At 43.0% G+C, this 72089-nt stretch overlaps 2 protein-coding genes across 5 annotated transcripts; one reads left to right on the forward strand and one right to left on the reverse strand.

Moving 5' to 3' along the window:
* The first annotated feature begins 6847 nt into the window (after nt 1-6847).
* LOC121538493 (N-fatty-acyl-amino acid synthase/hydrolase PM20D1.2) lies at nt 6848-19330 on the forward strand. The gene is made up of 12 exons (XM_045206798.1): nt 6848-6865; nt 7804-8088; nt 8324-8410; nt 8496-8629; nt 12461-12580; nt 15337-15412; nt 15995-16056; nt 16219-16297; nt 16601-16672; nt 17175-17340; nt 17508-17607; nt 17929-19330. Exons 1-12 carry the CDS (start codon nt 6848-6850, stop codon nt 18056-18058), a joined length of 1329 nt encoding a protein of 442 aa, XP_045062733.1. The 3' UTR covers nt 18059-19330.
* A 9297-nt stretch (nt 19331-28627) lies between these two features.
* Nucleotides 28628-48850, reverse strand: LOC121538492 (neurofascin). 4 transcript variants are annotated; one of them, XM_041846555.2, is made up of 26 exons: nt 48544-48850; nt 47656-48034; nt 47346-47536; nt 46956-47078; nt 46514-46732; nt 45245-45356; nt 40588-40772; nt 40165-40296; nt 39858-40001; nt 36542-36653; nt 36298-36461; nt 36029-36176; nt 35721-35845; nt 35437-35538; nt 35090-35287; nt 34861-34931; nt 34510-34732; nt 34182-34297; nt 33718-33928; nt 33465-33587; nt 33164-33337; nt 32925-33056; nt 31211-31280; nt 30768-30779; nt 30414-30452; nt 28628-30310 (listed from the first exon to the last, which is right to left on the reverse strand). In XM_041846555.2, the coding sequence occupies exons 2-26, from the start codon at nt 47973-47975 to the stop codon at nt 30055-30057; spliced, it is 3702 nt and encodes a 1233-aa protein (XP_041702489.1). In that variant the 5' UTR covers nt 47976-48034; nt 48544-48850; the 3' UTR covers nt 28628-30054. The 4 variants fall into 4 exon arrangements, with proteins under 4 accessions (XP_041702489.1, XP_041702491.1, XP_041702488.1 ...); XM_041846557.2 differs by having other exon boundaries at nt 47656-47761; nt 47900-48849; XM_041846554.2 differs by having other exon boundaries at nt 47656-48850.
* Nucleotides 48851-72089: the final 23239 nt, after the last annotated feature.

Below are 72089 nucleotides of genomic sequence, written 5' to 3' on the forward strand. Positions count from 1 at the left end.
AGCACCATTTTACATCACCATGCTAGAGTGTCTAATGCTTAGGAATGCTAGTCCCAGATGTTGCGTATCACGTTCAGCCAATCAGGTTGCAGCAATCTGTTTACTCCATGCTGAAGATTTCGTCTAGAAGGGAAACGGCTTTAGTCAAAGTGTACTCTTCGTAGAAGGTTTAGGAGAACTTACGCAGCAGGTTAGGATAATTAGGTTAAGGTTAGGAAAATAGTTACTTTTGACGTCAATTTGACAAATGCTGTGTCCCATCTAGACATGACCCTGGCTGAACGTCAGTAAGTAGCATTAGCCACTACCATGGTGGTGGAAAATGGTGTTGCATAAAGAAAGTACGCATATTTTCCCTTTTTGTTCTTTTTGTTCTCGCTATTAAATCAAGTTAAGGAGGAAATCGACGCATTTGCAGCCTGAATGGAGAATGTTTTTTTGTACAAACCGTCCATGGGGGATACGAGTGGCTAGCCGGCTGCATGCATTCCCTTTAGACCGTAAGATGAAACGCATCCCGCAAAGGCGGAGGTGTTGCTAACATTTACGATAGCAAATGTCAATTTACCCCCCTCAAAAATGACTGCGTTATCGTCTTTTGATCTTCTAGTCATGAAATCTATGCAGCCTACTCAATCAATTTTTATAGCTACTGTTTACAGGCCTCCTGGGCCGAATACAGAGTTCCTCACTGAGTTCCCTGAATTCCTATCGGACCTTGTAGTCACGGCAGATAATATTCAAATTTTTGGTGACTTTAATATTCTCATGGAAAAGTCCACAGACCCACTCCAAAAGGCTTTTGGAGCCATCATCGACTCAGTGGGTTTTGTCCAACATGTCTCCGGACCTACTCATTGCCACAGTCATACCCTGGATCTAGTTTTGTCCCGTGAAATAAATATTGTGGATCTAAATGTTTTTCCTCATAACCCTGGACTATCGGACCACGTCTTATTACGTTTGCAATCGCAACAAATAATCTGCTCAGACCCCAACCAAGGACCATAAAAGCCGTGCTATAAATTCTCAGACAACCCAAAGATTACTAGAGGCCCTTCCAGACTCCCTCCACCTACTCAAGGACGTCAGAGTACAAAAATCAGTTAACGACCTAACTGAGGATCTAAATTTAACCTTGCATAATACCTTAGATGCAGTCGCACCCTAAAAACAAAAAACATTTGTCACAAGAAACTAGCTCCCTGGTATACAGAAAATACCAGAGCCCTGAAGCAAGCCTCCAGACAATTGGAACGGAAATGGCGCTCCACTAAACTAGAAGTCTTCCTACTAGCTTGGAAAGAAAGTACAGTGCAATATCGAAGAGCCCTCACTGCTGCTCGATCATCCTATTTTTCCAACCTAATTGAGGAGAATAAGAACAATCCAAAATGTATATTTGATACTGTCGCAAAGCATTATTCCCCAAGAGAGGATGCCTTTCACTTCAGCAGTGATGCATTCATGAACTTCTTTGACGAAAATATCATGATCATTAGAAAGCAAATTACGGACTCCTCTTTGAATCTGCATATTTCTCCAATGCTCAGCTATCCTGAGTCTGCACAAAACTGCCAACCCCCTAGGATCAATGGAGACACTCAAGTTTTCTAATCCTATATCTCTTGACACATTCATAAAAATAGTCCTCTAAGGCCTCTAAACCTTCAAGCTGCATACTGGACCCTATTCCAACTAAACTACTGAAAGAGCTACTTCCTGTGCTTGGCCCTCCTATGTTGAACATAATAAATGGCTCCCTATCCACTGGATGTGTACCAAGCTCACTAAAAGTGGCAATAATAAAGCCTCTCTTGAAAAAGACAAACCTTGACCCAAGAAATGTAAAAACTATTGGCTTATATCGAATCTCCCATTCCTCTCAATTTTTTTTGAAAAAGCTGTTGACCAGCAACTCACTGCCTTCCTGAAGACAAAAAATGTATACGAAACGCTTCAGTCTGGTTTTAGACCCTATCATAGCACTGAGACTGCACTCGTGAAGGTGGTAAATTACCTTTTAATGGCGTCAGACCAAGGCTCTGCATCTGTCCTCGTGCTCCTAGACCTTAGTGCTGCTTTTGACACAATCGATCACCACATTCTTTTGGAGAGATTGGAAACCTTAATTGGTCTACACGGACAAGTTCTTGCCTGTTTTAGATCTTATCTGTCGGAAAGATGTCAGTTTGTCTCTGTGGATGGTTTGTTGTCTGACAAATCAATTGTACGTTTCGGTGTTCCTCAAGGTTCTGTTTTAGGACCACTATTGTTTTCACTATATATTTTACCTCTTGGTGATGTCATTCAGAAACACAATGTTAACTTTCATTGCTATACGGACGACACACAGCTCTGCAGTTCGATGAAACATGAAGCCCCAAAATTGCCTACCCTGGAAGCATGTGTTTCAGACATAAGGAAGTGGATGGCGGGAAATGATTTACTTTTAAACGCTGACAGAGATGCTAGCTCTAGGTCCCAAGAAACAAAGAGATCTTCTGTTGGATCTGACAATTAATCTTGATGGTTGTATAGTCGTCTCAAAAAAAACTGTGAAGAACCTCGACCTCTCTTTTGACGAACATATCAAGAATATTTCAAGGACATATTTTTTCCATCTTCGTAACATTGCAAAAATCTGAAACTTTTTGTCCAAAAATGATGCAGAAAAGCTAATCCATGTTTTTGTCACTTCTAGATTAGACTACTGCAATGCTCTACTCTCCGGCTACCCGGATAAAGCACGAAATAAACTTCAGTTAGTGCTAAACACAGCTGCTAGAATCTTGACTAGAACCAAAAAATTTGATCACATTACTCCAGTGCTAGACTGGCTTCTTGTTAAGGCTAGGGCTGATTTTTGAAGGTTTTACTGCTAACCTACAAAGCATTACATGGGCTTGCTCCTACCTATCTCTCCGATTTGGTCCTGCCGTACATACAGTGAGGGAAAAAAGTATTTGATCCCCTGCTGATTTTGTACGTTTGCCCACTGACAAAGAAATGATCCGTCTATAATTTTAATGGTAGGTTTATTTGAACAGTGAGAGACAGAATAACAACAACAAAATCCAGAAAAACGCATGTCAAAAAATGTTATAAATTGATTTGGATTGTAATGAGGGAAATAAGTATTTGACCCCTCTGCAAAACATGACTTAGTACTTGGTGGCAATCACCGAGGTCAGACGTTTCTTGTAGTTGGCCACCAGGTTTGCACACATCTCAGGAGGGATTTTGTCCCACTCCTCTTTGCAGATCTTCTCCAAGTCATTAAGGTTTCGAGGCTGACGTTTGGCAACTCAAACCTTCAGCTCCCTCCACAGATTTTCTATGGGATTAAGGTCTGGAGACTGGTTAGGCCACTCCAGGACCTTAATGTGCTTCTTCTTGAGCCACTCCTTTGTTGCCTTGGTTGTGTGTTTTGGGTCATTGTCATGCTGGAATACCCATCCACGACCCATTTTCAATGCCCTGGCTGAGGGAAGGAGGTTCTCACCCAAGATTTGACGGTACATGGCCCTGTCCATTGTCCCTTTGATGCGGTGAAGTTGTCCTGTCCCCTTAGCAGAAAAACACCCCCAAAGCATAAAGTTTCCACCTCCATGTTTGACGGTGGGGATGGTGTTCTTGGGGTCATAGGCAGCATTCCTCCTCCTCCAAACACGGCGAGTTGAGTTGATGCCAAAGAGCTCCATTTTGGTCTCATCTGACCACAACACTTTCACCCAGTTCTCCTCTGAATCATTCAGATGTTCATTGGCAAACTTCAGACGGGCTTGTATATGTGCTTTCTTGAGCAGGGGGACCTTGCGGGCGCTGCAGGATTTGTCCTTTTTTTTTTGTCATTTTAGCAGACACTCTTATCCAGAGCGACTTACAGTTAGTGAGTGCATACATTTTCATACTGGCCCCCCGTGGGAAACGAACCCACAACCCTGGCGTTGCAAGCGCCATGCTCTACCAACTGAGCTACAGGGGACTACAGTCCTTCACGGCGTAGTGTGTTACCAATTGTTTTCTTGGTGACTATGGTCCCAGCTGCCTTGAGATCATTGACAAGATCCTCCCGTGTAGTTCTGGGCTGATTCCTCACCGTTCTCATGATCATTGCAACTCCACGAGGTGAGATCTTGCATGGAAGCCCCAGGCCGAGGGAGATTGACATTTATTTAATGTTTCTTCCATTTGCGAATAATCGCACCAACTGTTGTCACCTTCTCACCAAGCTGCTTGGCGATGGTCTTGTAGCCCATTCCAGCCTTGTGTAGGTCTACAATCTTGTCCCTGACATCCTTGGAGAGCTCTTTGGTCTTGGCCATGGTGGAGAGTTTGGAATCTGATTGATTGATTGCTTCTGTGGACAGGTGTCTTTTATACAGGTAACAAGCTGAGATTTGGAGCACTCCCTTTAAGAGTGTGCTCTTAATCTCAGCTCGTTACCTGTATAAAAAACACCTGGGAGCCAGAAATCTTTCTGATTGAGAGGGGGTCAAATACTTATTTCCCTAATTAAAATGCAAATCAATTTATAATATTTTTGACATGCGTTTTTCTGGATTTTTTTGTTGTTATTCTGTCTCTCACAATTCAAATAAACCTACCGTTAAAATAACGTACAAAATCAGCAGGGGATCAAATACTTTTTTCCCTCACTGTACCTACAGTTGAAGTCGGAAGTTTACATACACCTTAGCTCAGTTTTTCACAATTCCTGACATTTAATCCAAGTAAAAATTCCCTGTCTTAGGTCAGTTAGGATCACCACTTCATTTTAAGAATGTGAAATGTCAGAATAATAATAGAGAGAATGATTTATTTAAGCTTTTATTTCTTTTATCACATTCCCAGTGGGTCAGAAGTTTACATACACTCAATTAGTATTTGGTAGCATTGCCTTTAAATTGTTTAACTTGGGTCAAACGTTTTGGGTAGCCTTCCACAAGCTTCCCACAATAATTTGGGTGAGTTTTAGCCCATTCCTCCTGACAGATCAGGAGTAACTGGGTCAGGTTTGTAGGCCTCCTTGCTCGCACATGCTTTTTCAGTTCTGCCCACACATTTTCTATAGGATTGAGGTCAGGGCTTTGTTGTTGATGGCCACTTGACTTTGTTGTCCTTAAAGCCATTTTGCCACAGCTTTGGAAGTATGCTTGCAAAGACCCATTTCCGACCAAGCTTTAACTTCCTGACTGATGTCTTGAGATGTTGCTTCAATATATCCACATTTTTCCTTCCTCATGATGCCATCTATTTTGTGAAGTGCACCAGTTCCTCCTGCAGCAAAGCACCCCCACAGCATGATGCTGCCACCCCCGTGCTTCACGGTTGGGATGCTGTTCTTTGGCTTGCAAGCCCCCCCCCCCCCCTTTTTCCTCCAAACATAACGATTGTCATTATGGCCAAACAGTTCAATTTTTGTTTCATCAGACCAGAGGACATTTCTCTAAAAGTACGATCTTTGTCCCCATGTGCAGTTGCAAACCGTAGTCTGGCTTTTTTATGGCGGTTTTGGAGCAGTGGCTTATTCCTTGCTAAGCGGCCTTTCGAGTTATGTCGATATTGGAATGTGGATATAGATAATTTTGTACCTGTTTCCTCCAGCATCTTCACAAGGTCCTTTGTCTTGTTCTGGGATTTATTTGCACTTTTCGCACCAAAGTACGTTCATCTCTAGGTAACAGAACGCATCTCCTTCCTGAGCGGTATGACGGCTGCGTGGTCCCATGGTGTTTATACTTGCGTACTATTGTTTGTACAGATGAACGTGGTACCTTCAGGCGTTTGGAAATTGCTCCCAAGGATGAACCAGACTCGTGGAGGTCTACAATTGTTTTTCTGAGGTCTTGGCTGATTTCTTTTGATTTTCCCATAATGTGAAGCAAAGAGGCACAGAGTTTGAAGGTAGGCCTTGAAATACATCCACAGGTACACCTCCAATTGACTCAAATGATGTCAATTAGCCTATCAGCTTCTAAAGCCATGACATCATTTTCAGGAATTTTCCAAGCTGTTTAAAGGCACAGTCAACTTAGTGTATGTAAACTTCTGACACACTGGAATTGTGATACAGTGAATTTTATGTGAAATAATCTGTCTGTAAACAATTGTGTAATTTAGCATACACTCTTATCCAGAGCGACTTACAGTTAGTGAGTGCATACATTTTTTCTTTTTTCCCTATAGAGCTCCATCTTTATGGAATGGTCTGCCTATCCATGTGAGACGCAGACTCAGTCTCAACCTTTTAGTCTTTACTGAAGACTCATCTCTTCAGTAGGTCCTATGATTGAGTGTAGTCTGGCTCAGGGGTGCGAAGGTGAACGGAAAGGCACTGGAGCGACAAACCGCCCTTGCTGTCTCTGCCTGGCCAGTTCCTGTCTCTCCATTGCGATTTTCTGCCTCTGACCCTATTACGGGGGCTGAGTAATGGGAGGCCCCACCATTCTCTGCAAAGGAGATAGATGGATTCATCTACGGAAGAGGGACCGTCGATAACAAACAGTCTGTAAGTGGGCTTACTGGTGCTTTCCATGCTGTCCCTAGGAGGTTTGCGTCACTTGAGTGGGTTGTGTCACTGACGTGATCTTCCTGTCCGGTTTGTCGCCCCCTTGGGCTCGTGCAGTGGAGGAGATCTTCGTGGGCAATACTCAGTCTTGTCTCAGGGTACTAGGTTGGTGGTCTGTTGATATCCCTCTGGTGGTGTGGGGACTATGCTTTGGCAAAGTGGGTGGGGTTATATCCTGCCTGGTTGGCCCTGTCCGGGGGTATCGTAGGACGGGGCCACAGTGTCTCCCGACCCCGCCTGTCTCAGCCTCCAGTATCTATGCTGCAATAGTATATGTGCCGTGGGGCTAGGGTCAGTCTGTTATAGCTGGTTTTATTCTCCTGTCTTATCTGGTGTCATGTGAATTTAAGTATGCTCCCTCTAAATCTCTCCCTCCCCTCCCGGAGGACCTGAGCCCTAGGACCATGCCTCTGGACTACCTGGCCTGATGACTCCTTGCTGTCCCCAGTCCACCTGGTCGTACTGCTGCTCCAGTTTCCACTCTTCTGCCTGCGGCTATGGAACCCTGACCTGTTCACCGGACGTGCTACCTTGTCCCAGACCTGCTGTTTTCAACTCTCTCTCTCTACCACACCTGCTATTTCAACCTCTAAATGCCCGGCTATGAAAAGCCAAGTGACATTTATGCCTGATGTACTGACCAGTTGCAACCTCTACAACCACTGTGATTATTATTTGACCCTGCTGGTCATCTATGAACGTTTGAACATCTTGGAGAAAAATCTGGCCTTAATGGCCATGTACTGTTATAATCTCCACTCTGCACAAAAGGGGACTGGCCACCCCTCAGAGCCTGGTTCCTGTCTAAGTTTCTTCCTAGGTTTCTGCCTTTCTAGGGAGTTTTTCCTAGCCATCTGCATTGCTTGCTCTTTGGGGTTTTAGGCTGGGTTTCTGTATAGCACTTTGTGACATCTGCTGATGTAAAAAGGGCTTTATAAATACATTTGATTGATTGATTGAAACAACTCATTATCGCCATCTGCCGGCATTTGGGCTATGAGCTCATAAAGTTACCAATTAGCATTTCGAAACTGCTTTCTCATACTCAAGCAGAAATACATCCACGTTTACTTCAAATCAATCTATTTTGAAAGCTTACTAAAAATGCCCTTACCATTTTAAAACTGCAGTAAAAGTGCAGTAGTTGCAGTCGACTGTGGTATTTTGGACGCAGTATTTGCAGCATACTGCAGTTATACTGCACTCTGAGTGCAATCTTTTTTCGTTAGGGTGGTATCCTGCATTTCCTAACACTAACAGATTGTTTTCCTCTGCCAGCTTTCCCTACAGTGTTTTCTTCCCACCTGGTCCAGCATGAGGTTGTGGCCAACTACAGCCACCTGTTCTGGGTGCCTGGCTCTGACCTGGCCCTCGTCCCCTACATGCTGCTGGCCCACATAGACGTGGTGCCTGCTGAGGAGAGCGACGGATGGGAGGCCCCACCATTCTCTGCAAAGGAGATAGATGGATTCATCTACGGAAGAGGGACCATCGATAACAAACAGTCTGTCATGGTGAGGCCGTGAGGGTTGACTGTGGGTAGATGTTTATGGAACCTGGGTGTTCCAAGAACAAGGACCAGAGTGCAGAGATAAATCTATTATTTGTTTGGTATGTTTTTATCTCTGTGAGCCAGAGGCCCAAGAGTATTGCATAATCAACAATGTGGTTCCTGTTACTGTTTTTCTCACCCAATAATAAGATTTCACATTATGTGAGAATTTAACCAGCCAATTTTTTTCACTGTAGGGAATTCTCCAGGCGCTGGAGTACCTGTTGATAAGAGGTTATTCGCCGCAAAGGGGATTCTTCATTGGTCTGGGTCATGATGAGGAGGTTTGTGAAGTTGGTAGAGGTATTTATTTCACAAACCGAAAAAGTACAGAAATCAGAAAGAGGATTTTGTCTGTGTAAACTGTAGGTGAGTGGCTTCCAAGGGGCCATGAACATAGTGAGGGTGCTGAAGAAGAAAGGGGTGCAGCTGGCGTTCGTACTGGATGAGGGTCTGGCTGTGCTGGATGGAGTCATCAGTGGTCTGCAGGGGCCTGCTGCTCTGTAAGCATTCATTCATTCACTCTTCTCTCATATTTAGTGTCTTGATAAGTAATTATAACCACTGCCCCTCTTAAAGGCCCAATGTAGCCATTTTTTATCTCAATATGAACTGATTTCTGGGTAACAATTAAGTACCTTTTTAATAATTTTCCATTTAAAATAGTCAGAAATAAAAAGAAATAGCTTTTTAGCAAAAAAAAATGTTCTTAAGCAAGAATTTGGCTAGGACTGTCTGGGAGTGGTCTGAGTGAGGGGTGTAATTGGAGGGGCTAATTTGGGAGGGATATGTAACCTGAAAACTAGCTGTTTTGGTCTATTAAGTCAAAACTCCACCCATGCAAAACCTGCTGATTACAAGGTCCTATGTAAATTGTCTTTTCAAGCAGCAACAATCAGAAAATAACATTAGCTAGGTTTCTGTCCAATTGGCGACAGATCTTCATGTGAATATATATATTTTTGCATATAACAATATGCACATTTTCCCACCAGAGATGTTTCCATCAAACAGACTTATTGCGGATAAAAGGCTGTGTGTGATGACGTAGTGCACATAAAAATAAATTTACAAATGGATTTCCATCACATTTTACTGATGGTTTTGTCACAAAAACTGTTGCATTATATAGCAAATATGCCCACTCTGATCTTGGCACGTGCACTCTAGCCAACGGCTTGCAGATACAGTGCGGGTAGGCTACCTACATGATGAGATTATTATTGATAAGAGCAAAATTGTACCAGCTGTTTCCATCAGCCCGGTCGTGACTTTTTTAATGCGTCACGTAGTTAATCCGCATGAAATGGTTGGATGGAAACCTGGTTACTGATCAAATTTTCACTCTTTGTTAGTTTCATCAGCTGTTGTACAATATGATATAAAACACAAGAAAACTTAATTTTGACTGCACTGGTCCTTTATGAGTAATTACTGGTGGTATGATACAGTGGTATAACAATTTATAGACAGTTTTTTTTAAATGTTACAAATATGGTTTAAGTCATAGATTGCAATCACAGTATATTAAAAGTGTATGTGCCTGCCAACGTGCAATCACTGGAGAATAAACTGGATGAGCTCCGTTCGAGACTATCCTATCAACGGGACATTAAAAACGAATATCTTATGTTTCTAGTTGTCAATAACAGCTGGTGCGTGATGTCTAATATTAAGGAAGTCTCAAGGTATTGCTCGCCTGAGGTAGAGTACCTCATGATAAGCTGTAGACCACACTATCTACCAAGAGTTTTTATCTATATTTTTCATAGCCGTCTATTTACCACCACAAAACGATGCTGGCACTAAGACCGCACTCAACAAGCTATATAAGGCCATAAGCAAACAAGAAAATGCTCATCCAGAAGCGGCGCTCCTAGTGGCCGGGGACTTTAATGCAGGCAAACTTAAATCCGTTTTACCTGATTTCTACCAGCATGTCACGTGCAACCAGAGGAAAAAAAACTCTAGACCACATTTACTCCACACACAGAGACGCATACAATGCTCTCCCTCGCCCTCCATTTGGCAAATCTGACCATAATTCTATCCTCCTGATTCCTGCTTACAAGCAAAAATTAAAGCAGGAAGTACCAGTGACCTGCTCAATACGTAAGTGGTCAGATGACGCGGATGCTACGCTACAGGACTGTTTTGCTAGCACAGACTGGAATATTTTCCGGGATTCATCCAATGGCATTGAGGAGTATACCACCTCAGTCACCGGCTTAATAAGTGCATCGACGACGTCGTCCCCACAGTGACCGTACATACATATCCCAACCAGAAGCCATGGATTACAGGCAACATCTAGAGCTGCTGCTTTCAAGGAGCGGGACACTAATCCGGACGCTTATAAGAAATTCCGCTATGCCCTCAGACGAACCATCAAACAGCCAAAGCGTCAATACAGGACTAAGATTGAATCCTACTACACCGGCTCCGACGCTCGTCGGATGTGGCAGGGCTTGCAAACTATTCCGGACTACAAAGGGAAACCCAGCCGTGAGGTGCCCAGTGACGCGAGCCTACCAGACGGGCAAAATGCCTTTTTATGCTCGCTTCGAGGCAAGCAACACTGAAGCATGAATGAGAGCATCAGCTGTTCTGGATGACTGTGTGATCACCCTCTCCGTAGCCAATGTGAGCAAGACCTTTAAACAGGTCAACATTCACAAGGCCGCGGGGCCAGACTGATAACCAAGACATGTACTCAGAGCATGCGCGGACCAACTGGCAAGTGTCTTGACTGACATTTTCAACCTCTCTCTGACTGAATCTGTAATATCTACATGTTTCAAGCAGACCACCATAGTCCCAGTGCCCAAGAAAGTGAAGGTTACCTGCCTAAATGACTACCGCCCCGTAGCACTCACGTCGGTAGCCATGAAGTGCTTTGAAAGGCTGGTCATGGCTCACATCAACACCATCATCCCGGAAACCCCAGACCCACTCCAATGTGCATACCGCCCCAACAGATCCACAGATGACACAATCGCACTCCACACTGCCCTTTCCCAACTGGACAAAAGATACACCAATGTGAGAATGCTGTTAATTGACTACAGTGCAGCGTTCAACACCATAATGCCGACAAAGCTCATCACTAAGCTAAGGACCCTGGGACTAAACACCTCCCTCTGCAACTGGATCCTGGACTTCCTGACGGGCCGCCCCCAGGTGGTAAGGGTAGGCAACAACACATCTGCCACGCTGATCCTCAACACGGGGGCCCCTCAGGGGTGCGTGCTTAGTCCCCTCCTGTACTCCCTGTTCACCCACGACTGCATGGCCAAGCATGACTCCAACACCATTACGTTTGCTGACGACACAACAGTGATGGGCCTGATCACCGACAACGATGAGACAGCCTATAGGGAGGAGGTCAGAGACCTGGCAGTGTGGTGCCAGGTCAACAACTTCTCCCTCAACGTGAGCAAGACAAAGGAGCTTATCGTGGACTATGGGAAAAGGAGGGCTGAACACGCCCCCATTCACATCGACAGGGCTGTAGTGGAGCGGGTCGGGAGTTTCAAGTTCCTTCGTGTCCACATCACCAACAAACTATCATGGTCCAAACACACCAAGACAGTCATGAAGAGGGCACGACAAAGCCCATTCCCCCTCAGGAGACTGAAAAGATTTGGCATTGGTCCCCAGATCAAAAAGTTCTACAGCTGCACCATCGAGAGCATCCTGACCGGTTGCATCACCACCTGGTATGGCAACTGCTCAGCATCTGACCGTAAGGCGCTACAGAGGGTAGTGCGTACGGCCCAGTACATCACTGGGGCCAAGCTTCCTGCCATCCAGGACCTATATACTAGGCGGTGTCAGAGGAAGGCCCAAAAAATTGTCAGACTCCAGTCACCCAAGTTGTACTGTTCTCTCTGCTACCGCACGGCAAGCGGAACCGGAGCAGCAAGTCTAGGTCCAAGAGGTTCCTTAACAGCTTCTACCCCCAAGCCATAAGACTGCTGAACAATTAATCAAATGGCCACCCGGACTATTTACATTGTTTTTACACTGCTGCTACTCACTGTTTATTATCTATGCATAGTCACTTTACCCCTACCTACATGTACAAATTGCCTCGACTAACCTGTACCGCCGCACATTGACTCGTTTGGGGTACCACCAGTATATAGCCTCGTTATTGTTATTTTATTGTGTATTTTATTTGTATTTTTTTACTTTAGTTTATTTAGTAAATATTTTCTTAACTGCATTGCTGGTTAAGGGCTTGTAAGTAAGCATTTCACGGTAAGGTCTACACCTGTTGTATTCGGCGCATGTGACATACAATTTGATTTTGATTTGATTGCCTGTGTCAGGATTGGGATCAGTGAGAAGGGGCTAGCCACGGTGAAGCTGAGCGTCTCCAAGGCCCCGGGTCACTCCTCCATGCCTCCCAGTGAGAGCAGCATAGGCATCCTGGCAGGAGCAGTCAAAAGGTAAGAGGGGATTAGGGAATCGCACTCATCACAGGTACGGCTGGGAATTGTCAGGGACCTCACGATACATTATTATCACAATATTTAGGTGCCGAAGCAATATTTATTGCGATTCTCACGATTCTGTATGTATTGCGATTCGGAATTGCAATTTGATGTTCCAAACATATTGCTCTGCATATGTCTGCTCCTGAGTGGCGCAGCGGTCTAAGGCTCTGGATCTCAGTGCTTGAGGCGTCACTACAGACCCCCTGGTTCGATTCCAGGCTGTATCAAACCGGCCGTGATTGGGAGTCCCATAGGGCGGCGCACAATTGGCCCAGCGTCATCCGGGTTTGGCCGGTGTAGGCCGTCATTGTAAATAAGAATTTGTTCTTAACTGATTTGCCTAGTTAAATAAAGGTTACATTTAAAACATTTAAAAAGAGCTTGCTAGTTCAAAAGAAGATTGAGAACAAGCTATAGGATGAAAAATACCTGAGTTTTGGCGCAAGGTTTAGATTTTTTCATTTTTACAAATTGATACTTGGAGTCAAAGTATCGATTTTATAATATCGTCCAAAATAATATTGTGATATGTAACTATCGATTATTATATATATTTGTAATCACAAGCTAGATGGATCTACTGCAGGGGTGTCAAACGTTGGCGGGTCTGAAGAAACAGCAGTCTGTGTTTACTCACAGCCGAGACATCAGTGACGCTGCAGTGAAAGCTAGCTACCTCATTGCTAATGAAATCGCAGTGGCTTCAAAACCATTTAGTGAGGGTGAATTTGTAAAAACATGCATGATGAAGGCAGCGGAGATTGTGTGCCCTGAAAAGCGGCAGGCTTTTGCAAATATCAGCCTGACAAGAAACACAGTTGCAGACAGGATTTCCGATCTTTCAGTGGATTTGGACAGCCAGTTGAAGCAAAAAGTAAAGTCATTTATTGCGTTTTCGGTTGCAATTGATGAAAGCACAGACATTACAGATGTTGCACAACTGGCCATTTTCATCCGCGGAGTTGATGACACATTGACCGTCACGAGGAGTTCGTGGAGTTGGTGCCGTTGACAGATACAACGACAGCAGCTGATATTTTTACCGCACTCGTCGGCGCGCTGGACAGGGTCGGCGTGGACTGATCCCGCGCTGTCAGCCTGGCTACAGATGGTGCACCCTCAATGATCGGGAAAAAAGCAGGCGTTGTGACAAAGTTCAGAGAGAAAGTGCAATCTGCAAATGGAGGACGTGATTTTTTGACTTTTCACTGTATTTTGCACCAGGAGGCTTTGTGTTGCAAGTCATTAAAGATGGATAACGTCATGAAGGTGGTCATCCAAACTGTTAATTTCATCCGATCCAGAAGCCTGAATCACCGTCAGTTTGACAGCCTTCTCAGAGAGAAAGACCACATCTATGGCCTGCCATACCACACTGAGGTAAGATGGTTAAGCCGAGGTGCTGTGCTGAGGCGTTTCTTTGATTTACGAGAAGAAATTGAACAGTTCATGGAAGAAAAGGGCAAACCAGTGTTAAAATGTCATTCCGCAGAATGGATGCAGGACCTTGCATTTATGGTGGATGTTACAGAGCACCTGAATAACTTGAACAAACAGCTGCAAGGGCGCAACAAAGTTGTCACGCAGTATTATGACAGCATACGTTCTTTCAAGTTGAAGCTGTCATTGTGGGAGACGCAACTTGCCGGTGGTGATGCAGCTCACTTCCCCTGTCTGAAAAATGTGTGCGCGACCCAACATGTGGCAGACATGAAGCGGTTCAAAGATAAAATAACGGGACTGTTACGGGAGTTTGAGCAACGCTTTCAGATTTATGTTTATATGTTTTATGTTGATGTGCTATTGTTTTTAATTGATTTTATTTTATTTGTATATTTAACCTATTCTTGACTCTGTGGTTCTTGCACTTGTTTGGGGAACAGGATTTCATTATTTTTATCTACATTTCTGCCTGAGAAATGACACCCTGATATAGTTCTGTGATCTGTGAAACAGTTCTGTTAATCACTGAGGCATTGTGTGTTTGTGTGTTCTTTGTCCTCAGAACTGTCAAATAACTTGAGGTGTTTTATGATTAATAGTGATGTTGTGCTTTTGGACACTGTCCTCAGGCTCCAGCTTTATGTTTATATGTTTTTATGTTGATGTGCTATTGTTTTTAATTGATTTTATTTTATTTGTATATTTAACCTATTCTTGACTCTGTGGTTCTTGCACTTGTTTGGGGAACAGGATTTCATTATTTTATCTACATTTCTGCCTGAGAAATGACACCCTGATATAGTTCTGGGATCTGTGAAACAGTTCTGTTAATCACTGAGGCATTGTGTGTTTGTGTGTTCTTTTTCTTTAGAATTTTCAAATAAACTTGATGTGTTTTATGATTAATAGTGATGTTGTGCTTGTACTATTTTGGACACACTGTCCTCAGGCTCCAGCTTTATGTTGTATGTTGATCGTATTAAAACAAAGAAAACAATCTGAAGTTGTTGTTTTTAAGTTATATATACCATGATTTTTGGGGGGGTGCGGGGGTGCGTGCGTGCGTGCAACTCAGTATTAGGAAGGTGTTCCTAATGTTTGATAGACTCAGTGTATATAGAGCATGAGACAAAATATTTTACAAGGTCCAAGTTCCCTCTCAGGACCTTTTCAGTTAATAATATTAGTGAACTCAGTAAAGGGAGGAACCTTTGAACCTAAGCACACATTCTCTAAGTCTAAGCACAGGTGATCTGTTTCATCAGGTTGGAGGAGAACCCAATGCCCAGGTTGTTTGGTGAAGGCCCTGAACGTGGGACCTTTGAACACCTGGCTCACAAGGTAATGCTGTGTTTCTAACCTCAGGCCTCAAACATCCTATGGGTCTGCTATAGAGTACATCCTATGGGTCTGCTATAGAGTACATCCTATGGGTCTGCTATAGAGTACATCCTATGGGTCTGCTATAGAGTACATCCTATGGGTCTGCTATAGAGTACATCCTATGGGTCTGCTATAGAGTACATCCTATGGGTCTGCTAGAGTACATCCTATGGGTCTGCTATAGAGTACATCCTATGGGTCTGCTATAGAGTACATCCTATGGGTCTGCTATAGAGTACATCCTATGGGTCTGCTATAGAGTACATCCTATGGGTCTGCTATAGAGTACATCCTATGGGTCTGCTATAGAGCTCCTATGGGTCTGCATGAGTACATCCTATGGGTCTGCTATAGAGTACATCCTATGGGTCTGCTATAGAGTACATCCTATGGGTCTGCTATAGAGTACATCCTATGGGTCTGCTATAGAGTACATCCTATGGGTCTGCTATAGAGTGTTAAAGGGAAAGTCCCGTCAACATTACAACATCTATTTGTCAGTTTAAAAAAACGTTTTTAATCACTTTCTTTCTCTCACAGTTTAGGCTCCCACTAAAATTTGTCATGTCGAATATGTGGCTGTTCTCCCCACTCCTTGGAAGGTAATTTTCCCCTCTGAATTTCACTGGCTTGTTCCATCTTTGATTATTTGAATTACATGCAGATTTATACTCCTATAAAATAAATAGATATCTCATATTGTGGGAATTTATGCTGTTGATTTAATGATGAAACCTAATTAACAGCTGTTATTTGCGTTACAGAGTAATGGAAAGAAGACCTGATACAAATGCTTTTGTGAGAACGACAACTGCAATCACTATGTTCAACTCAGGAGTTAAGGTATAATATCTGGTCATGATGAATTATTTATCGTGCATAAAGTTGTCTGTTAAAAGCCCACACTAGTAGAAATCCACTTTTTCGAGCTGAAAGACGATGGCCAGAAACCACAAGTCTCTATCCAGATAATGAAAAGGCACCTGCGAAGGAACTTATTTGCGGCGTGCATGATCAAGAGCAAAGTCATTATAGCCTATCATTTCACTTCCTTGTGAGAACCATGAGCACGGGCTGACTTGACCTGCCAGCAACTTCCTCTGGGGGGTCCTTTTAATTACATACAGATGTTTTCTTTCTTCACAGGTTAACATTCTTCCTTCCCAAGCTGAGGCCTATGTGAATCTGCGGATACATTCAGCACAGTCACTACAAGAGGTGGGGATTAGTATTTACTACAAGCTCTGTCTAAAGCCGGGTTCCCAAACTGGCGGCCCACAGACCGAATTTGGCCCGTGGGTGATTTTTATTTGGCACCCCAAGTTTTCTAAGTAAAAAAGGTTTGAAATGATTGTTTTAGTCAAATATTATATTAGTTTGTGGGCAATTTGCAGTCTACAAATTATTTGTAATTATGTTCCGGCCCCCTGACCATCTGCTCAAGGAAAAAATTGTCCCGCGGCTGAATCTAGTTGGCGATCCGTGGTCTAATGAATGGTGCTGCGGCATTGCAAATCTGCTGCTATCTATATGGTTCAACCACATGCTATATTAAAAACTCATGTTACTTATGCATTATATTAGCTAGAATCATACAGCACTCTCACAAAATGGAAACACTGAAAATATATTTAATTTAGTCATGCTGGCAACTTTGAAGTAGAGTTGAAGGAAACTGTTCACAGTTTTTACAATGATAGTGCATATGTCCCCCCGTCAGGTTTTGGAGTTGATACAGTCCACAGTGGGAGATGAGAGGGTGAAGATGGAGCTAGTGGATGGCTTTGACCCGCTGCCTGTCAGCTCCTACGATGAAACATCCTTTGGGTTCCAGATCATCAAGAAGACAGTGCTGGACCAGTTCCCACAAGTTACTGTTGCCCCTGGTAAGAAATGGGAGTATGTGGAGAGGGAATGGTATTAGTTTGGTTTGCCCACCATGACGTTGAAAATAATATTTTCTGCTTTTGAAATGGGTTGTTCAGGCAATGGTTTAGCATTTTTATGTCATAGATTTGTATGTTGAGACCTACTATCATATTCCGATGTGCAGGTATCTGCATCGGGAACACAGACAGCCGTCACTACACAGACCTGGCCAAGGACATCTATCGCTTTGCTCCTACGTGGTTCAGACCAGGGGACGCCCAGAGGTAGGGCACACACTGTAACAGAAGTACTGTGAGCCATAACACCCACAAGGAAATATTCTGTATAGAAGAGTTCTCTCCAGCTCCAATCTCTCTATCATGTGTTGAATGTAGTCATAACAATGGCATGTTGAGATTGTTTGAACACAAGGCCCTTTTCTTTTGTTGATCATGAGACTAATACTCCACAGTCTTATGATCTAGCCATGTGACACAGTTGAACCATAAAATGTAAGTCAGCCCTACACACACAGTATCAACGTATCAACTTACTAACACTGTAGTTGGTCACTATCTTTTTATCTTTTCCCTCTACATTTTCAGGTTCCATGGTATTAACGAGAGGATTTCTAAGAAGAACTACGAGGAACTGGTGGTCTTTTACTTCAATCTGATACAGAACTGTGACATCAAGGAGCTCCCTTCTCCCCACAGTGCTGGTCATGAGCTCTAAAGCTGTATGGCATTATGGGTACTGTGGGCGGTGGTTGTGGGGGGTTGTGCTTTGGTGTGTCACGGGGGGCCAGTATGAAAAATGTATGCACTCACTAATTGGAAGTCGCTCTGGATAAGAGTGTCTGCTAAATGACTAAAATGTTAATTGATCACTAAAAAATACTTACCCGTTGTGTATGCCACTCTGGCTGCGTTTACACAGGCAGCCCAATTCTAATATGTTTTTCACTAATTTATCTTTTGACCAATCAGATCAGCTCTGAAAAATATCTGATGTGAAAAGTTCTGACGTGATTAGTCAAAAGACCAATTAGAATATCAGCCTCTTACATTCATAATCCAGATCAAAATGACAATGTGTTGTGTAACATTCTGTTTACCCTGTCAGGTTGGGTCCCTCCTTGATTTTGGAAGAAGCACAGACGTCTTGTGGTGATACTATATGATAAACAACAAACCATGGGCACATTAGCATATATCAATGCTATAGTTTGAATGAAGACAATCGGATTGTATTATCAATGACTACATCAATTCAATGTTACTGAGATATCAAAAGGGGGCAAGATCTTACGAGGAACAGAAATAATACATCAGAGATTTTCATCTGGGCAAAAAATTTTAAAGAAAAGAAAACCCCCCCCCACAAAAAACAACTGGACTCTGGTTACAGTATTGCATTAGAGAGATGGAGTTAGATGTTGGTATGGCCATAGAAAAAACTGTTTTAATTGGTACAAAATCAATTTGATATGTTACTATTATTTTGTTACTGGTCATTGACAACATGAAGCTTGAAGTAGGTGGTTGATGAAGTGTGTGCAGCATGCATGTGAGAGAGCTATTATCTGATATTTGCTGGCCAAATTTCCTCCCTGTGGAATGGTATCTGTAAACAAATATTACATTGTAAAGATATTATATACAAATATTTTTATTTTCAATGCACATTAAATGGTATGAAGATTGAAATCGCAAGCTTTTAAAAGGAGATGTGCCATAACATTTCTGCTGTAATTTTGCATGATATCTTACTTGCTGATTTCTACAAGGTACTTAAGAGCATTTTTTATTTTAAATGTGAATATTAAACACACAGGTTAATTGAGGTGCAATACTTAATCCTCTGTTTCAGATGATAACTGTGAAAGGATCTATTTTTCTTGAAATACTGCTGCCTAGTGTCAGAGGTACTGTGCCAATGACGCTAAAGATATCGTTGATGTGGGGGAGTAGTGAACATAATGGTTAATAAACATGATGCACTGTGGTGACGGCAATCTTTGTTTCCAGTTGATGTGTCCAAACAATGTTCAGTGTCCAAACAATGTACAGTCAGACATGATTTTAAGTGTTCAGACAGTCCTTGCTATCCGGGATCCTTGGGACATCTCTACCCAGTTGAAGTTCACATTTTAAAATGGTTAGGGAAGGGTTAGTTAGGGTTTAGGGTAGGGACATCCCAAGGATCCCGGTTAGCGCCAACTGTGTAGACAGTAGGTCTAAATCCATGCCACATTATTAACAAGTAGCCTCACAATATTGTTTTCTTATTCACCTATTGTAGACTATATACTTACTACTAAGTTGTAGCCTACTTTACAGTTGGAAGATGGCACCGGAGAAGATGGCTGCCGTTTTACAGCCCTCTAACCAATTGTGCTATTACGTATGTTTTTCAGCGTTATTTGTAATTTATTCTGTATATAATGTTTCTGCCACCGTCTCTTATGACCAAAAGAGCTTCTGGATATCAGGACAGCGATTACTCACCTCGTATTGGACGAAGATTTTTTCTTCAAGTAGTCGGACGCAAAGGATATTCTACAGTGGCTTCATCAATAAGTGCATCGATGACGTCGCCCCCACAGTGACTGTACGTACATACCCCAACCAGAAGCCATGGATTACAGTTAACATCCACACTGAGCTAAAGGGTAGAACTGCCACTTTCAAGGAGCGGGACTCTAACCCCTACACAACAGTGGTAGGCCTGATCACCGACAATGATGAGACAGCCTATAGGGAGGAAGTCAGAGACCTGGCCGTGTGGTGCCAGGACAACAACCTCTCCCTCAATGTGATCAAGACAAAGGAGCTGATTGTGGACTGCAGGGAAAAAGAGGACTGAGCACACCCCCATTCTCATCGACAGGGCTGTAGTGGAACAGGTTGAGAGCTTCAAGTTCCTTGGTGTCCACATCACCAACGAACTATCATGGTCCAAACACACCAAGACAGTCGTGAAGAGGGCACGACAAAGCCTATTCCCCCTCAAGAGACTGAAAAGATTTTGCATGGGTCCTCAGATCCTCAAAAAGTTCTACAGCTCCACCATCGAGAGCATCCTGGCTGGTTGCATCACCGCCTGGTATGGCAACTGCTCGACCTCTGACCGCAAGGCAAAACAAAGGGTAGCGCGTACGGCCCAGTACATCACTGGGGCCAAGCTTCCTGCCATCCAGGACGTCTATACCAGGCGATGTCAGAGGAAGGCCCTAAAAGTTGTCAAAGACTCCAGCCACCCTAGTCATAGACTGTTCTCTCTGCTAACGCACGGCAAGCGGAACCGGAGTGCCAAGTCTAGGCCAAAAGGCTTTTTAACAGCTTCTACCCCAAAGCCATAAGACTCCTGAACAGCTAATCATGGCTACCCGGACTATTTGCATTGTCGTCCCCACCCCACCCCCTCTTTTACACTGCTGCTACTCTGTTTATTATCTATGCATAGTCACTTTAACTCTACCCACATGTACAGTTGAAGTCGGAAGTTTACATACACTTTGGTTGGAGTCATTAAAACTCGATTTCAGCCACTCCATAGTTTTGGCAAGTCGGTTAGGACATCTACTTTGTGCATGACACAAGTAATATTTCCAACAATTGTTTACAGACAGATTATTTCACTTATAATTCACTGTATCACAATTCCAGTGGGTCAGAAGTTTACACTAAGTTGACTGTACCTTTAAACAGCATGGAAAATTCCAGAAAATGATGTCATGGCTTTAGAAGCTTCTGATAGGCTAATTGACATCATTTGTGTCAATTGGAGGTGTACCTGTGGATGTATTTCAAGGCCTACCTTCAAACTCAGTGCCTCTTTGCTTGACATCATGGGGAAATCAGCCAAGACCTCAGAAAAACATTGTAGACCTCCACAAGTCTGGTTCATCCTTGGGAGCAATTTCCAAATGCCTGAAGGTACCATGTTCATCTGTACAAACAATAGTATGCAAGTATAAACACCATGGGAACACGCAGCTGTCATACCGCTCAGGGAGGAGACGCGTTCTGTCTCCTAGAGATGAACGTACTTTGGTGCGAAAAATGCAAATCAATCCCAGAACAACAGCAAAGGACCTTGTGAAGATGCTGGAGGAAACAGGTACAAAAGTATCTATATCCACAGTAAAATGAGTCCTATATCGACATAACTTGAAAGGCCACTCAGCAAGGAATAAGCCACTGCTCCAAAACCGCCATAGAAAAGCCAGACTACGGTTTGCACCTGCACATGGGACAAAGATCGTACTTTTTGGAGAAATGTCCTCTGGTCTGATGAAAAAAAATAGAACTGTTTGGCCATAATGACTATCGTTATGTTTGGAGGAAAAGGGGGGGGCTTGCAAGCCGAAGAACACCATCCCAACCGTGAAGCACGGGGGTGGCAGCATCATGCTGTGGGGGTGCTTTGCTGCAGGAGGGACTGGTGCACTTCACAAAATAGATGGTATCATGAGGAAGGAAAATGATGTGGATATATTGAAGCAACATCTCAAGACATCAGTCAGGAAGTTAAAGCTTGGTCGCAAATGGACAATGACCCCAAGCATACTTCCAAAGTTGTGCCAAAATGGCTTAAGGACAACAAAGTCAAGGTATTGGAGTGGCCATCACAAAGCCCTGACCGCAATCCTATAGAAAATGTGTGGGCAGAACTGAAAAAGTGTGTGCGAGCAAGGAGGCCTACAAACCTGACTCAGTTACACCAGCTCTGTCAGGAGGAATGGGCCAAAATTCACCCAACTTATTGTGGGAAGCTTGTGGAAGGCTACCCAAAACGTTTGACCCAAGTTAAACAATTTAAAGGCAATGCTACCAAATACTAATTGAGTGTATGTAAACTTCTGGCCCACTGGGAATGTGATGAAAGAACTAAAAGCTGAAATAAATCATTCTCTCTACTTTTATTCTGACATTTCACATTCTTCAAATAAAGTGGTGATCCTAACTGACCTAAGACAGGGAATCTTTACTAGAATTAAATGTCAGGAATTGTGAAAAATTGAGTTTACATGTATTTGGCTAAGGTGTACAGTGGGGGGAAAAAAGTATTTAGTCAGCCACCAATTGTGCAAGTTCTCCCACTTAAAAAGATGAGAGCGGCCTGTAATTTTCATCATAGGTACACGTCAACTATGACAGACAAAATGAGAAAAAAAAATCCAGAAAATCACATTGTAGGATTTTTAATGAATTTATTTGCAAATTATGGTGGAAAATAAGTATTTGGTCAATAACAAAAGTTTCTCAATACTTTGTTATATACCCTTTGTTGGCAATGACACAGGTCAAACGTTTTCTGTAAGTCTTCACAAGGTTTTCACACACTGTTGCTGGTATTTTGGCCCATTCCTCCATGCAGATCTCCTCTAGAGCAGTGATGTTTTGGGGCTGTCGCTGGGCAACACAGACTTTCAACTCCCCTCCAAAGATTTTCTATGGGGTTGAGATCTGGAGACTGGCTAGGCCACTCCAGGACCTTGAAATGCTTCTTACGAAGCCACTCCTTCGTTGCCCGGGCGGTGTGTTTGGGATCATTGTCATGATGAAAGACCCAGCCACGTTTCATCTTCAATGCCCTTGCTGATGGAAGGAGGTTTTCACTCAAAATCTCACGATACATGGCCCCATTCATTCTTTCCTTTACATGGATCAGTCGTCCTGGTCCCTTTGCAGAAAAACAGCCCCAAAGCATGATGTTTCTACCCCCATGCTTCACAGTAGGTATGGTGTTCTTTGGATGCAACTCAGCATTCTTTGTCCTCCAAACACGACGAGTTGAGTTTTTACCAAAAAGTTCTATTTTGGTTTCATCTGACCATATGACATTCTCCCCAATCCTCTTCTGGATCATCCAAATGCACTCTAGCAAACTTCAGACGGGCCTGGACATGTACTGGCTTAAGCAGGGGGACACGTCTGGCACTGCAGGATTTGAGTCCCTGGCGGCGTAGTGTGTTACTGATGGTAGGCTTTGTTACTTTGGTCCCAGCTCTCTGCAGGTCATTCACTAGGTCCCCCCGTGTGGTTCTGGGATTCATTTTAACCCCACGGGGTGAGATCTTACGTGGAGCCCAGATCGAGGGAGATTATCAGTGGTCTTGTATGTCTTCCATTTCCTAGTAACAGTTGATTTCTTCAAACCAAGCTGCTTACCTATTGCAGATTCAGTCTTCCCAGCCTGGTGCAGGTCTACAATTTTGTTTCTGGTGTCCTTTGACAGCTCTTTGGTCTTGGCTATAGTGGAGTTTGGAGTGTGACTGTTTGAGGTTGTGGACAGGTGTCTTTTATACTGATAACAAGTTCAAACAGGTGCCATTAATACAGGTAACGAGTGGAGGACAGAGGAGCCTCTTAAAGAAGTTGTTACAGGTCTGTGAGAGCCAGAAATCTTGCTTGTTTGTAGGTGACCAAATACTTATTTTCCACCATCATTTGCAAATAAATTCATAAAAAATCCTACAATGTGATTTTCTGGATATTTTTTCCTCAATTTGTCTGTCATAGTTGACGTGTACCTATGATGAAAATTACAGGCCTCTCTCATCTTTTTAAGTGGGAGAACTTGCACAATTGGTGGCTGACTAAATACTTTTTTCCCCCACTGTATGTAAACTTCAGACTTCAACTGTACATATTCCCTCAATTACCTTGACTAACTGGTGCCCCCGCACATCGACTCTGTAACAGTACCCCATGTATATACAGTGGGGAGAACAAGTATTTGATACACTGCCGATTTTGCAGGTTTTCCTACTTACAAAGCATGTAGAGGTCTGTAATTTTTATCATAGGTAAACTTCAACTGTGAGAGACGGAATCTAAAACAAAAATCCAGAAAATCACATTGTATGATTTTTAAGTAATTAATTTGCATTTTATTGCATGACATAAGTATTTGATCACCTACCAACCAGTAAAATTTCCGGCTCTCACAGACCTGTTAGTTTTTCTTTAAGAAGCCCTCCTGTTCTCCACTCATTACCTGTATTAACTGCACCTGTTTGAACTTGTTACCTGTATAAAAGACACCTGTCCACACACTCAATCAAACAGACTCCAACCTCTCCACAATGGCCAAGACCAGAGGGCTGTGTAAGGACATCAGGGATAAAATTGTAGACCTCCACAAGGCTGGGATGGGCTACAGGACAATAGGCAAGCAGCTTGGTGAGAAGGCAACAACTGTTGGTGCAATTATTAGAAAATGGAAGAAGTTGAAGATGACGGTCAATCACCCTCGGTCTGGGGCTCCATGCAAGATCTCACCTCGTGGGGCATCAATGATCATGAGGAAGGTGAGGGATCAGCCCAGAACTACACGGCAGGACCTGGTCAATGATCTGAAGAGAGCTGGGACCACAGTCTCAAAGAAAACCATTAGTAACACACTATGCCATCACTGAAAGGGTGTGAGGTTAGTGGAGGAGTGATGGAGGGAGCCCACTCCCCTGGCCGGTCCTGACCGTAACTACGAAAGTACCTACCCAGTTCCTAATTTACCCTTTCCACCTGCCCATTTGATTGGGGATGGTACCCGGAGGTGAGGCTGACTGTGATCCCCAGTCGTTCCATGAAAGCCTTCCAGACACGGGAGGTGAACTGAGGACCACGGTCAGACACAATGTCCTCCGGGATCCCGTAGTGCCGGAAGACGTGAGAGAAGAGATCCTCCACGGCCTGCATGGCCGTAGGGAGACCAGGCAGAGGAATCAAACGAAAGGCTTTGGAAAACCGGTCCACAACGACCAGGACGGTGGTGTGCCCCTCCAAGGGGGGAAGGTCTGTGACAAAGTCCACAGAGAGATAGGACCAGGGTCATTGTAGAACCGGCAGCGGGTGGAGTTTGCCATAGGGGAGGTGTCTCGGTGTCTTGCTCTGTGCGCAGGTGGAGCAGGTGGGACGTAAACCCGGACGTCCCGGGCCAAGGTGGGCCACCAGTACTTGGTGGAGAGACAGTCGATAGTACAGGCTATACCCGGGTTCCCCGAGCAGGGCCACCACTATGTAGATGTGCCCCCGCGGGAGGGTAGAACCAGGCAGTAGGTCGATAGTGCAGTCCCATGGGCGATGAAGGTGCAGGCATGGGGCACAAGTCTTCGAAAAAGCCACCTGTAGGTCCCGGTATTCCTCTGGGATAGGGACGTGGGTGGCCTGGTCCGGACTTTCCACGGATGTGGCACAGATAGACACAGAGAGACACCTCCCCTGACACTCCTGCGACCAACCCAACAACTTCCTCTCTTTCCACGATATACTGGGGTTATGCAACTGTAACCAGGGGAGACCTAAAACTATGGGGTGTGCAGGAGAGTCTAAGATGAGGAACGTGATGCGTTCATGGTGGTTGTGATAAACTGTGAGGGAAATGGGAATCGTGGCCTGGCTCACCAGTCCTGTTCCTAGGGGACGGTTGTCTAGGGCATGGACTGGAATTGGGGGTTGTAAAGGGACTAGAGGAATGCGCAATGATAATGCCACTGACCGGTCTAGGAAATTGCCTGCAGCACCTGAGTCCACTAGGGCAGGACTCAGTGGGGGACCAGGATAGTCCGGGAAGGTGACAGGAAGGAGGACGGGCTGTGTGGACAGAGAGGAGCAAGGCACGTCCACGCCTTCCTGGGAAGGTGCAGGAACACTCCTCGGCCTGTCACTTCTTCACCTGGTTCTCCTACTGGGACAGGTGTTCCAGGGGTGGTCTGACTCCCCGCAGTAGGAGCAGAGACCCTGTTGACGGTGGCATTGATGTTCCTCTGGGGGAAGGTGCGTCGTGCCCACCTCCATGTGCTCAGTCTCGCTGGAGGTTCATGGGAGAGACCAGAACCCCTGGGATGGGAGACGACGGGCATGCAGGAGATTATCCAGACAGATGGCCATGGCGATGAGCTGGTCCAGCGTGAGCTCTTCATCGCGACAGGCCAGTTCAGTCTGGACGTCCGCCCGTAGCCCGCTGCGGAAAACCGTCAACAGGGACTGGTCGTTCCAGCCAGTGGACGCAGCCACCGCCTGGAAATCCAGAGCGTACTCAGATGCTGTCCTGGACCCCTGGCGCAGACGGAGGAGACGCTCACCTCTCTCTCTGCCCTCTGTTGGGTGGTCGAAAACGGCACGGAAGAGGTGGGTGAAGCCCTCATAGGACTGTGCTTCTGGACCGTCCCGCTCCCAGACGGCGTGCGCCCACTCCAGAGCCCGGCCTGTCAGCACTAAAATCACCAAGGCCACCTTGTCCCTCTCGGAGGCCATCCCGGCATGAAGTGCAAGGTGGAGGTCACACTGCAGGAGAAATCCCCTACAGTGAGCTGGGGTGCCGTCAAACCGCAGGTGGACGTTGCTGATCGGACCGGGTGATGTAGATGGTGGTGGGGTGGCTGGAACGACCGTAAGGAGCTGGGAAGGTGGAGGTGGAGGTGTAGCCTGCAGTTGGCGTACGGTCTGGATCACCTCGTCCATGGCAGTCCCGAGGTGCTCCAGGCACAAGTCGGAAGAGTCGGGATGTCCTGCTGCCTCCTGTTTTCTTGTGTCGGTCATTCTGTCCCAAGTGTAGAGAGGAGTAGGCAGGAGGCAGTCGCAGGTTTAAAAATATAAAGTACTCAGGAAATAGTAGGAGAGATTCTTCTCAGGAAAACAAGTAACATATACAATGACCGACAAAGACAAATGACAGAGGGAGTATATATACAGTGATAGAGTGGGGTTTGGAACCAGGTGTGTGTAAAGATGACGAGACAAGTCCGGGGTTGATGAGTGAAGGTCGTTTGCCAGCAGCAGGTTTGGCAGCAGCTAGAAGGCTGGCAACGCCGAACGCCTGAGCTGGACAGGAGGGGGAGCCAAAGCGAAGGCTGGTGGGCAGGTCATCATAGTAGAACAAACATTATGCAAGATCCAGGCCTTTGAGTAAGAGACATGACAAGATAAACTTGTCATAAAAATGCCAGTATTGGTGTTAAGATTTCCTTTGCTTCTTTTGTTGAAACTGGGAAGGTTTGTCCTTGGTTTAACATTCAATAATACAAAACTGTAGGCCTAACTAGGCCTAACATTCAATGTCGTCTTAGTAAGCAACTCCAGTGTATATTTAGCCTTGTGTTTTAGATTATTGTCCTACAGAAAAGTGAATTTGTCTCCCAGTGTCTGTTGGAAAGCAGACTGAACCAGGTTTTCCTCTAGGATTTGATCTGTGCTTAGGTCTATTCCATTAATTTTTATCCTAAAAAACTCCCTAGTCCTTGCCGAAGACAAGCATACCCATAACATGATGAAGCCACCATTATGCTTGAAAATATGAAGAGTAGTACTCACTGATGTGTTGTGTTGGATTTGCCCAAAACATAACAATTTGTATTCAGGACATAAAGTTCATTTATTTGCCACATTGTTTCCAGTTTTACTTTAGTGCATTATTGCAAACAGGATGCATGTTTTGGAAGATACTTCCTTCTTTTCACTTTCATTTTAGTTAGGATTGTGGAGTAACTACAATGTTGTTGATCCATCCTCAGTTGTCTCCTATCACAGCCATTAAACTCTGTAACTGTTTTAAAGTCACAATTGACCTGATGGTGAAATCCCTGAGCGGTTTCCTTCCTCTCCGGCAACTGAGTTAGGAAGGACACCTGTATCTTTATAGTGACTGGGTGTATTGATACACCATCCAAAGTGTAATTTATAACTTCACCATGCTCAAAGGGATATTCAATGTCTGCTTTTACATTTTTTACCCATCTACCAATAGGTGCCTTTCTTTGCGAGGCATTGGAAAACCTCCCTGGTCTTTGTGGTTGAATCTGTTTTTGATATTCACTGCTCGATTGAGGGACCTTACAGATAATTGTATGTGTTGCATACAGAGATTTGGTAGTCATTAACAAATCATGTTAAACACTATTAATGTACACAGAGTCCATGCATCTTCTTATGTGACTTGTTAAGCACATTTTTACTCATGAATTTATTTAGGCTTGCCATAACAATGGGGTTGAATACTTATTGACTCAAGACATTTCAACTTTTCATTTTTAATTAATTTGTTGAAAAACATTTCCACTGACATTATGGGGTGTGTAGGCCAGTGACACAACATCTCAGTTTAATCCATTTAAACATTCAGGCTGTAACAACAAAATGTGGAAAAAGTCAAGGGGTGTGAATACTTTCTGAAGGCACTGTACAAGTGCCGGGATACATTTACATTTGAGGCATTTAGCAGACGCTCTTATCCAGAGCGACTTACAGGAGCAATTAGGGTTAAGTGCCTTGCTCAAGGGCAGATCGACAGATTTTTCACATAGTCGGCTCGGGGATTAGAACCAGCGACCTTTCAGTTACTGGCACAACGCTCTTAACCACTAAGCTACCTTCCGGGATATTAAGGGGAGAGACATAATGTACAGTTAAAAAAACCAGTCCCTGACTGGAAGGTTAATTACAGTATGCCGTGTGCACCATATCATTTGAGAACATGATTAAACTGTACTGCTGCTCCTCCATATTGTACTTTCAACACTATTATTTATGATGGAAATATGCAGCTGACCTTGAGCATTTCATGTAATTAGAACAGTGTTTTAATCTATTTGTGTATTCATTAGAGGACCGTGAGTATAAGGTACATTTATCAGTTAATATTGTCAAAATCACAAGGAACATTAATGATTAGCAGAAAGAAAATAAATGATTAAATCATATCATAGCATTTACAACTTCTAAATACATTACAATTACACAAACTCCTCATACAAATGAAAGTGCGCAGGGGGAAACAAGGTACAGTATGGTCCCAGAGACATTGATTAGGGATATGTTTACGTCTGTGTTTACGCTTCCTGCTCACACCCAAAAGTAGACAATTTGCTGTCCAGACATTTAAGGCTACAGATGACATCTGCCTATCTTTGAAAGATGTTGAAGCAGCCCACAGTCCTGAAAGGTATGTACACAATGACAATGTGTCAACATACCAATTACAACATCAGCCAAGATTCACAGATCAATGTTTAGACAAAGCAACATACAAACAAGTCAAGGGCACAGAGCCCTAAAGGTGGTATCATATTTCCTGCCATCAGGTAGAGATAAAGTTAAAAAGACACTTAGCAATCCTGCCAGGCCGAAACCAGTGACTTGGCAGTGAATAGTTAATTAAGATTTTTCTCCCACTGTCATATAAATCATCATATAAATGATAATTATCATATAAATAGTTCCTCTACCAGGTGTCACTGCTTTTATCAACATGATAAACGTATCAATGTATCCCTCTGCCTAATGTGCAGTCAATATCTCTCCATTAGTAGAAATATTCCACACCCACATCAACATGCATGTACGCACGCACTTCCACACCCACATGTATGTACGCACGCACTTCCACACCCACAAAATACACTTGAAAAGCATGTACTTCTCACAACTTCATAAACGTAACTGTAACCAGACTAACTGTAACCTTCATCTTTTTGTTAAATTGCTGCTGTATTGCATTTACAGCACCAACCCAGTGTCAATGCAGAGCATGAGAATAAAGGAACACTACCAGGCTCCAACCACATCATCTTGTGTGCCTGGATTGAAGAAGATGGTGGATTTGCTTGGAAACACCTGTGTCCCCAGTTAATGGGCAGTGGGCATTCCGGACCCAGTCTGAGTCGCGTATACAACTGTTTATACAGGTGCTAGTTGAGTGTAACACCCATTGTACGTCTTGTTTCCTTATGCAAATGAGTAGATGGGGCTCATGGGGGAGTGGGCCATCGGGGAGTGTGCTTCCTGGCTCCTGCTATCACTGAACTCTGTGTCTCTGTCATCCCTCTCCTTGTGTCCAGTGTATTGGCCAATGAAGGAGCCGTCCTCGTTGAACTCAATCTCCCGTCCATCACCATAGTCCACCAGACTGTCGTCACTATCCGTCCGTTTCATCATGGTGTCTACTGTCGTCTGGCCCCTGCCAACTTTAGTCTCTTCCTCCCTTGAAGAAAAAGGACAATATCAGAGGATATGCTTCAGCAGCTGTGGTTATGGCTTAACAGCTTTCTCCATACAGTTCTAGACTAACTGGTTATAATACTTACCGTCGGGCAGAGTACGGAATGGTGGTGACACGACTTATCCTGAAACATTAAAATAGATTGTTTAGTAATTGTATTGAGAGCTACAGTGTTGAAGAACATTGCTATAAAATGTCCTCAAATGGTTGATCATTCAATCAAATCACTTAAACCATTCATTTGTTTCAACAACGATAATACTTTGAATTGCAGACAGACCTTTTTTATGTTGTTTCTTTTGTTCAGATTTCCGATTATTGGTTATAAATATAAAATACAGTCAATATATAAGTAAAATAATACAAAATAATATAGTAAAAATGGTGTAAATAATATAGTGTACATGGTGTAAACTTGTCAGTGTTTGTCTTATCATACCTTTCCAGAGACCTTCAGCAGTCCAAAGGCGAAAAGAACAAGGATGACATTTTGAAAACATTAGTAGTCAGAATAGAGAGATCAATTCTGAGGATTGGGGAGTTACCAGGAAAAATACATTATTCTGAAATAATGATAACACCGAATGGTACAATATTGTTAGGGAATTAAATGAATTTTTTCAATGTTGAATATTATTACCATGACATAATACAGTATGAATACATGTTTATATGACTGTAGATCACTGTTCATTTGGAAGGATTTAGATACCATAGCTGTCTTAAAGGGAAACTGACATGATAAGGACTACTTCACAAAATTATTATACATGATGTACGTGGTTGACTTTGACATACACAAATCTTGCATTGGTACCACTGATACTTATCTCAAGTCAAGGTTTTCTCAATTGATTTTCACAGTTCTGTTATATCGCTTACCGATAGTCAAATGATCCCTCCTGATCTTTGTCATCCACTGGCTCCAATGTCACTTCTTTCTTGTCCCGTACTGAAAATAAAAATCTCTGTCTTGTTACTTTGACCAAATATAATATAAGCACTGCATTCTTAGGGTAAATGTATCCTATCCATTAGATCATGAAGTGCAATTGTGGGATCAGAAGCTTTATGCTAGTGATTTAACTATAGCACTAGCAGTGGCGTGTTCAGAACATTTTGAACGGGGTGGCCAAGGTGGGGCAAAGACCCAGTTAAGAGGGGCCATAACATTTTGAACCTTAATTGATGCATGGTGAATTTTTAAAATATAATTATGATGGTTCAATGCATTAAATGCTTCAGCTTCATAAATCAATTCCAAAAGTGTTGTTACAGTGTTTGCATTCAAGGTCAGGCTTGTATATAAGGGTATTAGCATACAGCAGTAAATTAACTTGAAAGTGCCATCCAGAGTGTGAATTATACCGTGACATTCAGGGGGTCTCTATTTTTTGAATGGGACCTCCTATAGGCGGCCCGCAGGGTTATTTTATTTGGCCCCCCAAGTTTTCAGAGCAAAAAATAAAAAAAAGGTATATACTGCATATATTTTTGTTATATATAGTTTTAATTGTTGGACATAAAAGACTGTAAAATCACAAGGAAATCAGCTCAATGTGATTTTAATTTAGGAAATCTGTTCCCAAGTATTCCCACGCATAAATAGAGAAGCATATGTGATTGTATCCCAATGTAATCAAGGTTTGAAATTATTTAGTTTTTGTCAAATACTATATCTGTTTGGGATTCTTGTGGTCAATTTGCAGTGTACAAATTATTTATAACCTTGGCTGAATGTAATTGGGGACCCCTGCTTTATAGTAAAGACATGTAATTTAACTGTAAAAAGTGAATACCTTTTAATGTGTCACGAACACAACCAGTCATGATGTTTTCATCTGATTGTCAAACAAATCACTTCAAAAAGTAGGCCAGGCTTCCTCAAAAAATGTAACAATAAAAAAAAGAAACAAACGTATAATGATTTCTCATTCATGTCGATCCGTGTTTCATACTTTTCCTTCAACTCGCAAGAGGCTGAATCTACTGTATTTCACCAGAGAAAGCATCCGAGTGAGGCAAAAAGCACCCCTCTGTCTTAGTATCTGTAGCCCAGCCTAGCGGTTAAGAGCGTTGTGCCAGAAAATGAGAGGTCGCTGGTTTGAATCCCCGAGCCGGCAAGGTGGAAAAATCTGCCGTTCTGCCCTTGCGCAATGCGGGCAGTTAACCACCAACAACAACTGCTCTACAGGGGCGCGGGTGATGTTGATTAAGGCACCTCTCTGATTCAGAGGGGTTGGGTTAAATGCAGAAGACACATTTCGGTGGAATGCATTCAGTTGTACTCTTTTTGTACAGACAGCATCAGATACATGGGCTACACATACTAAGACAGAGTGGCGCTGTTTTGCTCGGATGCTTTCTCCGGTGAGATTGCTTAAATCTTGCTGTCGGTGCGCGTCTTGTTATAATTATAAATATATTCAGAAACAACCTATCAGATCTCAGAATTTCTGAGGGGGCCACTGGGGTGGCCAATCAGATTTCAGGGCATCCTCTGGACACACCACTGAGTTTTAGATCTGTTGGGTCTGTCTCTCCATCTAAGAATGTTATAATGTTAATCTTTTGGACTAGAGTATTGCTACAGTACCTGGGTATTTGCCCCCTCGGCTCCTCTTGATAAAGCAGACGACCAGCAGGATGAGCACGAAGAGGGCCACAGCACACATCACACCAATGACCCAGCCCTGAGTGGAGAGGTCCACCTGCTCCCGAGCATTAGCTGTATGTAAACAACCACACATGATTAATTGTCATGATCAAATCTGCAGATGTGTGGCTGTTTAATGGCTTGTAATTGTGTGTTGTGGTTGACCTGCAGTCTTATACCTTCAGTTGTATAATGGGGTGATTCCTCTGTGTACCACTCTCCTACCCCGATTCTAGTCTGTGCTGCTATGGTAAACCTATAGCGGGTGTAGCGATCATATCGGCGCACAGCAAAACTGGTGGTGTTTGGGGGAAATTCCTCAACACGCAATTCCTCCCCCTGAGTTGCGTTCACTGTAGAGAGAGTGCACAGCAGTGAGCCATGAGAACTTATGGTTAAGAGACATGCACCTACTGTACTGTACTTACTGTAGATACTGTACCTTATTTGCTCACCTGGCTAATGAGGAAGTCTTCCTACCTGTCTGATATTTGAGTATGTATCCGGTGACGATGCCATTGGGCTCTGCAGGAGTGTCCCAGTCCACCCAGATCGTGTCCAAATGTCTCTGCTGGATTCGGAAGGATCTTGGAGCAGAGGGTGCTACAGACATAGATCAAAGGTCAGAGGTCAAGTCTGAGAATAAACACTGGGAAATACATGATTAGGAAAAGAACCCTGACAGAAAAAGTGTCTGCCACATCTAATACAGCATCACAATGCTTTTCCTTACTTCCCTCTGGAGTGGAAAACTCTATGGTGTTACTGGGATGTCCCTCGTATCGGTTGTTGGCCACCACTATGTACATCTTGTAGTTGCTGTAAGGGATGAGTCCCGGCAGCACACCAGAGAGACGCGGCCCACTGGCTGGAAAGGCTTTAGACTTCATGGCCCTGCTCACACTCAGCCACCTCAGCTGGCTACTATCTCGCCAGAAGTATACCTGGGATAGGGGGGACACAGCACATGCATTAATTGTTTTGTTTGTTCGCTCTTTTGTTCCGTTGTTTATTCCCTCGTTCAGTCATTCATTAATTATTCCATTCATTCATGCAGCCAGTGTGTGAAGGGCTCTTCCTCCACTTCTCTCCTAATGAATAACAATATAGCCTGGATCTCTCCTTGTCATAACAGATTGTCACACTTGGAATTGAAAACCAGAAACTAAACAAGCCACCTATTCCCAGTAGTCTGACCTTGTATTCCTTCAGTTCTCCCATGATGCTGCTGCGAGCCACGGGGTCCCAGTGCACGGTGACCTTAGTGGCCTCTATCCTGGACACACGCAGGTTGAGGGGGGCAGCAGTGGGACCTGGGAGACACCCACAGGAAGTTGTAATTCACTATGGTATGGCAAGTGTCAACTAGGGATAGACATCACAAAGATCCGTTTTTATGTGTAAACAATAAACAGCCATTAATTCATGGCATGGGCATGGGTCGATCTAGGTCTATAGCTACCTGTAAATGTGTATAAAAAAAGAGTATCTGTATCTGCAGGAAGGGATGGGTGGTCATACTCACGGTCTTCTCCAGAGTAGCCTATGATGACAGGGGACTCTGGGCCCAGCCCAAAGTCATTGACAGCCTGGACCTTTATCTCATAGGGTGTGAAGGTGTCTGTGTCATAGATGTAGTATTTACACCACCAAGTGGTAGCATTTTTCCACTCCTCCCTGGAATCCCTCCGTTTCCACCACACCAAATACTTTAAGTGGGGCCCGTTCCACTCTCTGTTGTTTAGTGCCTTTTCCGCATACCAGACACGGAAGTTTAATTGTACAGAATAAAAGTTGTTATTCATCATTGAATAAATATTGAGTTACAAATGAATGAATGGAGCACTAGCTTTTGAAAAAGCTTTGACTGTATCACCTCCCAGCTGATCATCATGTTGTTTCTCCATGTTCCCACTCCTTGGATGTTTTTAGGGATGGCGTCTGGAGCTGAGAATCATAGCAAGTTAGAAAGCTCATTGTCCAATTGTTTGAATATGAAAGATCAGTGTTGTCAGCTGTATTCCTGTTCAATACAATTAATGAAGCCAATGAGAAATCCATTATTCATATCACATTATCAAACCCATCAAGCATGAAATACTCACGTGCTCCACCAGTCTGGAAGTTGGCTGACGAGCGACTGGGTTTACTCATACCAATGTCATTGATAGCAATGACCCTAAACTCATAGATAATGAATGGTGACAGTTGCAGAATGACAGAGTTGAGGTTTCCAGGGTACGTAGAAAGGTTTCTCCACTTGAAAGGTAACCAGTCGTCATCATCATACTGCACCAGGTATTCTGGAGGAAAAGTCCAGAAGAACACACTGATTACTTCAGTTGATGTTAGCTAACTCTGACCATTTCAAAGAAACTATGGTGTATATGTGGCCTATGTTTCCTCTGGATGTCCTGCTCCTGAGGTGTAGACTGTAAGGTAGAGCTGTTACCTTTGATAGGACTGTGATTGCTATCTCCAGGGGTCCAGGTAAGCCTGACGCTGCGCTCGAAGGGGTCCGACAACTGCAAGTTTGTAGGGGGGTCTGGACGATCTGGGATGAAGGGAAGGAAACTTTTGATGGAAATTCCAAAAACATATAGCATGCTTATGAACTCTCTATCTGCTACTCTTACATAATACAATGCAATTAACATTACATAACATGTAATGCAATTGCTGAAACACAGTGTATGTAGCTATGTATGTTAACTAAGTGTCAAGTTATAGTCCTACCCATCACCACCAGGCGGGCGGAGGCAGTGTTTTTGTCCATCTCAGTCTTGATGATGCAGGTGTAATTGCCCTCGTCTCCTCTGTTGACGTTTGTGATGACCAGAGTTGATTCATCCAGCGACAGCCTGGAGATAATTAAAAGGACACAATACTGTTATTATTACGAAGTAATCTTGACAAATTCAGTTGAACTATTCACCGTTTAGCCTTTAGTTATACTCAGATATAGACTATAACTTGGAAGTTAGGGTGGCAACAGAAACCCCATGGTTACAATGGTTAGGACAACTAGTCATATTCAGGCTCACCTCCAGCCTATGATGAGGAACTGCTTGTTCTTCAGCCAGGTGGTGGTGATGGCAACCGTTGGGTCATGTTGGGCCTTACACTCCAACCGGACATCAGTCCCCCGGAGGACTCTCATATTATCTGGGCGTTTGAGAATTTTGGTTGACTCTGAAAAAGAGAGGATACGGATGATGAGAACACCTGCAATGTGATCCATGAACAGTGTAACTCTAGATTGAACCACATGCAGAAGCAAAGTGTTACAGTAAATCTATTATTGGGCATTCACCTTTGACCTCTAGTTTGACCTGGTTTTCATCTCGTCCTGCTACGTTGCTGACAATACACAGATATGTCCCCTGGTCATCCATACGGGTGCCTCTGATCTGTAGTGTCCCGTTGCTGTGTACTTTAAAGCGATTCCCCTCCAGGTTTCCCAGTCCAAACTTAGACCTGTGCAAAAACAGTTAGTCAGTTACACACATGCATACACACACACACCTGAGAGAAGAGCATCATAAACATGTTCTCACCAGCGCAGATCAGGCACAGGCGAGCCAAAATAGCGGCAGTCTAGCCAGGCGCGGCTGCCCTCAATTACCTTCACCAGGTCAGTCCTGGGCCTGAGGATACGTGGCGTTGCATCTACAGAAAGGAAGATGAGACAATAGACAACTACCATATGCTTTTTATCTTCATTCCTGGCTATGGAGCGATTTTAGTGCCAACAGAAATGGTATAATTTTGAATTTGTATTAGGATATTGAATTTAAATATAATATTTTTGAATTTGTAATGCACAAATTAAATCATAAAATGTATAAATTGATCTTTTATTTCATGATTTGAAACTGAATTGAATGAATATTACATTCTGTTTTAAATTCAATATAAATTTACATTCAAATTCAATATTTATACATTCAGTTTCAATATGGTAGATATTGCATTCATTGTCTGCGTATCCAGTTTACAAACTGTCATTTCAAGTTTATTCAAGTTTCATATATTCAACTTCTTAGATGCATTCAGATTCAGTTTTCAAATGCAGTTCTCTAAATTCAGATTCAAAACCTGAGACAACATCCTGGTACTTTGCCAGCCAGGAAAGTTAGAAGAGAATAGATTGAATCAAACTTGAATACAGTGGCTTGCGAAAGTATTCACCCCCCTTGGCATTTTTCCTATTTTGTTGCCTTACAACCTGGAATTAAAATAGATTTTTTGGGGGTTTGTATTATTTGATTTACACAACATGCCTACCAGTTTGAAGATGCAATATATATATTTTTTTGTGAAACAAACAAGAAATAAGACAAAGAAACTGAAAACTTGAGCGTGCATAACTATTCATCCCCCCCAAAGTCAATACTTTGTAGAGCCACCTTTTGCAACAATTACAGCTGCCCACCCGACTAGAATTACTACTCTCGACGGGTCTGACCTAGAGTATGTGGACAACTACAAATACCTAGGTGTCTGGTTAGACTGTAAACTCTCCTTCCAGACTCATATTAAGCATCTCCAATCCAAAGTTAAATGTAGAATCGGCTTCCTATTTCGCAACAAAGCCTCCTTCTCTCATGCTGCCAAACATGCCCTCGTAAAACGGACTATCCTACCGATCCTTGACTTCGGCGATGTCATTTACAAAAAAGCCCCCAACACTCTACTCAGCAAATTGGATGTAGTCTATCACAGTGCCAACCGTTTTGTCACCAAAGCCACATATACTACCCACCACTGTGACCTGTACGCTCTTGTTGGCTGGTCCTCACTACATATTCGTCGCCAAACCCACTGGCTCCAGGCCATCTATAAATCACTGCTAGGCAAATCCCCGCCTTATCTTAGCTCATTAGTCACCATAGCAACACCCACCCGTAGTATGCGCTCCAGCAGGTATATCTCACTGGTCATCCCCAAAGCCAACACCTCTTTTGGCCGCCATTCCTTCCAGTTCTCTGCTGCCAATGACTGGAACGAACTGCAAAGATCTCTGAAGCTGGAGACACTTATCTCCCTCACTAACTTTAAGCATCAGTTGTCAGAGCACCTTACCGATCACTGCACCTGTACACAGCTCATCTGAAATTAGCCCACCCAACTACCTCATCCCCATATTGTTATTTATTTTGCTCATTTGCACCCCAGTATCCCTATTTGCACATCATCTCTTGCACATCTATCATTCCAGTGTTAATACTCATTGTAATTATTTTGCACTATGGCCTATTTATTGCCTTACCTCCATAACTTGCTACATTTGCACACACTGTATATATATTTTCTGTTGTATTTTTGACTTGATGTTTTGTTTTACCCCATATGTAACTCTGTGTTGTTGTTTTTATCGCACTGCTTTGCTTTATCTTGGCCAGGTCGCAGTTGTAAATGAGAACTTGTTCTCAACTGGCTTACCTGGTTAAATAAAGGTGAAATATTTTTTTTTTTTTTAAGTCTCTATAAGCTTGGCACATCTAGCCACTGGGATTTTTGCCCATTCTTCAAGGCAAAACTGCTCCAGTCTCATCTGACCAGAGTACCTTCTTCCATATGTTTGGGGAGTCTCCCACATGCCTTTTGGCGAACACCAAATGTGTTTGCTCATTTTTTTCTTTAAGCAATGGCTTTTTTCTGGCCACTCTTCTGTAAAGCCCAGCTCTGTGGAGTGTACGGCTTAAAGTGGTCCTATGGATAGATACTCCAATCTCCGCTGTGGAGCTTTGCAGCACCTTCAGGGTTATCTTTGGTCTCTTTGTTGCCCCTCTGATTAATGCCCTCCTTGCCTGGTCCGTGAGTTTTGGTGGGCGGCCCTCTCTTGGCAGGTTTGTTGTGGTGCCATATTCTTTCCATTTTTTAATAATGGATTTAATGGTGCTCCGTGGGATGTTCAAAGTTTCGGATATTTTTTTATAACCCAAACCTGATCTGTACATCTCAAAAACGTTGTCCCTGACCTGTTTGGAGAGCTCCTTGGTCTTCATGGTGCCGCTTGCTTGGTGGTATCCCTTGCTTAGTGGTGTTGCAGACTCTGGGGCCTTTCAGAACAGGTGTATATATACTGAGATCATGTGACAGATCATGTGACACTTAGATTGCACACAAGTGGACTTTATTTACCTAATTATGTGACTTCTGAAGATAATTGGTTGCACCAGATCTTATTTAGGGGCTTCATAGCAAAGGGGGTGAATACATATGCACACACCACTTTCCGTTATTTATTTTGTATAATTTTTTCAAACAAGTAATTTTTTTCATTTCACTTCACCAATTTGGACTATTTTGTGTATGTCCATTAAATGAAATCCAAATAAAATTTAATTTAATTTCAATTTAAATTACAGGTTGTAATGAAACAAATTGGAAAAACGCCAAGGGGGATGAATACGTTTGCAAGGAACTGTATATGAAACTTTGATTAACTTGAAATGATGGTTTGAAAACTTGATACACAGACAATGAATGCAATATCTACCATATTGAAACTGAATATACAGTATAAATATTGAATTTGAATATTCAATTAAATTGAAATTGAATTTTAAAACTGAATGGTATATTCATTCAATTCAGTTTCAAATCATGAAATACAAGTTCAATTTATGAATTAAATTATTCAATTTGAGCATTACAAATTCAAAAATATTACATTCAAATTCAATATCATAATATTCTGGAATTCAAATACAAACACCACATACGTGGTGTTGCATCTTGAGGAACAGAAAACTAAATTGTATCACACTAGAATTCTGCAATTGTGACCTAATTTCTGCATTTACATATATACCAATGCATAAAGAGGTTTAGGGTTATTTTCTGCAAACAAATGTAATATCTTACGCAGTACGTTGATGTAGGCATTGGCAAACAGGTAGCCGTACTGGTTAGAGGCATTGCACTGGTAAACACCAGTGTTTGCCACAGTCACAGAACGGAAGGTAATTGTGTCCCCTGACACCTCCCTGTTTGGGACTGGAGTAGCATCTGGAAAGGATAGGAGAAGGAGAAGTAAACTATTATTTCCTAGTGTTTCAACTTACTTTACCATATAACCTTTTAAATTAAGTAATAAAATGGCTGATATTATTCATATCATTATTGAAAAATCTGAGTTGCACCTATAAGTGTGCTTAGGTTATTTGCTTACCCTCGATTGTATCTCCGTTGATGAACCAGCGGATACTGGGCCGGGGGATGCCGTCAGAGCGGCACACTAAGCGTGCATTCTCCTCTGGGGCCAGCACCAGGTTACTGGGCTTCTCCAACCAGAACGGAGCCGCTGTCATGGAGATCAGGTCAACAGAAAAAGACAAACATATCATATCACATAAATCTACATAAATATTAAATATTTCCGGAATATCAAACCCCATACAAGGACAAGTAACCATGTCCAGGCTATATCAAACTACTGAATATAAAACGAATGGGCTATTTCCTCCCAAGGGAAATCAAACAGTGAAATGTAAAGTTCAAATCGAGATCAATGTGAGAGTAAATATGTTGAACATGTCCCTGTATCTGTGTGTTGGTGTGATGCAGGATGATGTGATGTAGATGATTGGCTGACCTTTGATCCGGACAGTGATGGTGTGTTCCAGGTATCCAATCTTGTTTGTGGCAGTGCAGGTGTATTCACCAGCGTCCTCAAACGTGGCCTTTGGGATCTGCAGTAACTTCTTGTAGTTCTTCACCTTCATGTTGGTCGTGTCCAGTTCCTCTCCATCTTTGGTCCATGTGATGACAGGGGTTGGACTATTATATGGTAAGAAAACCAAAGGCCATTTCAGGGCACTGGTTCTTATGGCATTTAAAAGTGAACAGTTCCAGGAAAATGACATAAACAAATTGGTTTGACATGCTTGTAGTCAGTGGTCGATTTATTGAAAGTTAATCACGGGCATGCTATGTTGGGGGGGATGGAATTAAAACCAAATAAAATCACAAGTCAGGTGTATTCAGGATGCTTTGAACGTTGAATGAACATTCAAAACTTAACGACTTGGTTTGAAGTAGTAAAAGTACAAAACATGATACGCGAGGCATTTCAATTTAGCGTTTTCTCTATTCAATGACTTACAACACTGTCCAGGACATAGCTTAAAACAAGTAGCTGGGAAGTGGAATAGTAGAAGAAGTATGGAGAATAAGCACATTAATTACCCTATATGTTTTGCCCATAATAAGGAATCAAAATTGTTCCACTGACTTGATTAGCTATTGTGAAAGACCAAATAAATTAAACAGATGTATGTGAAATGTGACCGGAGCCTGCATTTGGTCCTATTTTAATTATTGTTAATTGAGATACACTACATGACCAAAAGTATGTGGACACCTGCTAGTCGTACCTCTCATTCCAACATCATGGGCATTAATATGGAGTTGGTCCCCCCTTTGCTGCTATAACAGCCTCCACTCTTCTGGTAAGGCTTTCCACTAGATGTTGGAACATTGCTGCAGGGACTTGCTTCCATTCAGCCACAAGAGCATGAGTGAGGTCAGGCACTGATGTTGGGCGATTAGGCCTGGCTCGCAGTCGGCGTTCCAATTCATCCCAACGGTGTTCGATGGGGTTGAGGTCAGGGCTCTGTGCAGACCAGTCAAGTTCTTCCACACCGATCTCGACAAACCATTTCTGTATGGACCACACTTTGTGCATGGGGGCATTGTCATGCTGAAACAGGAAAGGGCCTTCCCCAAACTGTTGCCACAAAGTTGGAAGCACACAATCGTCTAGAACGTCATTGTATGCTGTAGCGTTAAGATTTCCCTTCACTGGAACTAAGGGGCCTAGCCCAAACCATGAAAAACGGCCCCTTATCTTTATCCCTCTTCCACCAAACTTTACAATTGGCACTATGCATTGGGGCAGGTAGCGTACTCCTGGCATCCGCCAAACCTAGATTAATCCGTCGGACTGCCAGATGGTGAAGCGTGATTCATCACTCCAGAGAACGCGTTTCCACTGCTCCAGAGTCCAATGGCTGCAAGCTTTACACCTCTCCAACCGACGCTTGGCATTGCGCTTGTGTGCTGCTGCTCGGCCATGGAAACCCATTTCATTAAGCTCCCGACAAATCACAATAACAGCAGTTACAGTTGACTGGGGCAGCTTTAGCAGGACAGAAATTTGACAAACGGACTTGTTGGAAAGGTGGCATCCTATGAAGGTGCCACGTTGAATGTCACTGAGCTCTCAGTAAGGCGTGTGCTAGATTTTATACACCTGTCAGCAATGGGTGTGGCTGAAATAGCCGAATCCACAAATGTGAAGGGGTGTCCACATACTTTTGTACGTTAAATATACCATCAACAGTTGGTTTGTTTAATTCAGGGCCTAAAAAACGAAAAACTTGAAAGAATCATGATACAAGCCTCTCGTTCACCACAGGGGGCTTATTGGAGCTGTCATTTGTTACTGAGACTTATAAAAGTGTGCTTCAAACAATGTACATTTGTGATTGCTAGGCGTACATTTAAGATTATTCTTGATACATTAGAATTTTGAAACGATGTCTGGTTGAGGCCATAACTGGAATAGATTGTGAACTACTGTTGTTGGAATTAAATTGCTTGACTGCTACAGGCGAGATTCTATGGAATGCCGTTTGGGTCTTTGCATGTCAAAAACGATACACGTCAAATAACACTATTTGACGTGTCAAATAAACTTGTTGAACAATCAGGACCTGAATATGACTGCACGTCACATAATAATTTAACGCGTTCATTAAATTTTTACGTAGTTATTACACATTGATTACACTATCACTCGTATTTCATAAAATGTCACAACTATTCATCGATACGTATGCTATGATGCTGGTAAAGTTGTCTCGCGCACCTACAGTGCTGGTCATAAAAAAAGCTAGCTAGCTGATGGATGCAAACAATGTTCTTCCCCAAAAGCAAAACGACAATCTGTTTCAGTAGCTATAGTTAGCTAGCTAACTATCTCGCTAGGAGTCATCATCTAAAATAACCCTAATTTATAAAACAGTTCTTATTTGATTCATTGTGGTCGGACCCATCTATGTGAAGCTAGCCACAATAAGGGTTAGCCACAACAGTGGACTTTGCGGTTAGCCTTCAAAATATTATGTATTTGACAGTGATGCAAATGAATACAAATAGTAGAATTATGCCATAATTGAATAGATCATGCTAAACGAGGTTGGAATGTTGTTATATAAAATCAACAAAAGACAATAATTTGTTAATTTGACAAAGATCTGTTGAAATCACACTGGATGTATTACACTTTTGAATTGCATTGGGGGCATACTTATTTCACTGTAGAGCCTTACCTATGGATTGTGGATCAATGACATGGGGTATCAGTCTACTCAGTGACACCCAGAGAACATTAGCGTTGTAGCTCTTATTGCGGGATTCTGAAACAACTGTGAATTAAGCAACATTTATTGTCAACCTACTATGTGTATTGAACACTATTTCAGAGGAACCTACTATGTGTATTGAACACTATTTCAGAGGAAAAACAATACTGCTTGGATGTTTTGGTGTTTGGATGTTTTGGTGTCTGATAACTCTGAGGAGGACGTTGGGAAAAAGCTATTGGGTATTGAGTAGACTGATACCCCATTTAATTCATCCCCAATCCTTAGGTAAAGCTGTACGGTGCAATATGAATGTCAATACACACAATAGGCTGACTGGGAAAGGTGATTTAACACAGTCACAGTCCCGCGATAAGAGCTACAACGCTAATATTTGAGTAAACTCTGCACAGTTGTGTTCTGCGGGTGTCATCAAGTAGACTGATACCCTATTTCATTGCTTCACATTCCAACCTTGTTCAACATTATCTAGTCTAAATATGGCATGATTCCACCAATTGTAACCTTCTGCATCACTTTCAAAGAGGTGAAGCTAGGTGGCTACTTATGACGTTAGCTTTGGGCAACAGGGTTACGTAGTTGGCTAGCTATTTATTTTCATGAACTAAAGTTAAATTTCAATAGGCGAACAACAAGTGGCTACCTAGCTAATACTTACTCACAATAATTCCTAAATCATTGCTAAGAATAATGAAAATGACTGCAGTTTCTACTGGTCATTGTTTTCAGGCTGGTTGTATTGGTGCTAGCTAGGTACCAAGCTAAAGCTAGTTAGCTACCCTAGAAGTTGCGGTCGAACAAATAATGCCTTATTACCAACGTGCTATTTTAAACACATCGTTCGTGGCCGGTGTGTGCTTAAAGCTAGCTAGCTACCCCAGAAGTTGCGGTCGAACAAATAATGACTTATTACCAACGGGCTATTTTAAACACATCGTTCGTGGCCGGTGTGTGCTTGTTTGCAGACTTTTTTTGTACAGCTTTGACGGCTACTGATAGTAGTGGTGGCGCTTGGCTTGCACGTGCAAATTCAGCACACACAACATTCTATAATAGAATTGAGTTATTTGACGTGTCAAATTAAAAGCTTATTTAACAAGTCAAAAAGTGCTATTTGCCGTGTATCTTTTTTGACACGCAAAGACCCAAACGGCGTTCCATAAGATTCGCACAATATCGTTCGCGAACTGCAGCAGCCCCCCAAATGATTCGTTCTCGAGTTCTATTTAATTTTTTTCAGAGGCAGGCTGTGTATGTTTTGGTTATATAAAGCTGTGTCCATCGATAACATTCTAGAATCAATTAACTGCATTCTTTCTAGCGCCATGCAGTCAATTATCAGTTCTAAACATGCATTTTCTTTGCTATGCTGTCTGCAGCATGATCTACTTTCCAAGGCTAAAGCATCGCGGAGAAAAGCGTTGTTACAGATTGCATAGGCCTAATAAAATCGGGATCCATTTTTTCCCCTTCAAATTATTGAGCTAACAAAGGGTACGCGTTTATTCATTTTTTCTAACATGGGGTACGGTAGTACCCCCGCTTACCCTCTCAATTCGAGCACTGCTAGTACTCCTATATTTTAACTATTGTGTTGTCCCATGTTTCTGTTCCTCTTGGTCAAGTCATGGTTGTAAATAAGAAGTGATTCTGAACTGAATTGCCTTGGGAAAGCATGTCCAAAAAAGTTTGTGGTTGAGAGGATCATGGCTATAACGTAAAAATTCATGAAAAACTAAATTAGCTTTTTGGTCTTAATTTAAGGTTAGGGTTAGGTGAAAAAAATCTGATTTTAAGAATACCTTTTTTATAAATAGGCAGGGTTTAGCATGTGGTAACTAGTGACGACCGAGGATCACTTACACTCCAGCAGCGATGCACTCGAGGAGCAGCTCCTCCCCCTGCAGGACAGTCTGGGAGCTGGACCTCCCGGCTGGAGACAGAAAGGTGGGGGCGGCCTCAGACACCATGCGGGCTGTGGAGGAAACACACCACACAGAGTTAGAACCATAGAGATAGATAGAGGATTCTAGTACACAAAAGCTTGTTTTAGCATGGGAAGCGCCATTGAGGACTTTCACCATTTTAAAGTAGTCAACTGGGTGGGACTTCCTATGGGTTTAAGTTGCAATATGTAACTTTTTGGGCGACCTGACCAAATTCACATAGAAATGTGAGTTATAGATCTGTCATTCTCATTGAAAGCAAGTCTAAGAAGCGGTAGATCTGTTCTATGAGCCTTATTTCTATGCTTCCTGTTAAGTTTACTTTCGGTTTTGTACGCCAGCTTCAAACAGTTAAAAATACAATACTTTTGGTTATTGAAAATATATTTCACAGTGGTTTAGATGGTACAATGATTCTCTACACCCTGAGTGCTTGTGCTAGAATTTTAGCAACCAGGAAATGGCGGAGCAATTTCTGCATATTGCATCTTTAAGGAAGGATCACATAATTCCATCCAGGTCACCAGGAGGGATCAGCCAATGAATTATACCTGTGAGGAAACATTCCATAACTGCAGGTGGCAGTAAATCGCCAACCTTGGCTTTATACCTGTTCAAATAACAGACTCTAGGTGGCAATGTGCACCCTTTCAGTTTGTTTGCCAACTCATAGAAGTAGTAGAACAAGAAAATCGACCACTTCAAAATGGAGATGGCCTCAATGGCGCTGCCCGTGCTCTCACAGACACCAAAATGGGACAGATACAATGACGCGATGTCTATCTAAGTCTATGTTTAGAACTTTTGTCACTTAAATATCCTGACAGCATGGACTACAACTGTGGTTTGACAGAAAACAGTGGCGCCTAACTCATCCTGGGCCTGAAGACTGTGTGTCAAGGCAGACCAATGTTATAGAAGGGTCAGGTTGTTAAGACAAGGAGGTTGTTCATTCTTGACAGTATACTTAGTAAAAATTAAACACAACAAAAGAAGCAGAGCACACACTCACCACTGCACTAGGTCAGTAAGATCAGAGAAGAGCTATGGTGAGTCAGATTAGGGATAGTCTGAAATAAAACAATGTGGGGCAAACCAAAGTAACAGTTTATTAAGGAAGGTCAATTAGTACATAGTAAGTTAAGTAAATTATACAACATCCCTTGTGCCACATACCAATACTCACTTGTAAGGACTCTTACGGTTATAGGCATCTTCTGTTGGATGATGTTTTTGTAGGGGAAGCGTGCGTTGCAGCAGTAGTCGGTGGCAGAGTCATTGACGTAGACATTAGAGAAGTAGAGATCTCCATTCACCCCCATGGACACTCTACGGTCTTGTTTGATAGGCAGCATGACTGGGGGGTGGGGCTGGTGAGGCCAGTTGAAAGGTCTCCCCGATGAACCTGAAATTAAATACAAAGTTATGTATGCATTTCCTGGTAAGGTCATCTGGAGTCGATAGGATAAATACAGATAATGTTTGGGATAAGTACCATATTACAAAAATATGCACAAAATAATCAGTTCCGAACGAGAGATCGGTGGTTGTCATTAGTTATAGAATATCAATGCCATTCCTAGACATGATGCACTTCTGATTTGAGAATAGGAGATAGGCCTACTCACACTTGCTCATCCAGTAGGTTTCAGGTTTGGGAGGGCCTGGAGGAGGGCTGCAGTCCAGGACCAGAGGGAGACCAACACTCACCGTTACAGGTTCCAACACCTCTCTGGGCCACAGAGGGGACCCTGACATGGAAACATAGGGTTAAGAGGACGAGGTTAGAGGCATTTAACACAGGGAGCAGAATCTTGCTGGGACATGGACTTATCTCAACACAAGACCACTTTTGAGGTCTGAAAATGGCTGACAAATTTGATTTTGGAGTGATTTGTCCCTTTAGGCTTTGCTTGGTTCTGCCACCAAAGTTGAGCATTTTCAAGGTTTGAGGCCCTAGCTTTTCGAATGTACTCTGTGACAATGGATTCAAAAGCCTGAATGGAGTGGCAGCTTACTATAGATACGTAGGTTGATCTTGTTTGAGTATGCAGTGCCATACTCGTTGGTGGCAACACACTGGTACTCCCCCTCATAGGCCTCCGGGTCAGCCCAGGCATAGATGTCCAGCGTCCCCGAACGTCTCCTCATCGAGGCCTGAGGGTCCCGTGCCACATTGAAATACTTCCCATTACGCCTCCATGAGAAACTTAGGGATAAAGGCAAGTCATTTGGTTCAAGTAATTAAAAGAGTTGTACTACAGCTACTCACAATTTTTATATGGTTTTGAACTATAAAGAAAGTTCTATGGATGTGTTAGTTCTTACATTGGGTGGGGGGTGCCTTTGGCTTCACACTCAACGACCATGTTGTCTCTGGGGTCCACGACATGATCCTTCAACGACTGTTTTATAATGGTGGGAGGCTGTCTGACTGTAGGTTGACAAGTCAAAATTAAAGACCTGATTGCATTAGGATTGTACACTAATTTACATACTGTATTTGACAATATGCAGCACTGTAAAGTGTTATCACCATCTTGCAGGGACACAATAGGTTGTATTGACTTACTTTCCAGTGGGACGTCGATGGCAGACATTCCTTGCCATAACAGTATTAATAGAGTGAATCTGGCCAGCGTCCCCATCTCTACAGTGAATGGCCTCCACCAATCCTGTTGAACTGCTAGATGCCCTTATCTAGAAACTGTTTTATAAGTGACCGATTAAGCAATTCAAATGTTTCATGAAATAAAATGAAATGAAATATCATTACATTTATGGGACCAACTGTTTTGTAAGACAATGTTTTCTAGCACAAAACAACAAAATAAAATTAAATGCCATTTAGTTTCCAAACAGCAGTATTTAATCTCTGTCCCACTCAACAGTCTGCGCTGTCACATTCTCTGACAGAGTCTCTTTGTCACTGTTTCCAAACAATAGATCCACCAACGCAACACATGCCCAGGAATCAACTCCAGTCTCAAGCCATTATGAAAAACCAGCCTCCTTCACAGGACTACATTATGAAGCTTTACTTGAATCCCAAAGAAATATGTCACTACTATTTTACCCTGTTATTTATAAATATATATGATGCAAAGTGTAACAAAACAGATCATTGATCAGATTCATTGATCAACTCATCAACAACCATTATCAAAACTTTTCCTCCTCTTATTAGAACGCATTAACTCATTACATCTGCATTACCTTTCATTAGTATAATCCTTCAAGTGGAATCACAAGAGGTTTCCCTCTTCCCCATCATCTCCATGACTCTCCAATGCATTGAGTTTCTCCACAATTCCAATGTCCAGTTAATGCAGTAAACAGATAAAGTCCTTGGTGGTCAATCAGTCAATTTTGTTTCCTTGGTCAATCAAATAGCAGGAATCTGGAGAGGCAGAGCAGAGTTAACATCTCAGTAATAGAGTTTCTGTCTGTGCCATTGCCATTCTGCACTCTGCCCACCCATCTCATGAATTATGAATGAGCTCCCTTCGCCCCCCTCATCACCCACATCTCTGTGCCTGCCAAGCTCTCTCTCTCTCTCTCTCTCTCTCTCTCTCTCTCTCTCTCTCTCTCTCTCTCTCTCTCTCTCTCTCTCTCTCTCTCTCTCTCTCTCTCTCTCTCTCTCTCTCTCTCTCTCGTACACGCACATATTCGTTCAAAGAAATTTGTGAATAAGTATCATGGATAGTTTTAACAATGAGATTATAAAATGTGGTTTGAGTGGAATGATTGAGCACTGCTTGGAATTGGAATGACTGACATTGTTGAGGTTTGGCCATGACATAATTTGCAAGGAAAGAAAGATGATGGTTGTCACAACCATAGATATAGAACCTCGATACATGGTCTGTGGTCACAACCTTGTATGCTAACTCATTTGATGATGCATATCTAGGGGGAACTTATGAGGGAAACCAGACAGAATTGTTTGTATTTACCTCAAAGCTGTGTAACAACAATGCTTTATCTCTATTGCAGTCCCACACACTGCTTATGGGTTTATTCATAAGGAGCAATTTCAGTGCCAAAAATAATTACACAGAAATACTCAGTGTACTCAGTGGAAACACAAGCCAGCCCATAGTCTGCACATGGTTTGCATTTGTATTAGTTTTGATGACATCAATGATGTGGGCCTTATTGTTGGCTATTGAAAACAAGGGAACAGAGTATGAGTGCAATGTTTGTCTCAAATGAATTATTTATGCAAGAAAAAACTCTGGCAAATGATCTCATCATAAAGGCTGTTACAAGGAATGAAATATAGGACTGTTTTATAGGCAAAACAGAGGCATATTTGTATCAAGCAATGTCTGTTGTGTCTGTTCGTGAACTGTGTTGAAAGCGATTTTATGGTGTCTAACCCTCTGGCCAAATTAACTTCCTTTTGTGCGAAAACAAAAAGAAACACTTCACTTGTTTGCACTCTGGCCACCTTCCCACTATTGTCTCCTTCCAATATGTAGCTCATCAGCATTTTCTATTCCCATTCTATTCTATACTCAACCACTCTAAAACAGTACACCTCACAGGTGGCTGGTGGCACCTTAATTGGGGAGGACGGGCTCATAGTAATGGCTGGAACAGAGATAAATGGAATGGAATCAAACACATCAAAGACATGGATACCACTCCATTCACTCCATTCCAGCCTCCTGTGGTACACCCAAGCAAGAACAATCATTCAGACTGACTGACATCCTCAGAAAGGGCAAAGGTCAAAGCCATTCAGCGGAGGACCCTTCAGGGAAACTAAATGCTTTCTTTTCTAGAAACAGCACAGGACTCTAGAAGAGGCCTCTGTCTCTGTGGCCGTCTCAAGCCTCTCTACATAGTTCTGACCCGTGTAGGCTAGGCGCCCAGGAATGCAGACACAGCACTAATTCATGGATATGTACTGTACTCTATGCTAAAATGGACAAACACGAATGGTGAGGGTAAGATGGAAACCAAACCAATGAATTATCTCTGCCTATTATTGCTAAAGAATCTTAAGGGTTTCACTGTAAGCAATCATTTGGATAGCCATTGCAACGGGGGCTTGGAGTCACAGATCAAGACCAGTTCTGACCATGACCATGATGTCAACCACTGAGGCCCCTGCAATAACAGACATATAACAGTGTCACAGGAATGAGAATAGAACTTGAGCATGGCTCAGCCACTTGTACTGGTCTGGGCTATTCCCCCCACGTCATCTTGATTGAAACAGAACTTGAGTCCCCTCACAAAGGAAACAAAAGCGAAAAAGTATGTTCAGCTTGGCTCTTGGCATGGCCTCTTTCTTCCTATGCATTTGACTTCAGCAGGGTTTCAGTCTGACCAGTGCCATGCACCAGATTGCACAGTGTGAAGGGCTCGAGAGGCGGACGGAGGCAGCTCCGTGAGGACAACAAGGTCTCTATGTCCTGTGGGTCCCCTTTGGCACGTGTGGCTAGGGCTTGGCTAGGAGCAGATGGCATGTGGGAGGATTTCTCCATCTCTACACAAGCTGCCTGTTCAGGAACAGAGTCAGAGACAACCCATTACTCAATCCACAAGCAGCGTCACTAGGCCTACACCAGTGAGGAGGAGGGGTTGTGGGAGGGGAGACATTCCTCTAGAGCAAGGACCTATCTCTACATACAAAGGAGTATTCTTAAGGTAACATCAGGTGGCAGGTGCAATACTAAGCATCATCTTCATTTGGACTCTGCTGGAGTGCTTAGATAACCCTATAATGCTCTGTTTCTCCTGACTGTTACCGGTAGTTAGAAGTTTAAGCCTGGTTTAAGCCTGGACCATTTAAAGTGCCATGAAAATCAAATGAACTTGGACAAGTATAAACAAGCAGGCTACCAAGACTGTGTCATTGTAACTGTGATCTTCAATCAAAAGCAAATACTGTATGTCTGCAAAAGAGACAGGGCTAAAATTAGGCCAATACCAAAACAGTGAGTGCATCTAAATGCATGCCAACAAGTTCTATGGGGAATCGTGGGAACCCAAAAAAATATACACATTTTTAAAATATATATACAGTACCAGTCAAAAGTTTGGACACACCTACTAATTGAAGGGTTTTTATTTATTTTGACTATTTTCAACATTGTTGAATAATAGTGAAGACATCAAAACTATGAAATAACACATATTGAATCATGTAGTAACCAAAAAAGTGTTAAACAAAATATATTTTATATTAGAGATTCTTCAAAGTAGCCCCCCTTTGCCTTGATGACAGCTTTGCACACTCTTGGCATTCTCTCAACCAGCTTCACCTGGAATGCTTTTCCAACAGTCTTGAAGGAGTTCCCACATATGCTGAGCACTTGTTAGCTGCTTTTCCTTCACTCTGCGGTCCAACTCATCCCAAACCATCTCAATTGAGTTGAGGTCGAGTGATTGTGGAGGCCAGGTCATCTGATGCAGCACTCCATCACTCTCCTTCTTGGTCAAATAGCCTTACACAGCCTGGAGGTGTGTTTTGGGTCATTGTCCTGTTGAAAAACAAATGATAGTCCCACTAAGCGCAAACCAGATGGGATGGCGTATCGCTGCAAAATGCTGTGGTAGCCATGCTGGTTAAGTGTGCCTTGAATTCTAAATAAATCACAGACAGTGTCACCAGCAAAGCACCCCCACACCATTACACCTCCTGCTCCATGCTTCACTGTGGAACCACACATGCTAAGTTCATCTGTTCACCGACTCTGTGTCTCACAAAGACACAGCTGTTGGAACCAAAAATCTCAAATTTGGACTCTTCAGACCAAAGGACAGATTTCCACCGTCTAATGTCCATTGCTCGTGTTTCTTGGCCCAAGCAAGTCTCTTCTTGTTATTGGTGTCCTTTAGTAGTGGTTTCTTTGCAGCAATTCGACCATGAAGGCCTGATTCACGGAGTCTCATCTGAACAGTTGATGTTGAGATGTGTCTGTTACTTGAACTCTGTGAAGCATTTATTTGGGCTGCAATCTGAGGTACAGTTATTCTAATAAACGTATCCTCTGCAGCAGAGGTACAGTGAGGGAAAAAAGTATTTGATCCCCTGCTGATTTTGTACGTTTGCCCACTGACAAAGAAATTATCAGTCTATAATTTTAATGGTAGGTTTATTTGAACAGTGAGAGACAGAATAACAACAAAATAATCCAGAAAAACGCATGTAGAAATGTTTTATAAATTGATTTGCATTTTAATGAGGGAAATAAGTATTTGACCCCGTCTCAATCAGAAAGATTTCTGGCTCCCAGGTGTCTTTTATGCAGGTAACGAGCTGAGATTAGGAGCACACTCTTAAAGGGAGTGCTCCTAATCTCAGCTTGTTACCTGTATAAAAGACACCTGTCCACAGAAGCAATCAATCAATCAGATTCCAAACTCTCCACCATGGCCAAGACCAAAGAGCTATCCAAGGATGTCAGGGACAAGAATATAGACCTACACAAGGCTGGAATGGGCTACAAGACCATCGCCAAGCAGCTTGGTGAGAAGGTGACAACAGCTGGTGCGATTATTCGCAAATGGAAGAAACACAAAATAACTGCCAATCTCCCTCGGCCTGCGGCTCCATGCAAGATCTCACCTCGTGGAGTTGCAATGATCATGAGAACGGTGAGGAATCAGCCCAGAACTACACGGGAGGATCTTGTCAATGATCTCAAGGCAGCTGGGACCATAGTCACCAAGAAAACAATTGGTAACACACTACGCTGTGAAGGACTGAAATCCTGCAGCGCCCGCAAGGTCCCCCTGCTCAAGAAAGCACATATACATGCCCGTCTGACGTTTGCCAATGAACATCTGAATGATTCAGAGGAGAACTGGGTGAAAGTGTTGTGGTCAGATGAGACCAAAATGGAGCTCTTTGGCATCAACTCAACTCGCCGTGTTTGGAGGAGGAGGAATGCTGCCTATGACCCCAAGAACACCATCCCCACCGTCAAACATGGAGGTGGAAACATTATGCTAAGGCGTGTTTTTCTGCTAAGGGGACAGGACACCTTCACCGCATCAAAGGGACGATGGACGGGGCCATGTACCGTCAAATCTTGGGTGAGAACCTCCTTCCCTCAGTTAAGGCATTGAAAATGGGTTGTGGATGGGTATTCCGGCATGACAATTACCCAAAACACATGGCCAAGACAACAAAGGAGTGGCTCAAGAAGAAGCACATTAAGGTCCTGGAGTGGCCTAGCCAGTCTCCAGACCTTAATCCCATAGAAAATCTGAGGGAGGGAGCTGAAGGTTTGAGTTGCCAAACGTCAGCCTCGAAACCTCAATGACTTGGAGAAGATCTGCAAAGAGGAGTGGGACAAAATCCCTCCTGAGATGTGTGCAAACCTGGTGGCCAACTACAATAAATGTCTGACCTCTGTGATTGCCAACAAGGGTTTTGCCACCAAGTACTAAGTCATGTTTTGCAGAGGGGTCAAATACTTATTTCCCTCATTAAAATGCAAATCAATTTATAACATTTTTGACATGCGTTTTTCTGGATTTTTTTGTTGTTATTCTGTCTCTCACTGTTCAAATAAACCTACCATTAAAATTATAGACTGATCATTTCTTTGTCAGTGGGCAAACGTACAAAATCAGCAGGGGATCAAATACTTTTTTCCCTCACTGTAACTCTGGGTCTTCCTTTCCTGTGGCGATCCTCATGAGTGCTAGTTTCATCATAGCGCTTGATGGTTTTTGCGACTGCACATGAAGAAACTGACCTTCATGTCTTAAAGTAATGATGGACTGTCATTTCTCTTTGCTAATTTGAGCTGTTCTTGCCATAATATGGACTTGGTCTTTTACTAAATAGGGCTATCTTCTGTATACCACCCCTACCTTGTCACAACACAACTGATTGGCTGAAATGCATTAAGAAGGAAATCAATTCCACAAATTAACAAGGCACACCTGTTAATTGAAATGCATTCCAGGTGACTACCTCATGAAGCTGGTTGAGAGAATGCCAAGAGTGTGCAAAGCTGTCATCAAGGTAAAGGGTGGCTACTTTAAAGAATCTCAAATATAAAATATATTTTGATTTGTTTCAAACTTGGTTACTACATGATTCCATATGTGTTATTTCATAGTTTTGATGTCTTCACTATTATTCTACAATGTAGAAAATAGTAAAAATATAGAAAAACCCTTGACTGGTACTGTATATTATAAATATATATTGTATATATATTATTCACTAAACTGCTGATTCAGTGGAAGAACCTCCCTCTTCTCATCTCGAAGGAGGATGAGATCATTTAAAGCTTGACCATGCCTCTGATTCCTTCTGACAAGCAGCTAGAAGAGCACTCAGTCACACACAATAATACAAAGACAGTTGTCATGGAATAAGATCTCAACATCTATCCAGGACTTAAAGGTACAGTCTGTACGATGGGCACAACTCTCGTTTCAGGTCTATAAAATATATATATAAATGGAATGGAATTAAATTATTTGTTCCAAAGTCTTCAGAGACAACAAAAATATAATCAATGGTGAAGGTAAGAGTCCTATTCTTCAACAATCACAGGGTAGCCTATATTAGTTGAAGTTACTATGAGCAACAGAAAATCTTTTGCACCAAGATCGCACCAATATTTCTTGCATTTAAATTCAAAGGCATTTATAATTGCCAAAATACATGAAATACAAGAAAATAAAACAAAAGTTACCTGGAGAATTAGGTTGCTGTATTTGTTCAGTCTCTTTCTACCTACAGTTGCAGCTACGGTGTTTCTCCTCTGCTGCTCTCTCTGTGAACTCAGAGCAGCTTTTCCGGTCTTAACATCAGTGTTGTGAATTAATTATTTCCAACCACATGCAGAACATGTTATATCGATATTCAATTAGGACTTTTGAGGTTAAAATTAGGTCAAACTCTCTGGTCACACGACATGTCAAATGGGCACCATAATGTGTCCTTTGTGTAATACGGATACAAAGATAACGTCATTTCCATCCATTGTGATAGCAAAAGTGATGGCAGACTTCACAAGTCAGTTGAATGGAAACAAAGGTCATAACATGTAATTAATTCATACGTCAACTTTAATAGGGGAAATTGGATAAAAGTGTATATGTCAAGTAATTTCATGCCTTTTGTTATCTGTGCTATTACAGAGTGAAAGGCGGGGATTACTGACCTTGTGTCTTCTCTCTGGCTGGCACGGACACACTCATTCTCTCTCTCACAAGGCCTTTCTGTCCCAAACAAAGTGTGTCTTACACTGACTGACCACTGACCAGGGAGGGTACGGCATCTAGATGCAGGCAGGCTGCCGTTAACCCCTCACACTCCAGCAGTACACAGTCAATACTACACATGACTTACTGCTTTTTAATTGCTCAGTTGTTGCATCATCAACACCAATCCAAGTCTAGGATGGGAATGACTGGGTCTGAGAGATGCGAGATAAGTCACTACTTGAATGTAAAGGCTTCAGCTGAGCACAATAGCCCAACAGAGGCCAGACATTTCACAATTATGTGAGAGACAAGTTGCTGTATACATAAAAAAAAAACAGTACATAATTTTCCAATAAATAATATATATTTTACATTTACAAACATGTTATAATATGAGATAACGTATAACACATCACTAGGTACACTAATTCCCTCAGTGCAAAAATCTCTTCAACATTATGGTCAGATGTCCAACCTTAACACTAACCTTAACCCTTTAACCTAACTCCTAAACTTAACCCTAACCTTAACCCTAACCACTAGTCATATCATATGTTTTGCAAATTCGTAATAGGGATGCAAATTTCAGTAAGTTTTGCTGCCGACTAACTGACCCACATTAACCGGTCAACAAACGGTTACATGGAAAATTAATTCTGATCAATTCTAAATAAAATTCCATTTAATTACCACACAAATTCCATGAAATATGATAGAATGACTAACAAAATAAATATGTAGGCTACAGCAGCCTAGAGGTGGGTAAATAGTGGTTTCTTCCCTGTCTTCTCTGGCGAATGATGAAGAACTGTAGGCTACATGTGTGCACTGCAGAGGCCCATTGACAACTTCAGAACGTCAGAACATTGAAAAAATTATTCACCTGTCTGCCTTGATGTTCATAAAACTCCACTGACCTGCTCTTGCACAGTGGAACCCAGAACGATATGTGACCACTTGGTTACAGCGACACCATTCTGCTGAGGACACCCAAACCAGAGTGGCCACCATAAAGCCCAAAAGCCTTACCCTCTCTGGAAATTGCTGTAGCCCTGCTTTGGATCTTTAGCCTACATTGACTGTTGGTTGAGATGCAGGGCCTGTTAGGGTAGGCTATGTCAGGGTGGGAAATTGGAAATTTGAATTGGGCCAAATTAGAGGTAATGATGCATTTAGGTAGATTCATAAATACACCACACCAAAAGCTTGATTTTATGGCTGTATTAAAAAAAAAGAATTTGCTGCAATTCTACGTATTAAGGATTTATGTTCAGTACTTGGTCAATTGATTTGATGCAAATAAATGATATGAATTGATAGTTCAGCCCTCTGTTTTCTTTTATTCTGTAATAGGTATATTGTAACAATGTGTTCAAGCTAATCAAATACGTTTATTTAGTGCTGTCCTTTTAGAACCACGAAGGGCGCTCCAATCATTTAAAAATAATAACACTCAGGTCTGTTGCCTATGCCTAATAGTCCTACTGATCACTTATTATTATTATTACTACAAATAGAAGATCATCACTTCTCATATTGGTGCTTGTTTAGTAAAGTTAGATCAACGCTGAATCAATGTCTTGCAAGATCACATAACGATTAATTAGGATTTTATATAGCAGTCCCTGTTTTAGGTCAGTTAGGATCACCACTTTATTTGAAGAATGTGAAATGTCAGAATAATAGTAGAGAGAATGATTTATTTCAGCTTTTATTTCTTTCATCACGTTCCCAGTGGGTCAGAAGTTTACATACACTCAATTAGTATTTGGTAGCATTGCCTTTAAATTGTTTAACTTGGGTCAAACGTTTCGGGTAGCCTTCCACAAGCTTCCCACAATAAGTTGGGTGAATTTTAGCCCATTCCTCCTGAAAGAGCTGGTGTAACTGAGTCAGGTTTGTAGGTCTCCTTGCTTGCACACGCTTTTTCTGTTCTGCCCACAAATGTTCTATAGGATTGAGGTCAGGGCTTTGTGATGGACACTCCAATAGCTTGACTTTGTTGTCCTTAAGCCATTTTGCCACAACTTTGGAAGTATGCTTGGGGTCATTGTCCATTTGGAAGACCCATTTGCGACCAAGCTTTAACTTACTGACTGATGTCTTGAGATGTTGCTTCAATATCTCCACATCATTTTCCTTCCTCATGATGCCATCTATTTTGTGAAGTGCACCAGTCCCTCCTGCAGCAAAGCACCCCCACAGCATAATGCTGCCACCCCTGTGCTTCACGGTTGGGATGGTGTTCTTTGGCTTGCAAGACCCCCCCTTTTTCCTCCAAACATAATGATGGTCATTATGGGCAAACAGTTCTATTTTTGTTTCATCATACCAGAGGACATTTCTCCAAAAAGTAAGATCTTTGCAGTTGCAAACCGTAGTCTGGCTTTTGTATGGTGGTTTTGGAGCAGTGGCTTCTTCCTTGCTGAGCGGCCTTTCAGGTTATGTCGATATAGGACTCGTTTTACTGTGGATATAGATACTTTTGTACCTGTTTCCTCCAGCATCTTCACAAGGTCCTTTGCTGTTGTTCTGGGATTGATTTGCACTTTTCGCACCAAAGTACGTTCATCTCTAGGAGACAGAACGCGTCTCCTTCCTGAGCGGTATGATGGCTGCGTGGTCACATGGTGTTTATACTTGCGTACTATTGTTTGTACAGATGAATGTGGTACCTTCAGGCGTTTGGAAATTGCTCCCAAGGATGAACAAGACTTGTGGAGGTCTACAAATGTTTTTATGAGGTCTTGGCTGATTTCTTTTGATTTTCCCATGATGTCAAGCAAAGAGGCACTGAGTTTGAAGGTAGGCCTTGAAATACATAAACAGGTACACTTCCAATTGACTCAAATTATGTCAATTAGCCTATCAGAAGTTTCTAAAGCCATGACATCATTTTCTGGAATTTTCCAAGCTGTTTAAAGGCACAGTCAACTTAGTGTGCAGTGGCCTCTTCCTTGCTGAGCGGCCTTTCTGGTTATGTCGATATATAGGACTAGTTTTACTGTGGATATAGATACTTTTGTACCTGTTTCCTCCAGCATCTTCACAAGGTCATTTGCTGTTGTTCTGGGATTGATTTGCACTTTTCGCACCAAAGTACGTTCATCTCTAGGAGACAGAACGCGTCTCCTTCCTGAGCGGTATGATGGCTGCGTGGTCACATGGTGTTTATACTTGCGTACTATTGTTTGTACAGTTGAACGTGGTACCTTCAGGCGTTTGGAAATTGCTCCCAAGGATGAACAAGACTTGTGGAGGTCTACAAATGTTTTTATGAGGTCTTGGCTGATTTCTTTTGATTTTCCCATGATGTCAAGCAAAGAGGCACTGAGTTTGAAGGTAGGCCTTGAAATACATAAACAGGTACACTTCCAATTGACTCAAATTATGTCAATTAGCCTATCAGAAGTTTCTAAAGCCATGACATCATTTTCTGGAATTTTCCAAGCTGTTTAAAGGCACAGTCAACTTAGTGTGCAGTGGCCTCTTCCTTGCTGAGCGGCCTTTCTGGTTATGTCGATATATAGGACTAGTTTTACTGTGGATATAGATACTTTTGTACCTGTTTCCTCCAGCATCTTCACAAGGTCCTTTGCTGTTGTTCTGGGATTGATTTGCACTTTTCGCACCAAAGTACGTTCATCTCTAGGAGACAGAACGCGTCTCCTTCCTGAGCGGTATGATGGCTGCGTGGTCACATGGTGTTTATACTTGCGTACTATTGTTTGTACAGATGAACGTGGTACCTTCAGGCGTTTGGAAATTGCTCCCAAGGATGAACAAGACTTGTGGAGGTCTACAAATGTTTTTATGAGGTCTTGGCTGATTTCTTTAGATTTTCCCATGATGTCAAGCAAAGAGGCACTGAGTTTGAAGGTAGGCCTTGAAATACATCCACAGGTACACCTCCAATTGACTCAAATTATGTCAATTAGCCTATCAGAAGCTTTTAAAGCCATGACATCATTTTCTGGAATTTTCCAAGCTGTTCAAAGGCACAGTCAACTTAGTGTATGTAAACTTCTGACCCACTGGAATTGTGATACAGTGAATTAATCTGTCTGTAAACAATTGTTGGAAAAATTACTTGTGTCATGCACAAAGTAGATGTCCTAACCGACTTGCCAAAATTATAGTTTGTTAACAAGACATTTGGGGAGTGGTTGAAAAACGAGTTTTAATGACTCCAACCTAAGTGTATGTAAACTTCCGACTTCAACTGTAATATTGTTATTTATTTATTTTAACCAGTCAGATAAAACACTCCAAACAGCCTACCCGACCGCTCGGAGGCATCTGCATGGTCCTAAAGCACACCGTTGCCTCGTTTTGAATCACATTCCAATGATAAAACTGGGGGGGGGGGGGACAAAATGCAATGTGTATCGGAATGTGTATGTGTACTGGGGGGGGTGACATGTCCCCCCGTCCCCAGTGAAAGTTGCGCCCCTGGATTTTAGGATGGTTAGGTGAAGCTGGATAGTAAAATAAAATATATTATGCACCAAAATTCAGGATGTATGGTTTAATTTAAACAAAATACAAGAAAGGCTAATAGTTTGTTAACATAATCTGCTCTAATTCACTCACAAAACAGTAATTCAAGATCGAAATGCATAGTCTATTCCCATGAAACTGATTGAGATCAATCAAATTATTGGCATGCAGATGCAGTTTCACTGGTAAAACGTGAATAATTATCATTCACAATTGACAGTGTTGATGGCCTATTTTGAAATTAAATATGCCTAATTTGGTGTTTGAGGGTATTAAAATTAGAACATTTTCTTTAGACAATATGTGTGGGCATAGGCAGATGTTGCAATTGGAGGATGCATTGAATGCATATTTTATAACAGGGCTCTCCAACCCTGTTCCTGGGGAGCACCATCCTGTAGGTTTTCATTCCAACCCTAATCTAGCGCACCTGATTCTAATAATTAGCTGGTTTATAAAATGAATCGGGTTAGTTACAACTGGGGTTGGAGTGAAACCCTACAGGACGGTAGCACTCCAGGAACAGGGTTGGAGAGCCATGATAGGCTACATCTATTGGTTGAGACTTTGATTGAGGAAATGATGACATCATTTACATATTTTTTGCGCACCCTCATCCACAAAAACACCACTGCAAGTAGAATCTGTGGTAGGTCTGTAGGCGGTGGTGTCTGTATGCTGCATGTGTTCCCCGCTGGCTTCATCCATCTGCGCAGAAGCCAAAATGCAACCGTCCCGTGCTCATTACAAACAGGGTAAATAAAGGACCTTGAATGACGGCACCATGGACAACTCCTCCATTCACTCTGAGACTTCGTGCCACTATTTTTATATGCAGCTGGCCACGTTTTAGCGTTGTTCTCCATTTACATTGTGTCATAGCCTACACTTGGATTAACCTACAATGTAATTCATTAAACTGGACTGGGTTATTTTACTGCACTAGCATTGCAATCCAATGTATGCACGATTTATGCAATAAACTGAGAAACCGTACATTGCAGTGCTGTACATTTTTTGGGGGGCTGTGCTAAAGAAGGCTATATTGGTCCACTAATACAGGACTAGTAAAGGCCCAGTGCACTACTTTTGTTCAAATGTTTGTTTTTTAACTCCAATTTTTCAGGGGTTGCTGCAGCACCCCCTACTTCCTGAGGCTATGGGCAAATGCTCACTTCACGGATGAATCCTGGTTTCAACTGTACCGGGCAGATGGCAGACATCGTGTATGGCGTCGTGTGGGCGAGTGGTTTGCTGACGTCAAGGTTTGAACGGAGTGCCCCATGGTGGCGGCCTCCCAGCGGCCTTCTCCTATATGCAGATCACACCGGGTCACATCAATATACTGGAGCTCAAGGCGGTTCACCTTGCACTCTGGCACTTCCTCCCAGTACTGCGAGGACAACATGGACGGATACAGACAGACAACACAACTGTGGTTGCACACATCAACTGCCAGGGAGGACTGAGGTCAATGGCACTGCACCAGGTAGCAAGGGAACTATGTCTTTGGGCAAACAGACACCTTACGTCCCTCAGAGCAATAACCTGCCGGAGGTGGGGAATCAGGCAGCAGACCTTCTCTCCAGAGGAGGCCCTCTTCCTTCAGACTGGAGGATACATCCCACAGTAGTGGAAATGATTTGGGCGCGATTCGGAAGGGCCATCGCCTATCTGTTCGCATCCCAAGACTCTACCCATCGTCCTGTGTTTCTCCATAAAGGGTCCAGCATGCCCACTCGGGGTCGATGCCCTATCACACAGATGGCCATTTAGCAGACGCTCTTATCCAGAGCGACTTACAAAATGATGCATTCAACTTAGGATAGCCAGTGGGGGGGGGGGGTGTAGAAGGATTACTGTTATACTATTCCAGGTATTCCTTAAAGAGGTAGGGTTTCAAGTGTCTCCGGGAGTCTCATTGTGGGGGAGCTTGTTCCACCATTGGGGTGCCAGAGCAGTGAATAGCTTTGACTGGGCTGAGCGGGAACTGTGCTTCCGTAGAAGTAGGGGGGCTAGTAGGCCAGAGGTGGATGAACGTAGTGCCCTCGTTTGGGTGTAGGGTCTGATCAGAGCCTGAAGGTAAGGAGGTGCCGTTCCCCTCACAGCTCCGTAGGCAAACACCATGGTTTTGTAGTAGATGCGAGCTTCAACTAGAAGCCAGTGGAGTGTGCGGAGGAGCGGGGTGACATGAGAGAACTTGGGAAGGTTGAACACCAGACGGGCTGCAGCGTTCTGGATACGTTGTAGGGGTTTACTGGCACAGGCAAGGAGCCCAGCCAACAGCGAGTTGCAGTAATCCAGACGGGAGATGACAAGTGCCTGGATTAGGACCTGTGCCGCTTTCTGTGTAAGGTAGGGTCATACTCTGCGAATGTTGTAGAGCATGAACCTGCAGGATCGGGTCACCGCTTTGATGTTAGTTTCCACCAATTCCCTTGCTCTCTCAGGTATTGAGGAAGATCAGTCACGAGAGCGTGTCATTTCTACTTGTTGCTCCACATTGGCCACAGCATCACTGGTTTTCAGACCTTGTACAGCTGACAACCTCCCAACCATGGGAACTCCCTCTTCGAGCAGACCTCCTGTCACAAGTGAATTGCAAGCTTTGGCACCCCAAACCCAGCATACTGAAGTTGTTGGTGTGGCCCCTGAATGTGACCGCCTTGTAGCTGCAGGGTTGCCCTCCTTGGTAATTGATACAATTCAGGCAGCCAGGGTATCCTCTACGCAAACCCTGTATTCCTACAAGTGAAATGTGTTCAGGAAGGTCTAAGGCACTGCATCGCAGTGCTAACTGTGCCACTAGAGATCCTGGTTCGAATCCAGGCTCTGTCGCAGCCGGCCGTGACCGGGAGACTCATGGGCGGCGCACAATTGGCCCAGCGTCGTCCAGGGTAGGGGAGGGAATGGCCAGCAGGGATGTAGCTCAGTTGATAGAGCATGGCGTTTGCAACGCCAGGGTTGTGGGTTCGATTCCCACGGGGGGCCAGTATAAAAAAAAAAAAAATGTATTCACTAACTGTAAGTCGCTCTGGATAAGAGCGTCTGCTAAAAATGTAAAATGTAAATGTAAATGTAAAAATGTGCAGAAAAAATGCCAGGCCGCGCAGAGACGCAAGAGATTGAACTTTACTGAGTTCGCCCCATTAGTTTTCACTATAGTATAGATCAAAGATTTTTCTGTGATTGAATCAATATTATATCAGCCCCTTTTCAATGCAACAAACCAAAGCAAATCTATTTTTGCAAGATTGAGTCTGTGATTTTGTTGTAGGCAGAGCCAGAGGGCAACGGTTTAGAATTCTATTGGCTGGGGTAGCCCACCAGTGGTCTTTCAATCACCCATGAGCGAATGCGCTTTTCAGATCAGTTCAGATCAGAGCGCAGAGCCGCACGTGTGCACATTTGTTGATATTCTTTGCTAGTTAGCGAGTTATTAATCAATCAAATGTTATTTATAAAGCCCTTTTTACATCAGCAGATGTCACAAAGTGCTTAACAGAAGCCCAGCCTAAAACCCCAAACAGCAAGCAATGCAGATGTAGAAGCACGGTGGCTAGGAAAAACTGCCTAGAAAGGCAGAAACCTAGGAGAAACTTAGAGAGGAACCAGGCTCTGAGGGGTGGCTAGTCCCCTTCTGGCTGTGCCGGGTGGAGATTATAACAGTACATGGCCATTAAGGCCAGATTTTTCTCCAAGATGTTAAAACGTTCATAGATGACCAGCATGGTCAAATAATAATCACAGTGGTTGTAGAGGTTGCAACAGGTCAATACATCAGGAGTAAATGTCACTTGGCTTTTCATAGCCGGGCATTTAGAGGTTGAAATAGCAGGTGCGGTAGAGAGAGAGAGAGTTTAAAACAGCAGGTCAGGGACAAGGTAGCACGTCCGATGAACAGGTCAGAGTTCCATAGGCAGAAGAGTGGAAACTGGAGCAGCAGCACGACCAGGTGGACAGGGGACAGCAAGGAGTCATCAGGCCAGATAGTCCTGAGGCATGGTCCTAGGGCTCAGGTCCTCTGGATGGGAGGGAGAGATGTTTAGCCCAGTTAAAGATAAGTATAGGTCAACAATGGGGAGTTACTGCTTCCTACAAGAGCAAAAAACGTGTATGCTACATTTCAAGCTGTCTTTGAAAAGCCACTCAGGTAAAAAGCGTATGTCTTTATTAAAGGGGCAGTGTTGTATTTTGAGACAGGCTTGAATATGCAAATAAGCCAATAGACAGAGGGGTAGCCTACATTGTAGCCTACTCTGTATGGTAATAATAATTAATACAATACAATGCAATTTACAGTCACCTATTTGGCCCATGGTGTTACAGACCAAGTAAAAAAGTATTATTTAATGTCAAGCCCTTCATAATGTAAAAAACGTTTTTAAAAGTCTCATGCAATTTAGGTCTGCATTGAACACCACATATAGGCTACTGTAGGCTATATCATATAAATCAAAAGCTATTTCCATGTGAAAATGTTATGGGATTTGCTCCATTGGTTTTGTTGGTAGGCCTACATTTTGCTCAAATAACCGCAATAGCCTATTGGCTACTGTCTAAAATTGTAATGGTACAGCCTCAGTGTTCACTGTAAACGTGCGCCGGAAGTTGCACAAAATTCTCACAATGTTCAAGTTTCTGCTCACAAGACCAAAAAATTGCTCAGTGCCCCCAAGAATATGAGGGAACATTGCCTCTGAGACCACAATTTGAGCCCGTCTTCACTTGAGCTATGTGAGCTCTCAGTCAAGACTGCCTTTCTACTGGCCATTGTTTCAGCCAAGGATGTTGTAGAATTACATGCACTTTCTACCCATCCTTCATGCCTCACTTTAGCAGAAGATGGATCTAAGGCAGTGCTTCGGCCAAATCCAGCAATCTTACCTAAGGTGCTTTCATCATCACATGCTAACCAGCCCTTAATCATAGCGGCATTTCACCCGCTTCCAGAGACTGGCACATTGGATATTTACTGTTTCTTTGTAATCAGTTACATGTAACGCATTGCATGTAATCAGTTACTACCCAACCCTGGTGGCGTGACTGTAAACATCTTTGATATTAAGCATCTCAATCACATCGGGTGAAGGGGAAGGAGTTCCTATAGGTCGTTTGGCGACCTGTTACGCTGCTCAGAGAACCAAGGTTACATCTGTAACCCACGTGATGTGAGTGAATTCCCAATCACCTGTTGATTGAAACCAAAGAGGAAGAGGCGAAGGGAGAGGTTTCACTCTCGCCCAAATCTGTCCAAATTAAACCCAATGCATTTCTTATTTAAGCTTGTCGCCTGTCTTCCCGCCTTGGGATAACGACTCCCACTGTTAGGGCAGAGGAATAAGCATCTCGTCATTATATACAGATCTCTGTTGAAACCCAAACCACCAACAGCGGTGTAACTCACCTTTCCAACAAGTCAGTTTGCCAACTTTCTGCCCTGCTACAGCTGCCCCGGTCAACTGTAAGTGCTGTTATTGTGAAGTGGAAAGTGTAGGAGCAACAACAGCTCAGCCGCAAAGTGGTAGGCCACACAAGCTCACAGAACGGGACCGGCGAGTGCTGAAACGCGTAGCGCGTAAAAATCGTCTGTCCTCGGTAGCAATACTCACTACCGAGTTCCAAACTGCCTCTGGAAGCAATGTTAGCACAAGAACTGTTAGTCGGGAGCTTCATGAAATGGGTTTCCATGGCCGAGCAGCCGCACACAAGCCTAAGATCACCATGCGCAATGCCAAGCATCGGCTTGAGTGGTGTAAAGCAGTTCTCTGGAGTGATGAATCACGCTTCACCATCTGGCAATCCGACGGACAAATCTGGGTTTGGCGGATGCCAGGAGAACGCTACCTGCTCCAATGCATAGCGCCAACTGTAAAGTTTGGTGGAAGAGGAATAATGATCTGGGGCTGTTTTTCATGGTTCAGGCTAGGCCCCTTAGTTCCAGTGAAGGGAAATCTTAACGCTACAGCATACAATTACATTCTAGACGATTCTGTGCTTCCAACTTTGTGGCAACATTTTGGGGAAGGCCCTTTCATGTTTCAGCATGACAATGCCCCCGTGTACAAAGCAAGGTCCATACAGAAATGTTTTGTCGGGATCGGTGTGGAAAAACTTGACTAGCCTGCACAGAGCCTTGACCTCAACTCCATTGAACACCTATGGGATTAATTGGAACGCCGACTGGGAGCCAGGCCTAATCGCCCAACATCAGGGTCCAACTTCACTAATGCTCTTGTGGCTGAATGGAAGCAAGTCCCCACAGCAATGTTCCAACATCTAGTGGAAAGCCTTCCCAGAAGAGTGGAGGCTGTTATAGCAGCAAAGGGGGGACCAACTCCATATTAATGCCCATGATTTTGGAATGAGATGTTCGACAAGCAGATGTCCACATACTTTTGGTCATGTAGTGTATTAACAGCGGCATCTCGCCGATTAGGGTGTTAAATTTTCCAGGTAAAAATATATTTTGTTCGAAACAAGCTGTTCATTTACTTACTACTCTGCCCCTCAGTGACTGCCAGCAGCGCCAGCTCCGCCTCCATGGGCGGCCAGGCCGTACGAACATTGCTTGGCTTGTCTTGCCAGCTTTTTGCTATGAGGGGGAACTGCCCTAATGAAATCGCATAATTTCATAGCATAAATTATAACAGCACAAAGTAAATGGACTGTCCTGGGGTGCTCAAATGTGCGCTCAGTCAGAACGTCTGGGTCTGCTCTAGTCTCCTCCCAATGAATCTCTCGCGCCAGACGGCTGGCTTACTTCCGCACATAAGACTAGAACTGCTCTATCAGGTACAGATGGAGCTAAAGCAAAAAGCAAATTGTAATTAACTTGTAAATAAATAATCAGAACAGTCATGGGAGCCTGGGACCTGATAAACTGGACAACTACATCCAACAAGGACAGAGGGATACACTAGCTAGAACCTTCTCATCTCGGCTCTGGTAGGACAAAAATCAAGGCCAATTTTGTTTCCCCCGATGTAGTTCATGAGATTTTACTGTAGGTGACAGGGCGACATGTTGTGTGGACTAAAACAGCAAAAAAACAGGTGTATCACAAAGCATGATCAAATTAATTAGCCAACTACAGTAATTTGGAGAAACATTGAGCAATAGTTTGGTAGATTTTTAGGAGAAATAAGTAGCTAGCTAGCTAGCTATAACTAATATCTGACTAACTCGGAAGTATGAAGTTATTTCAGAATTAACGTTACCTGGCTAGTGCATTATGCATTGTGACATTATGTTAGCTAACTATCCCCAGTTAGATTATGTGTTTTCACTTATTGTATCCTCCCTGGTTTCCACTGGTTACCACAGCCACAAAGTCAAAATGGGCTATATCTGAAAAATTTATGAAAACTAACATTAGCTTTTTGGTCTTAATTTATGGTTAGGGTAAGGCATAAGGTTAGCAGTGTGGTTAATGTTAGGGTTAAGGTTAGGTTTAAAATCACATTTTAAGAAGATAAATGGAAAGAATAGGCAGTCTTTATGACTTTGCAGCTGTGGTAACTACTGATTACTGTTCTCCCTAGAGCACTTGTTTGTTCATGAGCTGGCTGCTCGTTCTCAATAGTATAATCTAATCTGTTCAAAACAGTGGCAGCATGTGCAGAAGTAGTGATTCGGTTTTTGACATGCAAAAGTAAAATAGGTGTATTTATGCTGTTGTTCAAATGCACAGATCACTTTATATATCTTCACAAAGAAACTACTGGTAGTTCAAAAACTTGGCATCATATTTCTGTTATGCTCCTTTGTTGACAACGCCAACCACCTCGTGCCCTGGGTATTCAGCCAATCAGCGGCCGCCGCTGCATAGTAAATATAAATCCGGGACACTCAAATTAGTATGATATGTTGCATTTGGTATAGTTGCATAAGACAGAAGGTTACTTAAGGCAAAAACTTTAGCATTTTATATAATTAGCCACATTGCAACTACTTAGCATGTTAGCTAACCCTTCACCTAACCCTAACCTTAACCCTTTAACCTAACTCCTAACCTTAACTGTAACCTTAACCCTTTAACCTAACTGCTAACCCTAACGCTAACCTTAACCCTAACCTTAATCCCTAGTCTAGCTAACGTTAGCCACCTAGATAACATTAGCCACCTAGCTAACGTTTGCCACAACAAATTGCAATTCGTAACATATCATACGAATTGTAGTTCTTAACAAATCCTATGAAATGGACGATGGACATCCACAAATTAATACATAACATACAAAACGTAACATATCACACTCAATGGAGTGTCTCGGATTTATGTACAGAATAATGACAAATGCCTGAGACCAGGTTGGATGGTCGACCGACCTCTCTAACAGTGGAAATACATGTTTGCAAAGGCAGAAGGCAGGCGGGAGGAGACAAGATCAGGTGGGAACATTCTAGCCAATTATCTTTTGTAGAAAACATATCAATACATTCGTGCCAGGACAACAACCTCTCCCTCAACGTCAGCAAGACAAAGGAGCTGATCGTGGACTACAGGAAACCGAGGGCCAAGCACGAAGGGGGCTGTAGTGGAGGGGGTCGAGACCTTTGAGTTCCTTGGTGTCCACATCACTAAGGAATTAACGTGGTCCACACACAGCAACACAGTCGTGAAGAAGGCCCGACAACGCCTCTTCCCCCTCAGGAAGCTGAAAAGATTTGACATGGGCCCTCAGATCCTCAAAAGGTTATACAGCTGCAAAATGGAGAGCATCTTGACTGGCTGCATCAATTAATTCAACAATTTATGGGGCTTTGTTGTTTCATCGCCCCCAACATGTTATGTGGAAATGCACTGTAACTTTTCCCCTGCCGGCTGTCTAGCCTATGAGAAAAGGACATGGAGAAAAAAATATGAATGTTTGGAGTTCTGTCAATGATTTGTGTGTGTGAACCACCCGTCATTTTTTGGATTACTACATGGTTTTACGCAACAAGACTGCGTTTTTCGACATGTAGACAACGCCACGCACATCTACATAAAAATCCCTTGTCTCTCATGAATGTTGAATAAAATTATACTGAACAAAAATATAAAAAGCAACAATTTCAAATACATATATATATATATATATATTTTAGGGGGTAGATCAGCTTTAATATTGCAGAGAGATTGTAACTTCCATCAATGTAATTGCCTGCATCACTTCCAATCCCCCATTTTTTTTTTTTCTTATTTTTTCTCGCATATATACACATATATACAGTGAGGGAAAAAGGTATTTGATCCCCTGCTGATTTTGTACGTTTGCCCACTGACAAAGAAATGATCAGTCTATAATTTTAATGGTAGGTTTATTTGAACAGTGAGAGACAGAATAACAACAAAAAAATCCAGAAAAACGCATGTCAAAAATGTTATAAATTGATTTGCATTTTAATGAGGGAAATAAGTATTTGACCCCCTCTCAGTCAGAAAGATTTCTGACTCCCAGGTGTCTTTTATACAGGTAACGAGCTGAGATTAGGAGCACACTCTCAGCTTGTTACCTGTATAAAAGACACCTGTCCACAGAAGCAATCAATAAGATTCCAAACTCTCCACCATGGCCAAGACCAAAGAGCTCTCCAAGGATGTCAGGGACAAGATTGTAGACCTACACAAGGCTGGAATGGGCTACAAGACCATCGCCAAGCAGCTTGGCGAGAAGGTGACAACAGTTGGTGCGATTATTCACAAATGGAAGAAACACAAAAGAACTGTCAATCTCCCTCAGCCTGGGGCTCCATGCAAGATCTCACCTCGTGGAGTTGCAATGATCATGAGAACGGTGAGGAATAAGCCCAGAACTACACGGGAGGATCTTGTCAATGATCTCAAGGCAGCTGGGACCATAGTCACCAAGAAAACAATTGGTAACACACTACGCCGTGAAGGACTGAAATCCTGCAGCGCCCGCAAGGTCCCCCTGCTCTAGAAAGCACATATACAGGGCCGCCTGAAGTTTACAAATGAACATCTGAATGATTCAGAGGAGAACTGGGTGAAAGTGTTGTGGTCAGATGAGACCAAAATCGAGCTCTTTGGCATCAACTCAACTCGCCGTGTTTGGATGAGGAGGAATGCTTCCTGTGACCCCAAGAACACCATCCCCACCGTCAAACATGGAGGTGGAAACATTATGCTTTGGGGGTGTTTTTCTGCTAAGTGGACAGGACAACTTCACCGCATCAAAAGGACGATGGACGGGGCCATGTACCGTCAAATCTTGGGTGAGAACCTCCTTCCCTCAGCCAGGGCATTGAAAATGGGTCGTGGATGGGTATTCCAGCATGACAATGACCCAAAACACACGGCGAAGGCAACAAAGGAGTGGCTCAAGAAGAAGCACATTAAGGTCCTGGAGTGGCCTAGCCAGTCTCCAGACCTTAATCCCATAGAAAATCTGTGGAGGGAGCTGAAGGTTCGAGTTGCCAAACGTCAGGCTCAAAACCTTAATGACTTGGAGAAGATCTGCAAAGAGGAGTGGGACAAAATCCCTCCTGAGATGTGTGCAAACCTGGTGGCCAACTACAAGAAACGTCTGCCCTCTGTGATTGCCAACAAGGGTTTTGCCACCAAGTACTAAGTCATGTTTTGCAGAGGGGTCAAATACATATTTCCCTCATTAAAACGAAAATCAATTTATAACATTTTTGACATGCGTTTTTCTGGATTTATTTGTTGATATTCTGTCTCTCACTGTTCAAATAAACCTACCATTAAAATTATAGACTGATCATGTCTTTGTCAGTGGGCAAACGTACAAAAACAGCAGGGGATCAAATACTTGTTTCCCCTCACTGTACATATACACATACATAAACATATACAGTGGGGAGAACAAGTATTTGATACACTGCCGATTTTGCAGGTTTTCTTACTTACAAAGCATGTAGAGGTCTGTAATTTTTATCATAGGTACACTTCAACTGTGAGAGACGGAATCTAAAACAAAAATCCAGAAAATCACATTGTATGATTTTTAAGTAATTAATTTGTATTTTATTGCATGACATAAGTATTTGATCACCTACCAACCAGTAAGAATTCCGGCTCTCACAGACCTGTGAGTTTTTCTTTAAGGAAGCCGTCCTGTTCTCCACTCATTACCTGTATTAACTGCACCTGTTTGAACTTGTTACCTGTATAAAGACACCTGTCCACACACTCAATCAAACAGACTCCAACCTCTCCACAATGGCCAAGACCAGAGAGCTGTGTAAGGACATCAGGGATAAAACTGTAGACCTGCACAAGGCTGGGATGGGCTACAGGACAATAGGCAAGCAGCTTGGTGAGAAGGCAACAACTGTTGGCGCAATTATTAGAAAATGGAAGAAGTTCAAGATGACGGTCAATCACCCTCGGTCTGGGGCTCCATGCAAGATCTCACCTCGTGGGGCATCAATGATCATGAGGAAGGTGAGGATCAGCCCAGAACTACACGGCAGGACCTGGTCAATGACCTGAAGAGAGCTGGGACCACAGTCTCAAAGAAAACCATTAGTAACACACTATGCCGTCATGGATTAAAATCCTGCAGCGCACGCAAGGTCCCCCTGCTCAAGCCAGCGCATGTCCAGGCCCGTCTGAAGTTTGCCAATGACCATCTGGATGATCCAGAGGAGGAATAAGAGAAGGTCATGTGGTCTGATGAGACAAAAATAGAGCTTTTTGGTCTAAACTCCACTCGCCGTGTTTGGGGGAAGAAGAAGGATGAGTACAACCCCAAGAACACCATCCCAAACGTGAAGCATGGAGGTGGAAACATCATTATTTGGGGATGCTTTTCTGCAAAGGGGACAGGACAACTGCACCATATTGAGGGGAGGATGGATGGGGCCATGTATCGCGAGATCTTGGCCAACAACCTCCTTCCCTCAGTAACCATTGAAGATGGGTCGTGGCTGGGTCTTCCAGCATGACAACAACCCGAAACACACAGCCAGGGCAACTAAGGAGTGGCTCCGTGAGAAGCATCTCAAGGTCCTGGAGTGGCCTAGCCAGTCTCCAGACCTGAACCCAATAGAAAATCTTTGGAGGGAGCTGAAAGTCCGTATTGCCCATGACAGCCCCG

The sequence above is a fragment of the Coregonus clupeaformis genome, chromosome 24, assembly GCF_020615455.1.
Source record: "Coregonus clupeaformis isolate EN_2021a chromosome 24, ASM2061545v1, whole genome shotgun sequence".
Lineage (NCBI taxonomy): Eukaryota > Metazoa > Chordata > Actinopteri > Salmoniformes > Salmonidae > Coregonus > Coregonus clupeaformis.

Bases quoted from the DNA above. Each gene is read 5' to 3' on its own strand.
- LOC121538493 (XM_045206798.1), top strand. The intron at 17,341-17,507 runs GTAAGAAATGGG...TCCGATGTGCAG, and splicing joins ACAAGTTACTGTTGCCCCTG to GTATCTGCATCGGGAACACA. The intron at 17,608-17,928 runs GTAGGGCACACA...CTACATTTTCAG, and splicing joins AGACCAGGGGACGCCCAGAG to GTTCCATGGTATTAACGAGA.
- LOC121538492 (XM_041846555.2), bottom strand. From the start codon at position 47,975: ATGGGGACGCTGGCCAGATTCACTCTATTAATACTGTTATGGCAAGGA. The intron at 46,733-46,955 runs GTGAGTAGGCCT...ATTTAATTTCAG, and splicing joins AACCTACTGGATGAGCAAGT to GTTCATCGGGGAGACCTTTC. The intron at 36,654-39,857 runs GTAAGATATTAC...TCCTTTCTGTAG, and splicing joins TGCCTACATCAACGTACTGC to ATGCAACGCCACGTATCCTC.